Source organism: Macrotis lagotis, chromosome 3 (assembly GCF_037893015.1).
Source record: "Macrotis lagotis isolate mMagLag1 chromosome 3, bilby.v1.9.chrom.fasta, whole genome shotgun sequence".
Classification (NCBI taxonomy): Eukaryota; Metazoa; Chordata; class Mammalia; order Peramelemorphia; family Peramelidae; genus Macrotis; species Macrotis lagotis.
The window spans coordinates 289,216,890-289,288,978 of NC_133660.1; the positions used below are offsets into that span (position 1 = coordinate 289,216,890).

Sequence of the window (72,089 nt, forward strand, 5' to 3'; positions counted from 1 at the left end):
GTGGTAAGCACTAGAGTTACAAAAAAGGCACACGGTAACCCCTGACCTCAACAAGCTCATAGTAAATAAGGAAGAGAAACAAGCAAAAAATAGGCACACATTTTAAATATATGCATATATTTGAATATATATGTATATGTATATATATATATATTATTTCGATGTAAATGTATATGTATATATGTGTGTAAGCAAATATATATATATATATATATATATTATATGATTGGAGATAATTTCATGGAAAAAACAAAACAATTTCCAAGTTCATAAGAGTTAAAAGCAGAATTTGATCTGAAGTCTTACATGGTTCCTACCCACCAGGCAATCTGGTATGTGATGCCAAACTATCTCACGCAAAAAAAAAATCACTTACACTGAGATCATTCCAGTGATTTTTGTGTTCACACATTAAGCAACTGAGCAAACTCACCAGTCACAAAGGCACATACTCATCATCATAATGACCATATTTGTTTAGTTTGTTCTAATGTGTTTGTTCTAATGTGCACATATATCTCAATATATATATATATATATATATATATATATAGTTATTATCATTAGATTGTCTAGTTACTTACAGTTCTACAATCTGGAAAATATTTCTTTTCTCACCAATTAATTCCATTCTCACTTGCATACTTAAAAGAATGGCAAAATATTTAATTCTAAATTTCTGAACCTACACAGGCATTATGGAGAATTTTTGGTGATTCGTATGTTGTAGAGCCTGCTGAAATATGTCATCATTTGGAAAAGGTGCTGTAAGAACACCAGTGTTCAAAGTGAATATCATCATCCCTCTGGTTCCTATGGATTTTCTGACCCATCCCTTGAGAATATTTAGATAGGGCAGAGTTTATTTTATAAACAACATAATGAAAAACTTTCTCCCTTTAGTCTCATTAAAATATAACCCAAGAAAGTATAGGCTACTGGGAGTCTTTCAATCCATGAGGGTCTTAGTCAATTCAATAAACATTTATCAAATACCTGTTCTCTGTCAGACACTGTGTTAAGTGAAAAGAAAATGGAGGGAGGAAGATGAAAAGGAACCAGCATGTAGCAAAAAGGGAATGAGGGAAGAGAATAAAGGCAGCATAGTTCATAGGAAATGAGAGAAATGTTGTGTTGGCATCCCCCATTAAATGGAATATTAGAGATCTTGATTCTGCCCTTCAGTCAGAGGGTTCAATGAGAGTGTTAAAAATTAATATTAAGCTTGAGTAGTATGGTTATTTCAAATGTGAAAGGTAATGTCATTTCATGATTTTGCTTTTTTAAAAATTTAGTTCCATTATTCAAAATTCCTAGCTTGCTTTAAAAATGTATTATTTAAGATTGTCTTTTTGTCTATACTCCAAAGAGATAAAATGAAAAGGATTTTTATAAAACACACACACACACATATATACGTACATACACATACCAGAAATACATATATATATATATATATATATATATATATATATATATACACACACACATATATGTTTACACAAAAGTATCTATAGAAGCTCTTTTTTTGGTGGCAAAGATCTGAAAAGTGGGAAGATGCTCATCAATTGAGAAATGACTGAGCAAGCTGTGGTATATGAATGTGATGGAGAACTATTGCACTATGACAAATGGTGAGGAGATGTTTCAGGAAAAAACAATACTTGAGAATACTTAGATGAACTGCCAAAAAGTTAAAAGAAAAGAACCATGAGATGACTGTATGATAAAAGCAATATTGTAATGATGTTCAACTATGAAAAATTAATTAATCTGGTCAATATAACAAGCAGAGATAGTTCCAAAGGAATTCATGGTGAAAAATACCATCTACCTCCAAAGAGAGGTTTATTGAACTCTATGTCCAAATTGAAATAGAACAGTTTTTCTTTCAAATTTTTCTTACTTTTGTGAAATAGCTAAACTGGATATATATATCTTACATGATTTCTCATGTATGCTTGATATCACCTTGTGTGCTTTCCCAGTGAACAGGAAAAGGGTATGAAGGAGAGTATTTGGGACTCAATATTTTTATTGTTAAAATATTTAGATCCCATTTTCTAATCCTGTTCACCATGTTCTACATGAACTGGTATGCCTTTCCTTTTATTTTTTCAAATAATTTTTAGTCATTTCCCAGTTGATTGGCACCCATTCAATTTTAATTTTTTGTCATCACAAAAATAGCTGCCATAATTATCATCTATCTATCTATCTATCTATCTATCTATCTATTCATATATATATATATATATGTGTGTGTGTGTGTGTGTGTGTGTGTGTGTGTGTGTGTACATATACATATCCATATCCTTTTCCATTTTCTTTAATTTCTTTGTGAAATAGGCCTAAAAGTGATATGTTGCCTCAGAGACTATACAGGTTTAGGATACAGGTCTAGATTGTTAAGTCATTGGAGTAATATAATTTTTGAGAGTGTCTCAGCTAGCCTATCATTTCTTTCTTCTTTCAGGTGTCATGAATTGGGGAAGGGTTGAACAAGATATGGTGTACCTATCTCTAGATATCATTAATTTATTATTTTCCTCTATTAGAAAGTAAGCATCTTGAGTTGAGTATATTTATAATTTTTTTTGAGAACCACCTCTATTCATCTATTCACCCATCCATTAAGCTATTTATCTATCCTATCTCTCTCTATCTCTCTATCTCTCTATCTCTCTATCTCTCTCTCTTTCTGTGTGTATGTGTGTTTGTCTCTGTCTCCATTTCTCTATCTCTGTTTCTCTCTTATCCATCCATCTATCTATGTATCTATCTATCTAAGCTAGGTAATTATTAAGTGTCTGAAGTCAGATTTGAACTTAGGCCTCACTGACTCCAGAGCTGGTTCTTTCTGCACTGTGCCATCAAGCTACTCCTAAATCAAATATTTCTGATACTATATGGAAAAGTAATGTTGATAATTGGCATCCTTGTTTCATCCCTGATCTCGCTGAAAAAGCTCATAGCTTATCCCAATAAAATATAGTATTTTTTGATGGTTTTAGATATATACTGATTATCTATACTCCTTTACACTCTAGTGTCTCTCCTGATTTTATTAACTATAAAGTCTCTAAGTACTTTAAGGACTTGAATACTCTGAAGGTCTCTTTTAAGAACTTTACAATTGATTGTAATGTATGGTTCAGGATGGCCCATCATAGAACACCCTCATCAGAGAAAGTGAGCAAGACAAAACTAAAGTAAATCAAAGGAAATGTGAAGCACTTTAGTTTTGGGTGAACATCCCAGTTTGTCACCTGGGTTCTTTATGTCAAACATAGTGATGCCATCTTTGTTGTCTTCAATGGAAAAACAAGATTCAATCATAGTCATATTCTCCAAATCATGTTTCCTGAACTATATTCAACCCATTACCTATGCTAAGAGAGATACAATTCTCATGAATTGTAAGTGCTATATCTTCCCTTATAAGAAGAAAATGGAATATTCTTGGTTAACATTCATTTTATTTGTTTTTCCCTTTGTGTGGGAAAAAAAATTCTCTTTAAAATATATAGAGACTACTTTGAGAAAAATAAAAAGGTTTACTTTGGCTTTTCTTGAGAAAAGGGCACACTTCAAGTCTAGCAAAGCTAGGGAAGATAAAGGAGCTGCCCTGAATTGACAGTCAAGCAAGATTATATGATCTAACTCAATCCCTTCCTCTTCTGTATCAACCATCTTTGTGGAAGCATTAGTCAGTCTTCAGAGTTACATTCTATTTGTGAAAATCTAACACAGCAACAACAAAAATAAAAGGTTTTCATAAAATATTACCTCACCTTCCAGATGGTAAGAATAACCTTCAGGATTATTACTGTTTTATTGAAGTAATATAACTTACTTGCCTTGGAATGCAAGGTTTAAGAAAGTCTACTTATCATCAAACAAGAGGAGTCTTAAGAGCTTCTTTGTAATACAAGGTTTTCCTCATGGGAAAAAGTCTACTATCCTCCTAGTAGTCAGTAAAAGTTGTCTTATCAAGTTACGAGAGTGAGCCAGGAATACAAAGTGTTTTCTTCTAGAAATAGTTGAAGAATAATAGTTTGTTCTTTCTTTAATATTTCTTAACCCTGAGAGGGCTTCACTAGGAATATTAACCCAGAAATGGTTTTTATTAAGATTATTCCACTCACCTTTACATTTACCTTTTTATGACTCTCTTGAGTCTTGTTTTAGAAGATTGAATTCTCTGTTCAGTTCTGATCTTATATCTGGAAATTTTGTAAGTCCTCTATTGGGTTGAACATACATCTTTACCCCTGACAAAATATTCTGATTTTGCAGAGTAGTAAATTTTTGGTTGGAATCCAAGATCATTTGCCCTTCAAAATATAGTAATCCAAGTCCTCCAGTCATTCAGTGTTGAAGATGGTTAGTCCCATGTATGTCTTATTGTGTTTCCATTGATTTTATATTGCTCTTTTTTCTGCTGGCAGTATTTTCTCTTGTATTTGAGAATTCTGGAATATGGCGATGATGGCCCCTGGCATTTCTATCCTTGAGTCTCTTTCTGGGGGTGTTCCGTGTAGTCTTTCAATGGTTGTTTTGTCTTCTTATTCTAGCAGATTTGAGCAATTTTCCTTGATAATTTCCTGAAAGATAGTTTTTGTTTTCATTTAGGCTTTCCTGAGGTCTATTAATTCACAAATTATCTCTTCTGGGTTTATATTCCAGTTTGTTTGGTTTTCCTTTTTCTTCAATTTTTTCCATCTTTTTTCTTTGTTTGATGGAATTTAATTGTTTCCCAATTTCTTTGGTTTCAATTTGTCCAATTCAACTTTTTAGGCTTTATTTTCTTCAGTTAGCTTTTACATTTCATTTTCCACTTGGTTGATTTTACTTTTTGGTAAGTTGTATTCATTTCCAGTTGGTTTATTTTATAGAACTTGAGTATTTCCATTTGAGAGCACCAGAAAATTGAAATATGAGAAAATAAAAACCTGATAAGTATTCTGATAATTCTTTTCTTCAATGTCAAGAGTTCATTAGAGATAAGACAACAGAATGAAATAGTGTTTCCCTAGACGACATCCTAACAATCTCAGAACTGCATTAGTAAAAGGAGTATTTTACAAAACATAAGTAATAGAACTATAAATAATTAGGGCCAGAACAAAGCATAGAGATTGGCCTTTTCTTTTATTCCCAGTGCTTAACACAGAAATTGGGACATACATTGTGCTTAATAAGGGATTAATGATTTTTAGACTAATCTTTACTTCATTTTGCAGTTTTTTTCTGGGCAGAGTATGAATTCAGTAAGGTTTACAGAAAATAGACTGAGATAAGATGTTCTAGACTTTAGCATTAATCATGTCCAACTTTTACATTTAAAAAGAAGGAAAATTAAGTCAAAAGTAATTTTTAATTTTTACTGCCCTAAGAAATAGAAATATTTTCGGGGATTGGAACCAAGGATAGATTTTATGGTGACCTATTAATATTTAAAGTTGTATAAGAAGGGGAAGGACATGGCTATCATAACGATGAGTGGAAGGAGATATGGGAGAATATCAAGGCATTATATATGTTGGTTGAAAAAATAGACAATTACACATATCTATTATTGTTCGGGGGATAATGGTAAACATTTTCATCTGATGTTGCTGTTGCCCTGAATTAATGATCTGGTGTCATGATATTTCCATTTTATACAAAACCTTTTAGGATGGGTATTCATTATTGTTTCATTCTATTCAGTGTAACATATCTAAGATGGTAATTTTCTGAGGAATATTATTTTAGTGTTATTTCTACCCATGTTAAGTTTTCTATCATGATATTTTACACAAATAAAATGCCAAAGACATATTTCTTAGCTCTTTTTTCTGATTCATCTGAATTACCTTGGCAGTGACAATTATAACCTCATTCTTCTGGTCATGGATAATAGACTAGTGATTCTCACAGACAATATGCTGTCATCAATGCATCATGGTGATGTCATACAATAGTAAGTGAAGGGTTGCCACAGTTATAGTATTTGGTCACTCACAATGGAAACTCTGTTGCTTCAAAGAAGGGAAGAAAGAAAACCTGAGCAGTACAGACAAGGCCAGAATTCAGTGGACTGTCAGTGTTACATATATTCAGAGGGGTACTTTGTTTAGAAAAGAAAAAATACATAGTAGAGTGAAGGTGTGGGGTAGCAAAAATGCAACAATAGTGAAATATTCCTCAGCAGAGCTCCCAGGTAAATCAGGAGGAATAGCACAGTGTATAAGACTTGCATCTCCCATGTGTCATGTGTCCTAGAATATGCCATTAAAAATAGTAAAATCTACTTCCCTCCATTGCAGGTCATTCATTCTAATAAATGCTTAAGTCATATTTGTAGATATGACTTACAGGAAAAATTACATGACAAATATGCAAAATGGCAGCATGGGTGTATTTGAGATTGAAAAACTAATTTATTTTAATGTCAGAGGGAATTAGTCAATGGAAGGAGAGCAATAACTATTTAATGAAGGACTCCAACAATGCTGACATCACTACTCAGTTCATTCCCTGAACTTCCTTAACTCCTTACTAGCATCATTGCCCCTTTATAGGCACCTGCCCTTTCAGTTTAATTTATGTTTTGGTGTCCTTTATTGCAAAGAAATATCTTGGAGATGGATCTGTTATGTTTTTATCTCTACCTCTTTATTATTTATTAAGAGATAATTTTAATATATTTTTACTTAGTTCTAATAACATCTTTCTTTAAAGTTTAAAATGCATAATTTTCCATTTTTAACTTTTAGAATAAAAAACACAAGTATTTCCATCACTGTGAAAGAAAACCATATTGCACAAGAAAATACAAATTTAATTTGCACATCTCTCCAGTCCTTTCAAATGAACAGCAAAATTATGAAATATAACGTTCTTTTTGTTCTTCCTTCTACCCATCGTAGGAATGACAACCTTTAGAAAGTAATAAGTAGGTAGAAATAAAATTAATCTACACTTACTTATATCTATCAGTTCTTTCTCCGACTGAAAACCATGTCTATTTTCCTATGTCCTTTATAGTGAATTTGTGTGTTCATGGTAAATAAATTATTCTCTAAAGTTTTCTCTAAAACAATATTGCTACTACTGTATATAATGTTCTTTTAATTCCAAACTGCATAGTTATTTTAATAATTGATTGCTCTCTAAAATTATGGCATTATTTCATTGTTCAGTTTTTCCATCTCTTCTCCAATATTTATCATTTTACCACTCAGTTTGATAGATATAAAATGATATCTCAAGGCTCTATTAATCTGCATTTCTCTATTCAGATTTTTTTATATGATTATAAGTTGTTTTGATTTCTTTATTAGAAAACTGCCTGTTCATAACCTTTGAACATTTTTCAATTGGGAAATGACTTGTATTATAATAGAATTGACAATTTTCTAATTACTATATACATGGATTTCCCTACGTCTTATTTTTGTTCACCATTTTTCTTCTCACCCTCTCTTTTTGCCCTATACATGTTTCTTTATCTATTCCTCTTAACCTCTTATTTCACATTTTACCCATCCCTTCACAATTTATTTCCCTATCTTCTCTTTCACTTCCCTCTTGAAACTCACATGACTTCTAAACCTTTTAAGATGAACAATTTATTGCTCTTCAACCCAGACAAGAGTAAGGTTCCAACATGTCCAGCCCTCTACTCCCACTTGCTTCCTTTTAATTCTTCTGTTTGTGGCCTATTTATGAGATTTCCTACCAATTTTTTGTTTTTTAGAATTACCCCATTATAAACAACTCAAACGCAAACTTTCTTTCAAATTACTAGTAATTACAATTTTCAACATTTTAAAATATTTTGAATTCCAAATGCTCTCACATTCTCCATTCCTCCCTTGTCCCCTCTTTAGAAAGGTAAGCACTTTGATATAGATTATACTAATTGCAGAAATTAAAAGCATATATCCATATTAGCCATGTAAAGAGAAAAAAAGAGAAACAATCACAAGTCAACAAAAAGAAACATAACAAGAGAAATAAAGGAAGTAAGAAAAAGTGCGATTTAATTCAAATTTTGGTTCCATCAGTTCTAACTCTGCTGGTACATACCATTGCTCAGAATAAGTTGTGAATCAATGAAATGCCAAGAATTTCTAAGTCATTCACATTAGGTCATCTTCTAATATTACTAGTACTGGGTACCATGCTCTTCTGCATATGTTCACTTTACCTTGCTGCAGGTCATACAAATTTTCCCAGATTTTTTTCTTAAACCGTCTTGCACATCACTTTTAATACTTCAGTGATACATAAAATGGCATGCACAATTTGAGGAATATTTCCAATTTTTTGGTTCCAGAATGGTAGGACTAGTTCACAACTTCACCATCAGTGCATTAGCTTGCCAAAAATTTTGACAATCCTTCCAATATTTATCGTTTTTGCTTTCTCTTATGTTAACCAATTTGATTGACTTGCGATGAAACCTCAGAATTGTTGTAACCAATTAGTAATGAGCATTTTTTTCAATTGAAGAATTATTTGTATTTCAATAAGTTTGACTTGAAAAATGAGGCCTTTAACAAAGAAACTTTCTGGAATTTTACCCAAGCTTCCTGCTTTTTTTTCTAATCTTGTTACATTGTTCTTGATCATTCAAAAATTTTAATTGAATATAATAAAAATTATTTATTTTATATTTTTAATGTTCTCTGCCTCAGTAAGTCATGATTTTGTGTCATCAACACACCTGACAGGTAAAATATTCCATGCTCTTGTAATTCACTTATAATGTCACCCTTTTTGTCTAAATTCTGAACCCATTTTCACTTAATGTTGATATAAAATGTGAGATGTTCCTTCATATCTCTTGTCTTGAAAAATGATTTCCAGTTTGCCAAGAAATTTTTACTAAATAGTGAGTTCTTTTCCAAAAAACCCAGTAATAATGCAACCACTCCTATGGCCCACCACTGATATTTTTCTTTTTTTTCAATCTTTGCTTACAATCTTTATAGAAGTTATACAATGAGTCCCCAAAAGTGAAAAAATACATTATATACAAAATCATTGTCCTTCCTTCCAGAGAAGGGTTCTCCAGTCTCCTTGGGAGAGGTTCCTCAGGTGTTTTATACAGCTGCAGCTGCTAAGTCACTTGATGCCTGGTTCTTGGCCTTGCCCTCCATAGTTTCTGTAGTTTCATTATTAATGGTGGCAGCATGCCCACCCTGTCACTTTCCTCACTCATACCATTGAGAAAATTTCCCACTTGGTCAGAAAAAAGAGGAAACCTGAAGAAGAGAGTTCCTAGAAAGATCTTGAGGCCAAGAAACCCAGAACTGGTTTTCCAACATGAACTTTTAACTGTACAGCACTCCAGAAAATCCATAATTTTGAAGAGACAAACTTTTCCTGGCAACTTACTTTTTAGACTTGGTCTAGAAAAGACTTTTGCCCTGAACATTTATTGGTTGTCCCTCTCTTTCATGCACCATGTTAAATTCCTTGTTAGTCAATCTGGGAAAGCTCAGATACCTTTCAGTAATTACTCAATTATTCATCTCTAGCTCTTTAGAAGGCAAAAGAAAAGAACAGGTAATACATTATTCTCTGTTCATCCATCCATCTATCTATCCATTCTATTATTTTTCTATCTCTGCCTCCATCTTTATCTCTAAGTTTCTCTCTCTGTCAATATCACTATCTGTGACCCTATCTCTGGGTCTGCATCTGGGTCTCTGTCTATCTGTCTCTCTCCAGGAGGTCATATAAATTCATTTGCATTATTTACCTCCAAAGAAGAAGAAGTGCTAGGTAGTAGTTTAATATAAAGATAATTAAAAGAAAGTTTAAGTTCTCAAATAACTTAAAATTAATAAAAAATTGATGAACCTATGAATCACAAAATATTGTGTTAAGTCTTATAGATGTAAAGAAAAATAGAAGTCTTTGGCAACAATTCTAGTCAGGTGCTAATTACTAAAATTAATTACACTCCTGAATAGTTGCATTTTTATAAGATTCCTCTTGGACTAGAATCAATAACCATATTATGAATAATTGCATTGTCAAATTTTGCCACTTAACACCACATGATCATTGTAAGAGAGTCATTATTTTTGACAATTGACCTAGCTCAATGCTATTGAAAAAGACAGAGAGTATCCATCAGGAGATATAAGGCATTTATTTAAATTTCCAGATTTCCTAGAAAATAAAGTTTAAGAAGCACCTAAGAAAAAAGACAAATGATATAAAGATTAAGTGTAATAAGACTAATTCTAACTTGAGGAATAAGGAAAGATTTCGTGCAAAATCAAATAATCAATTTGAGATGAAGCCACTATAGTGGTTATCAATACAAAACATTCATTTTATAAATGAGCAAACTTAGAAACAAAGAGTTTTTTCCCCATTCAGGAAACTAGAACACACACACACACACACACACACACACACACACACACACACACACACACATATTGTATATAAGTCTAATATATGTGCTGATATTTAAATTTTAAAATATATTTGGACAGGTGAGTACATCTTCATCATACAGAGGAGAAAACCAATATTATAAAAATAAGTGGAAGCAAAAATTTCAAGGTGAGAATGCAAGATTCATGATAAGCATACTGATGACTCCCTTTGATTAAGCTTATCTACATTTATGTAAAGGATCAATTAGTGTTCTTTTTATTATACTGATGGCATTGTTGTCCAAAGACAATGAATGGCTCAGTATCATGATATTTGCATTGTAGACTATAAGTTCTGGTCTGATGGGTCAATATTATGCTAAAATAAATGACTAATTCATTCCATTCCATGTACCATTTTATCTGAAAAACTATTTTCCAGGATGGTAAATACTTTTGATTCACTTCATTCCTGATTTAAGCTACCTCATGGATCATATTGAATATTTGACAGTTCAAATATTTAATATTCAATTTTTTATGTTGTCAAGGAGGTGAGGGAAGAATCCTCCTGATCATCTTACCCATAGCAGCTGTGACCTTCTGATTCCGCAGGCTGTAGATGATAGGGTTCATCAATGGGGGCAGTACTGTATAACTCATTGCAATTAAAAGATTCTGGATAGGTGAGGTGTCTGATGTGTCACTGAGACCAGCAATCATTATAGAAATGAGAAACAACATAAGGATGATCAGCTGAGGGGAGCAGGTTGAAATGGCCTTGTAGCGTCCTTCCTCAGAAGGAATCTTGAGTATATTGGAGAAGATGCGGGCATATGAAGCACTTAAAAAGGCAAAGCAGCACATCACTACACATAAACTTGCTACAATTAATAGAAACTCAGTATGAAGCACATCAGAGGTTGAGACCTTTAATACATGAGGGATATCACAAAAAAACTGATGGATCACATTAGAACCATAAAAGGGCAGCCGAAACATGTTGCCTGTGTGGACAGCTGAATATACAAGTCCACTGAGCCATGAGCCAGCTGCTGCACAGACACAGCGTACTGGAGTCATGATGATGCCATAGTGAAGGGGGTGGCAGATGGCTACATAGCGGTCATAGGACATGGCCACAAGCAAAGCAAAATCTGTTGTTCCAAAGACGAGATAAAAGAAAATCTGAGCAGCACAGCCAAGGAGGGACAAGGACTGAATTCCAGACAAAGAATTCACAATGAATTTTGGAACTGTGACAGAGATGGTGCAGATATCCAGAAAAGATAAGTTGCTCAGAAAAAAATACATAGGAGAGTGAAGTTGTGGGTCAGTAATAATTGCAGCAACAGTCAGAAGATTCCCCATCAAGGTTGCTAGGTAAATCATCAGGAACAGCACAGCATGGAAGACTTGCAGCTCCCGCACACTAGAGAATTCCATGAGGAGGAATTCTGTGATGATGGAGAAGTTGTTCATCCCTGCTTGTATTCTGAAACTTAACTAACATCAAATAATATTGTGAATAACAGAAAAAGTATTGAAAAGAATGAAAATAAAATTGTTTTTCAAATAAAACTTGAAAACTACTCTCTCCCATCATTCTGAAGTCATGAAAGATCAGACTGTCTTATAGCCCAAACCAGCTGAAGGAAGAGCTGACAGTAGAAATGATGAATCTAAAATAGGAGAACATTTAAACACTTAGCTGGAAGAATGATGAGAGGAAGTGTAATACAATGAAAGGTGTAACTAAAACGTTTTTATAGTGGATTATCAACACTAAGGATGGAAATTATTTCATGCATCTGTGCACATGGATAAACACACATACTCCCACACTTAAACATGAACATGTATGAATAGATACATTTACATATAATGTATCGTCACAATTTACAAATACATATGAATACATCTATTTGTTTACACACATGTACATTGATTTAATTTCACATCTATACATATGTACATATATATGTATCCTTAGATCAATGTTTATCCATAGAACTTGAAAAAGGGAATGAGAGAAAGAAGTGGATGAAAGAAAGAATAACACTATATTTCAAAGGAGTATGTTTAGGAAAATGGTCTGAAAGCATTCAAAAGTTATATAAAATATCCACGTTTTAATGATAATATTGCTTCACAGTAAGGTAAAGCAAAGTCCAATCTGATTCAATGTTTTGTTTATAGTAAAAAAAAAAGACAATTAGTAGTAAACTGAGAATTTGAAATCAATTCACTTGACTCTAAATGCTCATTTTTACTCATTAAAAAATAGAAATGAAAGAAACTTTGAAACAAGTAACAGTATTTAGTGATATTATTTTACAGTTGTATCTAACTATGCAGGACTCCATTTGAGTTTTCTTAACAAATAGTCTTGAAGTCGTTTGCCATTTCTTTCTCCAACTCATATCTCAAGTAAGTAACTGAGGCAAAGAGGGTTAAGTGACTTGCCCAGGATCACACAATTAAAAAAAATGTGAGACCAGGTTTAAATTCTTGAAACGGAATCTTCTTGATTTTAGGTCTAACACTCTATACACAATGCTGTCTAGATGCTAAATTAGACTTTTTCCTATTCAAATGTTCTACATATCTACATTTATATCTCTAAATTTTTAATAATAGACATATTCAAGTGTGTGTATGTTTGTATGTATGTCTCTGTGTTTGTATATATGTTTGCATGTCTCTATGATATATATGCACATATTAATATTTGTGTATTAGGTTGCAACTTTAAAAAGCTTGAAAGATTGGAAATGCCAGCTCTTCCAAAATGCTCCTCTTATTTTATTTTCCTTTTCTAATTTCATCTCTACAATCTAACCTTTTTTTATACTTATGGAGTATTACAATACATCTGATTATGAATTTACAGGTAAGTAATTGGTCAGTGTTTTATTCTTAGATGTATTTCCTCATAATTGATAACACTGTTGACATAAATGATCTTGTTTTCTGAAAATAAATTGAAATTTAAAGGGCAAGCAGAAGTTGAAATTGCTCCATTTAAATAAATTCCTTTTTTATCCTCACTCATTGAGACTCTTTGCTGTAAATAAGGTAAATAGAGTTTTCTTTGTTCCTTGAGGGTATCTTTCCACTACTGAAACAAGACCTGGGCTGAGGCTACCACATATCTTCCATCTAATTCAATCATCAGACAATGGATCCAGTACTTCAAGAGATCTAATTTTTAGAGTTAATTTTGCATCAGCACAGGCATTCACCTTTAGCATCACCACCTTAGATCACGTCTTGCTTCTTCTGAGTATCTGTAAAATTAGCATATTGTATAATATAATCTGCATTACCCATAGTAGTATTTTCTTATTGTGTGACAGGAATTCATTTCCCCAGATCTACTACTGTGAAGATAAACTCTTGGAGGAACTGATTGAAACTGAAAAGAAATTAATTCTGGTGTTGTGATTTTATTCTACAGACAATTGCTAGAGAGAAAGCTCCATCTACCAATGCAGATGTGCAAAACAAAAATAAAGATAGATGTAGAGATGGAGAAGTTAGAGACAGAGAAATATGGAGGTGGGATAAAAAAATAAAATAATGTACAAACATCAACATAATAAATAGATGATAGAAAAATGAATAGACAGATATGCATGTTACAAGCAATAGAGATATTGATGGAATGATCCAGTTATACAAATATATGTTTTGTCTTTATATAGAAGTATGTTTACATATAGAGCATATTTATATTTCTAAAATACTGTTATGTACTTATGTATATGTGCATACATGTCTACATATGTAGAGAGATAGAGGTAACATTTATAGACAGAGATAAAGTTAAATAAATGATAGACTAATATCCCTTTATTACCCTTCCATTTAACCACAAATACCACTTTGGGTTTCAGCCTCCTTACCAAACCTGAACTTCTAATTCAACATTAAAATTCCTTCTCCAAACTTCCTAATATCCCACCATATAATCTCAAAATTAAACCATTTTAAGTAACCATTTAAAAAAATGTAATGCCCCTGAATTCTCTGACCTAACATAATCCCCCCTGCCCTACGCGTAGACACATACACACACAAACACACACACACACACACACACACACACACACACACACACACATCTATCTATCAGTCTATCTATCTAGCAATCTATATATGTCTGTGTGGATTTATATATCTATATCTATATATCTATATATATAGATATATATGTATGTATTTCTATATACATATATATTAACCTGTAGAAGAAATATAGATATATAAGATTCATATTTGCACACACACACATACACATAAACATGCAATTATAATTCTTGTTCTCCTTGCTTCTCTTACCCTCAATATAACTAAAAGTGAAAAAAAGAAGTCAAAGATCTAGAATTCTCAGATTTCAACAGGACAAAACTCAAATTTCATGAGTTTTAAGACATATTAACTGTTGGACATAGTTTTAGAATTTCTCATTAAGAGTAATATTTGCTCTGTTTTCTGAATTTAAATGTTAGTCTGAAAAAAGCTTGGAGATCTGGTGTCTACTTTAAGCCGTTTAAAAGTGACCGCCACCTAAAAGAATTACTGAAGATCACACAACTTTCTGAAAGCAACAGACAGTTGCTGAAGGTCTTGCATAAGTAAATCATCCCTGTATTCATGTATCATTCAAGTATGATCCTAGGAGGAGAGACTCAAAACTTGATGAATCTCAATTATCTAGGTCCTTTATTTATGTGTGTGTGTGTGAAAGAGAGAGAGAGAGAGAGAGAGAGAGAGAGAGAGAGAGAGAGAGAGAGAGAGAGACAGAGAGACAGAGAGACAGAGAGACAGAGAGAGAGACAGAGACAGAGACAGAGACAGAGAGAGACAGAGAGACAGAGAGACAGACAGAGAGAGACAGAGAGAGACAGAGAGAGACAGAGTCAGAAAGGCAGTGATTTACTCCAGGTGACCTGATTTGGAAAAAATAAAGTCAGGGTCAAATAAATGCCTTCTACTTCTAAAGTCAGCACTCCCTCCATTGAATTTGTTCAAAAGTCCAATCCATCACTTTGTGGCAACAAAATTAAAGATGAGGGAATGGATGAAACAGAGAGGTGAAGTAAGTCCTGTCTCACAGAACCTTTGTCCTCCATGTATCTTGTTGCTCTCCAGAATAAAGATTAATCTAGAGACGAAATGCAACAAGAAACTGACCCATTTCCCCTCTTTATGAGAAGAACAAAACTGAAATGAATTGAAGGCAGAACTGATGATTATTTTTATACATAAGACACATAAATTTGATATTTATATTACACTCCTGAGATTCGCAGAGTATTTTACATGGATCATCTCTGAGGAGCCACAAAATGATTCTGTCAGTTAAGATCATATTGTTATATAATACAGGCATGTGAAAGGGGGAATTGCAATGCTGAGACTTACTCATAATCAAATCACATTAAATCACTTATAAAGTGTCTTCTATGTCCCTGATATTGTGGTAAGCACAAAGAGATACTAAAAAGGCACACGATATCCCCTGACCTCAAAAAGCTCATAGTAAATAAGGAAGAGAAACAAACAAAAAAATAGGCACACATTTTGTATAATATATATATATATATATATATATGCAACTTTATATGTATATAACTGTATGTAAGCAATGCATATATGTACATATGTGTATATATATATGCATATATATATATATATATATATATTTAATTGAAGATAATCTCAGGGGAAAAACAAAAGAATTACTCAGTTCATAAGAGTTAAAAGCAGAATTTGATCTAAAGTCTTACTTTGTTCCTACCCACCAGGCTATGTAGTGTGTGATGACAAAGTCTTTGACATAAAAAGAAATCACTTATGCTGAGATCATTCCTGTGATTTTTGCATTCACACATTAAGCAATGGAGCAAACTCATCAGTTACAAAGAAAAATAATCATCATCATAATGAAGATGCTTGAGTTGATAATTCTTATGTGCACACATTTCAGTATATATTGTTATTGTCATTAGATTCTCTAGTTACTTACAGTTCTACAATCTGGAGATTATTTCCTTTTCCACCAATTATTTCCATTCTCACTGCCATATGCAAAGTATTGAAATCTAACTTTCTGAACCTACACAGGCATTATTGAGAATTTTTTGGTGATTCTTATGTTGTAGAGCCTGATGAAATATGTCATCATTTGGAAAAGGTGCTGTGAAATTACCAGAGTTCACAAAATGATTATCATCATCCCTTTGATACCTGTGGATTCTCTGACCCATCCCTAGAGAATACATAGATAGGGTAGAGTTTATGAAATAAACAACACAATGAAAATCTTTCTCCCTTTAGTCTCATTAAAATATCTAAAAATGTATAGGCTATTGGGAGTCTCTCAATCCATGAGGGTCTTAGTCAATTCAATAAACATTTATTGAATACATGTTCATTGTCAGACTCTGTGGAAAGTAAAAAAGAGATGGAGGTAGGAAGATGAAGGGGAGACGGCATGCAGCAAAAGGGACTGAGGGAGAAGAATTATGGCAGTGTTGCCATTATTAAATGAAGGAAATACTATGTTAGACTCCCCCATTAAATGGAGCTATTAGAGATCATGGCTCTGCCCTCCAGTCAGAGGGTCCAATGAGAGTGTTCGAAAATAATATTAAGTTGTGAGTAGTATAGTTGATTCTATCTCAAAAAACGATGTTATTTCATTATTTTGTTTTGTAAATATGTATTTCCATTATTCAGAATTCCTAACTCATTTTTAAAATGTATTATTTAACATTACTTGTTTTGTCTATAATCCAAAAAGATCAAAGAAGACAATTATTTTTATATATACACCCACACACCTCTCTATGTAGACATACATACATATACACACACAAAAATATAGAAAAATTTCTATGGAATTACCTCTAAAGGCTCTTTTTGTGATGGCAGAGAACTGAAAAATAGCAGGATATTCATCAATTGAGAAATGACTGAGCAAGCTATGGTATATGAATGTGATGGAGAACTATTTTACTATGAGAAATGGTGCGGGAATGTTTTCAGAAAGAATAACAACATGAGAAGACTTAGACGAGCTGAGAAAAAGTTAAAAAGAAAAGAACCATGAATTGTAAATGGTAAAAGCAATATTGCAGTGATGTTCAATTTTGAAAAAATAATCTGGTCAATATAGCAATCTGAGACAGTGCCAAAGTAACTCATGATGAATGATAGTATTTCCCACCAGAGAAAGAACTTTTGAACTCTGAGTCCAAATTGAAACAGAACATTCTTACTTTCATATATAACTTAATTTTTATAAAATACTTAAAAAGGATATATATCTTACATAATTTCTCATGTGTACTTGATATCATATTGCTTGTAGTGAACTGGAAGGGCAGATGAGGGAGAGAATTTGGAACTCAGTATTTTTACTGATAAAAATATTTAAATCCCATTTTCTACTTCTGCTCATGATATTCTACATGAACCGGTATGCCTTTCCCTTGATTTTATAAAAGAAATTTTCAGTGATTTCCCTATTGATTGGTATTGCCTTAAATTTTAATATTTTGCCATCAGAAGAAGAGCTGCCAAAATTAGCTCTATAAATATATATGTATATATGGCTATGTGTATGTATATAGATATAGATGATAGATATAGATATAGATTTAGATATAGATATAGATATAGATATGGATATGGATATGGATATGGATATGGATATGGATATAGATATAGATGATATAGGTATAGGTATAGGTATAGGTATAGGTATAGGTATAGGTATAGGTATAGGTATAGGTATAGGTATAGGTATAGATATAGATATAGATATAGATATAGATATAGATATAGATATAGATATAGATATAGATATAGATGATATAGATATAGATGTAGATGATGGATATGGACATAGATATAGATATAGGTATAGGTATAGGTATAGATGATATAGATATAGATGATGTAGATATAGATGATATAGAGATAGAGATAGAGATTAGAGATAGAGATAGTGATAGAGATTATAGATAGAGATAGAGATAGAGTTAGAGATAGAGATAGAGATAGAGATAGAGATAGAGATAGAGATAGAGATAGATGGAGATGGAGATAGAGATCGATAGATAGAGATAGATATAGATACAGATACAGATACAGATACAGATACAGATACAGATACAGATACAGAGATAGAGATAGAGATAGAGATAGAGATAGAGATAGAGATGGAGATGGAGATGGAGATGGAGATGGAGATAGATAGAGATAGAGATAGAGATAGAGATAGAGATAGATAGAGATAGAGATAGAGATAGAGATAGAGATAGAGATAGAGATAGAGATAGAGATAGAGATAGAGATAGAGATAGAGATAGAGATAGGTATACACCTAACTTTATTCTTTTTGCATTTTCTTTGAGAAAATACAAGTTTAGAATGATAGTGCAAAATTACTTTCCAGAATTGTTGGAAAAATTCAGAATTCAATTAACAGTGTATTAGTGTCTCTATTTTACCACAATCTTTCTAGCATTTGCTATTTTACTGTCCTGTCAAGCTTGTTAATGTGATAAATAACAAATGGAATTGGACCTCAGATTAATTCAAAATTGCATTTCTCTTATTAATAATGATTTAGATTTTTTTCACATGACAACTCTGAAAGTGACTGGATATTAAGATCAACGTAAGATGAATATTGAATGAATAAATTAAACAATCATGTTCCTTTTGAATATTGATTAATTCAAAAGAATTTTAAATTATTTTTATTTCCAAATGTATCATCTCATCCTGTTTTTTCAAGGAGTCAGGTGTTAGAGTAAGTAGGTGGTTTAGGAACTATAGAGCTGAAATTCTTTAGTTTAAATCTTGCCCCCAAGAATTGACAGAATCACTCCATTATTTTTGCAAAGACAACACGTAATTGGGTCAAAGAGAGCACAACAACAACAACAACAACCATAAGGCCCTTGAGGTTGAATGGGGTAAGTAAAGGGACGGCAATATCCTTGACAAGAGGAACAAGAGCAAAGTTTCTCTGCGAATGCAAGCCTACAGTAATATCATGGCAACTTGAACATTTCAGGACATTTCCAAAGCTCTGAGGGATTTAACGGTATCCAAAATCACCATCTTTTTTCAAGGCACTGTTTCTTTATTTTTTCAAAAGATTTTATTTATTTATTTAGAATTTTACAATTTTCCCCCATTCTTGCTTCCCTACCCTCACCCCCCCCACAAAAGACATTCTGTTAGTCTTTACATTGCTTCCATGGTATACATCAATCTAATTTGAATGTGATGAGAGAGAAATCATATCCTTAACGAAGAAAAACAAAATACAAGAGAGAGGAAAATTATATAAGGAGATAATGTTTTTTTTAATTAAAGTTAATAATCTTTGTTCTTTGTTCAAGCTCCACAATTTTTTCTCTGAATACAGATGGTATTCTCCCTCTCAGATACACCAAAATTTTTCCTGATTGTTGCACTGATTGAATGAGCAAGTCCATTAAGGTTGATCATCACCCCATGTTGCTGTTAGGGAGTACAGTGCTTTTATGGTTCTACACAACTTACTTATCATCACTTCATGCAAATCCTTCCAGGCTTCCCTGAATTTGATCCCTCCTGGTTTCTAATAGCACAACTGTTTTCCATCACATACATAAACCACAGTTTGTTAAGCTATTCCTTAATTGAAGGACAGTCACTTAATTTCCAAATCTTTGACACAACAAAGAGGGCTGCTATGAATATTTTTTGTACAAGTGATGTTTTTACCCTTTTACATAACCTCTTTAGGGTATGGACCCAGTAAAGGTATTACTGGATCACAGGGTATGCACATTTTTATTGTCATTTGGGCTTAATTCCAAATTGCTCTCCAGAAAGGTTGGATGAGTTCACAGCTCCACAAACAATGTATTAGTGTCCCAGATTTCCCACATCCCTTCCAACATTGATCATTGGATTCTTGTCATTATGGTAAGTCTGAGAGGTGTGAGGTGGTACCTCAGAGATGCTTTAATTTGCAATTCTCTAATAAGTAGTGATTTAGAGCAATTTTTCATATGACTATAGTTCTCTTTGATTTCCTTATCTATAAATTGCTTTTACATATCCTTAGACCATTTGTCAATTGGAAAATGGATCGTTGTTTTAAAAGCTTGACTCAATTCTCTGTCTATTTTGGAAATGAGTCCTTTGTCAGAAATACTAGTTGTACAAATTGTTTCCCAAGTTACTACATTTCTTTTGATCTTGGTTCCAGTGGTTTTGTCTGTACAAAAGCTTTTTAATATAACGTAATGAAAATTGTCTAGTTTGAATTTAATGCTGTTCTCCATCTCTGCCTTGGTCACAAACTGCTTCACTTTCCATAGTTCTGACAGGTAATCTATTCTTTGATTTCCTAGTTTGCTTATAATATTTTTATACCTAAATCTGGTATCCATTTGGAATTATCTTGGTATATGGTGCGAGGGGTTGATTTAATCCAAGTTTCTGCCATAATAGCTTCCAATTATTGCAACAGTTTTTTTATAAAAGAGTTTTTCTCCCAATAGCAGGAATCCTTGGTTTTATCAAATAGTATATAATAAGAATTCTTGCCTACTATTGTACCTAGTCTATTCCACTGATCCACCACTCCATTTCTTAGCTAATACCAGACAGTTTTAATGACTGTTGCTTTATAAAATAATTTAAGATCTAGTAGGGCTCAGCCACCATCTATTAAACTTATTTTCATTAAATCCCTAGAAATTTTCAACTTTTTTATTTCTCCATATTAATTTACTTATAATTTTTTATAAAGCATTAAAGTAATTTTTTGGGAATTTTGATTGGTAGGGCACTAAACAAGTAGTTTAATTTTGGTAGAATTGTCATTTTGATTATTTTAGCTCAGCCTTTCCATGAGCAGTTGATATTTCCTCAGTTATTTAAATCTGATTTTATTTGTGTGAGAAGTGTTTAGTAATTGTTTTCAAAAAGTTTCTGAGTTCACCTTGGCAGGTAAACTACCAGGTATTTTATATTGTCTGAAGGTACTTTGAATGGTATTTCTCTTTCTAACTTTTTTTTTACATTTTTGCAAGGCAATGGGGTTAAGTGGCTTGCCCAAGGCCACACAGCTAGGTCATTATTAAGTGTCTGAGGCCGGATTTGAACTCAGGTACTCCTGACTCCAGGGCCAGTACTCTATCCACCGCGCCACCTAGTTGCCCCCTCTAACTCTTTCTATTGCATCTTGCTAGACATATATTGAAAGGTTGAGAATTTTTGAGAATTTATTTTATATGCTGCAACTTTTTTAAAGTTGCTAATTATTTCTAGTACCTTTTAGATGATTTTTGGGATTCTCTTGGTATAGCATCATGTCATCTGCAGAGAGTGAGACTTTTTTCTCTTTCTTTCCAATACTAATTCCTTCAATCTCTTTTTTTCTTTTATTGATGAAACTAACATTTCAAATATGTTATTGAAGACTAGTGGTGATAATAAGCATCCTCCTTTCACCCTGATCTTATTGGGAATGCATCAAGCCTATCATTGTATATAATGCTTGCTGATAGTTTCAGATAGATACTGCTCATTATTCTAAGGAACAATCCATTTATTCATATACTCCCTAGTGTTTTAATGGGAATGGGTGCTATTTTATCAATGGTCTTTTCAAAATGTATTGATATAATCATATGATTTTTGATTGGTTTTGTTTTTGATATAATTAATAATACTTACAATTTTCCTAATATTGAACCAACCCTGTATTCCTGAGATAAATCCTACTTGGTCATAACGTATTATCCTAGTGATAACTTGTTGCAATCATTTTTCTAAGATTGGATTTAAATTTTTTGCATCTATATTCATCAGGGAAATAGGTCTATAGTTTTCTTTCTCTGATTTAACTCTTCCTGGTTTAGGTATCAGTACCATAGAGGTGTCATAGAAAAAAGTTAGGCAGAGTTCCGTCTTTACCTATTTTTCCAAAGACTTTACATATAATTGGAATCAATTGTTCCTTAAGTGTTTGATAGATTTCCGATGTGAATCCCTCTGCACCTGTAGATTTTTTCTTAGAGAGTTCAATAATGGCTGGTTGAATTACTTTTTCTGAGATAGCATTATTTAGGTATTTAATTTAGTCATCAATTAACCTGGAATACTTAAAATTTTTGTAAATATTCATCCATTTCACTTACATTATCAAATTTATTGGCATAGAGTTGGCCAAAATAATTCTGAATTATTACTTTAATTTCCTCCTCATTGGTAGTAAATTCACTTTTTTCATTTATGATACTAGCTGTATGGTTTTCAACTGTCTCTTTTTCAATCACATTGACAAGAGGTTTATGAATTTTATTGGTTTTTAATACAGCCAACACTTGCTTTTGTTTATTAGTTCAATAGTTTTCCTGCTTTAAATTTCATTAATTTTTCCTTTAATTTTTAGAATTTGTAATTTGGTAGTTAATTGGAGGCTTTAAATTTGTTCTTTCTCTAATTTTTTTAGTTGCATGTTTGGTTCACTGATTTCATCTCTCTCTCCTTTATTCATGCAAGCATTTAAAGAACTAATATATCCCTTGACAGCCACCTTGATTATTTCCTATGGTATGTTGTTTCATTATTGTCATGAAGTAAGATGAAATAATTAAATCTTTCTGTAATTTGCTGTTTGATCCACTCATTCTTTAAAATGAGGTTATTTACTTTACAATTAATTTTGGGTCTATATCTCCCCGGCCCAATATTGCATATGATTTTCATTGCATTATGATCTGAGGAAGATATGTTCACAATTTCTGCCTTAATGCAATTGATTATTAGTTTTTTATGCCCTAGCACATGGGCAATTCTTTTGTAAGTACCATGTACTGAAGAAAATAAGGTATATTCCTTTCTGTCCCCAATCAATTTCCTCCAAAGTCTATTATGCCTAGGTTTTCTATCAATCTATCTCCTTAACTTCCCCCTTGTTTATTTTATGATTAGATTTATCTAAATCGGAGAGCAGGAGCTTGAGGTCTCCAACTAGTAGAGTTTTTCTTTATGTGTTCCTTTAGCTGTTTCAACTTATCCACTAAGAATCTGGATGCTATACCTTTGGGTATATATATAGTATTGAATATTGAAATTACTTTATTGTCTATGGTACCTTTTAGAAGGATATAGTTTCCTTCCTTATATCTTTTAAGACATCTATTTTTGCAGCTTCTGTGTCTTAAATAAGAATTGCAACACCTGATTTTTTTCACTTCAGCTGAAGCAAAATATATTTTCCTCCAACCTCTTAGTTTTACTCTACATCTATCTCTCTGCTTCAAATGAGCTTCTTGTTAGCAGAAAATTGCATGATTCTGGTTTTTAATCCACTCTGCTTTTTGCTTACATTATAAGGGAGAGTTCATCCCATTGACATTCAAAGTTACAATTACTAACTCTTTATTGCCCTCTATGCTATCTTCCCTCTGTTTGTATTTTTTCCCTTTTCCCCTTTTTCCCTTTTATCCATATTACCCAGTGATTTTTTCTGAATCCCACTACCTTTTGTGTGTTTGCCCTCCTATATCTACCCCCTCCCCTTTCTTTACCCTTTTCCCCCTCCTCCTTCCCTTCTTTCTGTTAGTTCCCCTTTTCTCCCCCTACCCATCCCATCCCTCCCCTTTTCCCCTTTTAATACTTGAAAGGTAAGATACATTTCTTAACTTAGTTAATTTAGCTGTAAGTTAACTTTAAGCCAAGTCTGATGATAAGAAGATTCAATTGGTTCTAACCACCTCCTTTCTTCCCCTCTATTGCAAAAGGTCTTTTGTACCTCTTAATGTAATATGATTTACACCAATCTATCTCCTCTCTCCTTCTGTCTCCTTACTGCCCCACTTTTTAAATATATATATATTTTAATCATTCTATCTGAGTCACAGAAAAGTTATGAGTGTCCATCGCTTCTGGCTAAGAATATTTCTCTAATAGAATTACACTTGATGAGAGTCATTAGAGTCTTTCTCCAAGGTAGGGATATGGCCAATTTCATCTTAAAAGATAGCAGGCTCATGGATAAGTCATGAGTGTCCATCACTTCTGGCAAAATATATTCTCTCTAATAGAAATACAATTCTCAGGAGTTATGAGACTCTTTCTCTGAAGTGAGGATACAGCCAGTTTCATCTTAATGGATGGCAGTTTTTTTTTTCTCCCCCCCTTTTTTCCTTTTCATGCGTGTCTCTTAAGCCTCCTGTTTGTTGTCCAAATTTTCTATTTAGCTCTTGTCTTTTCATCAGGAAATGTTGGAAGTCTCCCAGTTCATTAAATGTCCATCTTTTCCCCTGAAAGAGAAGGTTCAGTTTTGCCAGATAATGGATTCTTAACTGCATTTCAAGCTCTTTTGCTCTTTGAAATATCTCATTCCAGGACCATCGATCTCCTAATGATGATGCAGAGGTCCCGCATAATCCTTACTGTGACTCCTTGGTATTTAAAGTGTTTCTTTCTGGCTGCTTGCAGGATATTCTCTTTTATCTGACAGTTCTGGAATTTGGCTGCAACATTTCTTGGTGTTTTAAGATCTCTTTCTGGAGGGGACTGATGCATTCTTTCAATAAGATTTTTTGCACTGTTCCATGATAACAGGGCAGTTTTCCATCACTAAATCCTATAATATTAAATCCAATCTTTTTTTTCTCTTCAATGTTTTCAGGAAATCCTGTAATTCTCAGGTGTCCCTTCTCGAATGGTTCTTAAGGTCAGTGGTTTTAATGATGAGGTATTTTTCATTTTCTTCTATTTTTTCAATCTTTTTGTTTTATTTAACAGAATCTTTTTTGTCTCATGAAGCCATTAGTGTCCACATATACATTCTGTTTTTAGAGAAGACATTTCTTCAATTATCTTTTGCAACTCCTTTTCCAATCAGTCAATTCTATTTTTGAAGTAGTTTTCCATTTCCCCAAGTGTAATTCTGAGAGAATCACTTACTTTTTGCATTTTCCCAATTGAGGATCTGAGAGAATTATTCTCATTTTGTATTTGTCCAATTCTATTTTTGTTTTGTTTTCTTGTTGTGAGATGTCCATTTTCTCTTGGAATGTGTTTATTTTCTCTTGAGTTTCTTTTCCCAACTTTTCCAATTGATTTTTAAACTCTTTCCTGATTTCTTCCATGAAGTATTTCTGTGCTGGAGACCAATTCATTTTCTCCCAAGAAGTGTTAAGTCTCTCTTGATTAGAATGTGGTTTTTCCTAGTATTTTTCGATGGGTCCCACTTCTTGATGGTTTTTCTTCATTTTTCTAGGATCATGTGTTTCAGGAGGGACTGGCTCACAGAGGTTTGCTTTTGAAGATCCTAGAGATTTTGTTCACTTGGTTTAGTAATTCCAAGGATTGGCCAGTAGGAGAAGCTGGTTGCTTTTTCTGGTGTCACTGAAAACCTCTCTCAAACCTGGAGGGACTGAGGAGGGAGGGAGGAGAAAAACTGGTGGATCAAATTAGAACCATAGAAGGGCAGGCGAAACATATTGTATGCGTGGACAGCTGAATACACAAACCCACTGAGCCATGAGCCAGCTGCTGCCCAGAGACAACATACTGGACTCATGATGATGCCATAATGTAGAAGGTGGCAGATGGCCACGAAGCGATCATAGGACATGGCCACAAGCAAAGCAAACTCGGCTGAGGCAAAGAAGTCAAAGAAGAAGATCTGAGCAGCACAACCAAGGAGGGACAGGGAATGAATACCAGATAAAGAATTCACGATAAATTTTGGAAGTGTGACTGAGATGGCACAGATATCCAGGAGAGATAAGTTGCTTAGAAAAAAATACATGTGATAGTGAAGGTGTGGGTCAGTGATAATTGCAGCAACAGTCAGAAGGTTTCCCATCAAGGTTGCTAGGTAAATCATCAGGAACAGCACAGCATGGAAGACCTGCAGCTCCCGCATGCTGGAGAACTCCGTGAGGAGGAACTCTGTGATGATGGAGAAGTTGTTCATCCCTGCTGGTATTCTGGACCTTTAATAGCATCAATTAATACCATGAATAACAGAAAAGGGTCTGGAAAAGATTGATTTTTTTTTTCAAATAAAACTTGAAAACTACTTTGTTCCATCAATCATAAAAAGAAGGAAAATCAGACTTGGTTTCATAGAACAAACCAGCTGAAGTAAGAGTTCACAGTAGAAATGATAAGTCTAAAATGCTAGAACAGAGTATCAAATACTTAGCTATACAGAGTGACTAGAGGAAGTTGTATATTATGAACATCAGCAGGGGAGGCTAGGTGGTGCAATGGATAGAGCACTGGCCCTGGAGTCAGGGGGGCCTGAGTTCAAATCCAGCCTCAGACACTTAGTAATTTCCTAGCTGTGTGGCCTTGGGCAAGTCACTTAACCCCATTGCCTTGCAAAAACCTAAAAAATAATACAAACATCAGCAAAGTGAATGATACAAAAAAAGTTAATATAGAGTACTATCACAACCAAGGATGGAAACTATTTCGTGTATCTGTGCACACACACAAACATACGTAAAAACTTACACACACATACAGCAACCACTATGAGCATATTCATGTATATGTTTGTGCATATATAAATATATTTATACATACACATTTTACTCACATATCTAAATACATCTATTTGTATACACACTTGTACATTGATTTAAGTTTATATATTTCTCCATATATATCATTAGATGATGTCTTCTGTAGATACTGAGAGAGAGAATGAGAGAAAGAAGAGGATGAGGAAAAGAGTAACACTATATTTCAAAGGGTTATATTCAGAAAAAAATAGTCTAAAACATTCAAAAATTTTTTAAAATAACTTTATTATAATGTTAATATTTTTTCACAGAAAGGCAAAGCAAAGTTCAAATTGGTTCAGTGTTATGTGTATAGTAACAAAGACCACAAGTAATAAAATCAGAATTTGCAACCAATGATGTTGACTCTAAATGCAATTTTCCACATTAAAAAAGTAGAAATGAAATAAGTTTTGAAACCAGTAAGAGTAATTACAATGATGTTGCTATTTTTGGTTGTATTTATCTATGCATGACTACATTTGAATTTTCTTGTCAAACATACAGAAGTCATTTGCCATTTCTTTCTCCAGCTCATTTGGCAAGTAAGAAATTGAGGCATACAAGATTAAGTGAATTGCTCAGAATCACACAATTAAAAGGAACATGAGACCAGATTTAAATTTGTGAAACTGAGTCTTCTTGATTTCAGGACTAAAAACTGCATACAGCGCTATAGAGATGCTAAAAAATTCTTTTCCATATTCAAGTGATCTCTGTATCTATCTATCTATTTATTTCTATCTATATGTATATACCTATTCGAATGAAATACATATATGTTTGTATGTCTGCATGAATATAATCACTGTATATATGATTGAAATTGAAAAAATTAGAAATGCCATCCCTTCCAAAATGTTCCTCGTATTTTAGTTTGACTTCTCCTATGCTGGTTTCTTTTCTGAAGTCTAGCCTTTTTTAGACTTACCACATATTTCAGTACCTCAGATTATGAGTTTTCAGGGAAGTAACTGGTTAGCATTCTACTGCTTAGATATACTTCCTCATATTTGCTAAGACTGTCAACATAAGTGCTTTTTTCTGAAAAGAAATAGAAATTTGAAAAGTAAACAGAGGCTTTTTTGTCCTACAGGCTGAAATAGTTCCACCTGAATAAATTCCCTTTTTATCCTCACTCATTGAGCATCTGTACTCTAAACAAGGTGAATACACTTTGTGTATGTTCATGAAGATATCATTCCCCTAATGAAATAAGACCTGAACTGAGGGTAACATAAGTCTTCCATCTAATTCAATCATTAGATAATGGATCTAGTACTTCAAGAGATCTAATTTTTAGAGGTAATTTTGCATCATCACAGGCATTTACCTTTAGCGTCACCACCTCATAGCTCACTTCTTGCTTTCTCTGAGTATCTGTAAAACTAGGACTTTGGATAACATAATCTGCACTGCATCTAGCAATCCTTTTTCATTGTGCAAAAGGAATTCATTTCTCTAGATCTAATTCTATAAAGATAAATTGTTGGAGGAACTAATTGATCTTAATAATTAAATGACTGTCCTTCAACACTGAGTGGAAGGAGAGATAAAATAAACATCAAGGCATTATATGTGTTGGTTGAGAAAAAAAATACACTTATCTATTGCTGCTCATGGGATCAGGAAACACATGTTCATTTGATGTTATTACTGCTCTAACTCAATAATCAGGTGTCATGATATTTCCATTTTATACAAACACTTGTAGGATCGTATGCATCATTATTTCATTCCATTCAGTGTGACCTTATAGGTAAAGTGTAATTTTCTGAGGAGTGTTATTTTAGTGTTATTTCTAACCATATTTAGCCACTTCTTATGTTATTTTGCACAGATAAAATATCAAAGACATATTCCTTAGATTTATTATATTTTCAAGAATAGACATTTTTTCTTGGGTAAAATTTCCTCTGAATTAACTTGTCAGTTGAACCTATAACCTTCTAGTTCTTCACGTCACGGAAAATAGAGTAGTGCTCCTCACGAGCAATATGCTGTCATCAAGGCATCATGCTGACCTCATACAATAGTGGTTGAAAGGTGGCCACAATCTTAGTATATGGTCACTCAGAAAGCAAACTCTGTTGCTTCAAAGAAGAGAAGAAAGAAAACCTGAAGAGTGCAGACAAAGCAGGAAATGAGTCGACTGTGAGTGTTGCAGATATTCAGTGGGGAACTATGCTAAGAAAAAAATACAAAGTAGAGTGATTAGTGTGGAGCAGTAAGAAAAGCAGCAATGGTGAAAAATTCCCCAGCAGATCTCCTAGACAAATTAGGAGGAACAGCACAGTGTATAAGACCTGCATCTCCATGTGTCATGTGACCTAGAATGCTCCATTAAAATATGAAAATCTCCTTCCCTTCCTGGCAGAGTATCAGTCTAATAAATGTTTAAGTTGTATTATTGCATATGACTTACATAAATAATTCCATGGCAAATACAAAAAATGACAAGAGAGCTGCTTTTGAAATTGAAAGAGTAAGTTCTTTTAATGTCAGAGGGAAATGGTAATTGGGAGGAAAGTGATAACTATTTAATGAAGACCCCCCCCCAAATGTTAACAATAGTAATTAGTTCATTCTCTGAATTTCATTAACTCCTTATCAGAATCAGTGCCCCTTTGTAGGCACCTCCTCTTTCAATTTAATTTATATTTTGGCTTCCTTTATTAGAATGAAATAACTTGAAAATGGATGGATTTGTTATATTTATATTTCTTCCTCTTTTTATTATCATATGATTTAAATGTATTTTCTACTTAGTTGTAATAACATTTTTGTTTAAAGTTTAAAATGCATAATCTTTAATTTTATTTATAATGTATAGAATAAAAAACAAGCATTTCCAAACAATGAAAGAAAAAAAATACACATGAAAATACAAATTTACTTTCCATAACTTGCCAATTCTTTCAAATGTACAACAAAATTATCATAATTATCTTTCTTTTTGTTCTTCCTTCCATTCATGCCAGGGAGGGCAAACATTGGAAAGAAATATGTAGGTATAAATCAAATTGATCTACACCTACTTATATCTATCCATTCTTTCTCTGACTTCATATATTGTCTTTTCCCTTATGTCCCTTACAGCGAATTTGGGAATTCATGATAGACAAAATAAATAACTCTCTAAAATTTGTCTCTAAATCAATATTGCTAGAACCATAAACAATGATCTTTCATTTTTCCAAAAGCAATTGAAATCATTATAATAGAGCCATTATTTTTGACAGCTGACCAAGCGCAATGCCATTGAAAATGGGATAAAGTAACCATAAGGAGAGAAAAGACATTTATTAATATTTCTAGATTTAGTAGAAAATAAAGTTTAAGAAGCATCTAAGAAAAAAGACAAATGATGTATAAAATTAGGTGTAATGAAACTTAATCCTACCTTGAAGAATGGGAAAAGACTTTGTGCAAAATCAAATCAACAAAATTGAGATGAAGGCACTATGGTGCTGATAAAACCAAAGCCTTCATTTTACAAATGAGCAAACTTAGGAACAAAGAGTTTTATTTTTGGTTCAGGTAATTAAAGTATACACATATGGAAATACACACACACACATAAATAAATATATTTGGAATGTATATAATTTATATGCGATAGTATATACATTTTAATATTTGTTTAGAAAGGGGAGTATAGGGGTGTCAAGGTGGCACAGTGGATAGAACACTGGCCTTGGAGTCAGGAGTACCTGAATTCAAATCCAGCCTCAGACACTTAATAATTACCTAGCCCTGTGGCTTTGGGAAAGCCACTTAACCCGATTGCCTTGGAAAAAAAATCTAAAAGAAAGGGGAGTATATTTTCCACATATAGAGAAGGAGAAAATAAATTCTATCAGAAAGATGAGTAGAACCAAAAATATGAAAGTGAGAAAGCAAGATTCATGTTGAGCATTCTAATGACTGCCTTTGATTAAGCTTATCTACATTTTTGCAAGGGATTAATTAGTGCTATTCAATATTAGGATGGCAAATTTGTCCAAACAATAAGCCAGTGCCATTATATTTGCATTGTAGACCATAAGCACAGGGAGAATTGGTCCAGGTAATTGTAAATTCAATGACTACATCATTCCATTCTATGTAACATTTAATCTATAGACAGATTTTTCAGGATAGTAAAGTTTTCAGATTCACTTCTTTCCCAATGTAGGCTACCTCATGGATGATCTTCATTATTTGACAATCCAATTAGATCATTTTCAGGATTTTTACATTTTCAAGGATGGGGGAAACATTCTCCTGACCATCTTACCCATAGCAACTGTGACTTTCTGGTTCCTCAGACTGTAGATGACGGGGTTCATGAATGGAGGTAGTACTGTGTAGATCATTGCAATTAAAAGGTTCTGGATAGGTGAGATGTCTGATGTATCCCTGAGAACCGCGATCATTATAGAAATGAGAAACAACATAAGGATGATCAGCTGAGGGGAGCAGGTTGAAATGGCCTTATAACGTCCATCCACCGAAGGAATCTTGAGTATATTGGAGAAGATACGAACATATGAAGAAAATAAAAAAGCAAAGCAGAATACGAAAATACTTAAACTTGCTACAATTAGTAGAAACTCAGTTTGAAACACTTCAGAGGTTGAGACTTTCAATACATGAGGGATATCGCAGAAAAACTGGTGAATCACATTGGAACCATAGAAGGGCAGCCGAAACATGTTGCCTGTGTGGACAGCTGAATACACAAGTCCAGTGAACCATGAGCCAGCTGCTGCCAAGATACAACGTACTGGACTCATGATGATGCCATAGTGGAGGGGGTGGCAGATGGCCACAAAGCGGTCATAGGACATGGCCACAAGCAGAGCAAACTCTGTTGTTCCAAAGACGAGAAAGAAGAAGATTTGAGCAGCACAGCCAAGGAGGGACAAGGATTGGATGCCAGACAAAGAATTCACAATGAATTTTGGAAGTGTGACTGAGATGGTGCAGACATCCAGGAAGGATAAGTTGCTCAGGAAAAAATACATGGGACAGTGAAGGTGTGGGTCAGTGATAATTGCAGCAACAGTGAGAAGATTCCCCATCAGAGTTGCTAGGTAAATCATCAGGAACAGCACAGCATGGAAGACCTGCAGCTCCCGCACGCTGGAGAACTCCATGAGGAGGAACTCTGTGATGATGGAGAAGTTGTTCATCCCTGCTGGTATTCTGGACCTTAAATAACATCAATTAATACCATGAATAACAGAAAAGAGTCTGGAAAGTATTGAATAATTTTTTTTCAAATAAAACTTGAAAACTACTCTTTTCTATCAATCATAAACAAAAGAAAAATCAGATTTGGTTTTATAGCACAAACCAGCTGAAGTAAGAGTGGACAGTAGAAATGATGAGTCTAAAGTGTTAGAACAGATTTTCAAATACTTATCTGTTCAGAATGAGCAGAGGAATTTATATAAGATGAACATCAGCAAAGTGAATGATACAAATAAAAAGGTAATATAGAGGAATATCACTACCAAGGATTGAAATTATTTAATGCATCTGTGCACACGCATATACATACAAACTTACACACAAATACACCAACAAGTATGAGCATATATATATATATATATATATATATATATATATGTATGTATTTCTACATACACACTTTACTCACATGTCCAAATACATCTGTTTGTATATATTTGTACTTCGATTTAAGTTTGTTTATTTCTATACATATATCATTAGATCCTGCTTATTTGTAGATACAGATAGAGAGAATGAGAGAAAGGAGAGGACAAGAGAAAGAGCAACACTATATTTCAAAGGGTTATATTCAGGAAAATAGTCTGAAAACATTCAAAAATTACTTAAAATAACCTTATTTTAATGATAACATTGTTTCACAGAAAGGTAAAGCAAAGTCCATCTTGATTCAAGTTTACGTGTATAGTAACAAAGACCACAAGTAGTAAAATCAGAATTTGAAACCAATGATTTGACTCTAAATGTAGTTTTCCCCCTTAAAAAAGTAGAAAACAAAGAATCTTTGAAAAAAAGAAGAGTAATTACTCATGTTGCTTTTTTTTTGGTTGTATCTATCTATGCATGACTCCATTTCAGTTTTCTTTATCAAACATACTGAAGTCATTTGCCATTTCTTTAACCAGATCATTTTGTAAGTAAGAAATTGAGGCATATAGGGTTAAGTGGCTTGCTCAGTATCACACAATTAAAAGGAACATGATACCAGATTAAATTTGTGAAACTGAGACTTCCTGATTTCAGGTCTAAAACCCTATACAGAGCTATATAGATTTCCATATTCAAGTGATCTCTGTATCTATATTTATATCTGTTTCTATATATATCTATATACCTATTCAAATGATATAAATATATGTTTTTATGTCTGTATGAATATATATAATGTGTATATGTTTGAAATAGAAAAATTAGAAATGCTATCACTTCCAAAATGTTCCTCATATTTTAGTTTGACTTTTCCTATGCTGGTTCCATCTCTGCAGTCTAGCCTTTTTTACACTTACCAGACATTTCAGTACCTCAGATTATGAGTTTTCAGGGAAGTAACTGGTCAGCATTCTACTGCTTAGATATACTTCCTCATATTTGCTAAGACTGTCGACATAAGTGCTTTTTTCCTGAAAAGAAATAGAAATTTGAAAAGTAAGCAGAGGCCTTTTTGTTCTACTGGCTGAAACACTTCCACCTGAATAAATTCCCTTTTTATCCTCACTCATTGAGCATCTTTACTCTAAACAAGGTGAATACACATTGTCTATGTTCATGAAGATATCTTTCCCCTAATGAAATAAGACCTGAACTGAAGGTAACATAAATTTTCCATCTAATTCAATGATTAGATAATGGATCTAGTACTTCAAGAGATCTAATTTTTAGAGTCAATTTTGCATCATCACAGACATTTCACCTTTAGGGTCAACATTCACAGCTCACTTCATTCCTCTGAGTATCTGTAAAATTAGTGCATTGGATAACATAATCTGTACTGCCCCTAGCAATCTTTTCTTATTGTGTGAAAGGAATTCATTTCCCCAGAACTACTACTATGAAGATAAACTCTTGGAGGAACTAATTAACATTGAAAAGAAATCAAAGCTGGTGTTGTGATTTGATTCTACAGACAATTGCTGTAGAGAAAACTATATCTACCAAGGCAGATGTGCAAAACAAAAATCAAGACAGAGGTAGACATGGAGGTGTTAGAGATAGAAAAAGATGGAGGAAACGAAAGAAAAATAAAATAATGTACGAGCATCCATATAATAAATAGATGATAGACAAATGAATAGAGATGTTGCAAGCAATAGAGATTGTGTGATGCCAAACTCTCTCTCACACAAAAATGAATCACTCACACTGAGATTATTCTTTTGATTTTTATATTCACAAATCAAACAACTGAGCAACCTCATCAGTCACAAAGAAAATAACGATCATGATAATGATGATACCTGAGTTGTTTGTTCTTATGTGTATACATTCCAATATATGTTGTTATTGTCATTAGATTCTGTAGTTACTTACAGTTCTACAACATGGAGATTATTTCTTTTCTCATCAATTAATTCTATTATCACTGGCATGCTCAGAAGCATGGCAAAGTATTGAATTCTAAGCCTCTAGGCATTATGGAGATTTTTCTGGTGATTTTCATGTTTTGGAACCTCCTGAAATATGTCATCATCTGGAGAAGATGCTTTGAAATCACCACAATGTTCAAAGTGAATATCATCCCTTTGGTTCTTCTGGATTCTCTGCCCCATCCCTTGAGAATCTTTAAATAGGGAAGAGTTTATTTTATAAATAACATGGTGAAAAACTTTCTCCCTTTAGTCTCATTAAAATATCAGGCCAAAAAGTATAGGCTACTGGGAATCTCTCAATCCATGAGGGTCTTAGTCAATTCAATAAACATTTATTGAATACATGTTCTCAGTCTTACACTATGTTAAGTGAAAAAGAAATGGAGGGAGGAAGATGAAGGGGAGACAGCATATAGCAAAAGGAAATGAGGGAAAAGAAAAATGGCAGTGTAGGTGGTTGGAAAAGAGAGAAATACTGTATTAAGTTCCTCCATTAAATTGAGATATTAGAGATCATTTCTCTGCCCTCCAGGCAGAGGGTCCAATGACAGGGTTAGAAAAATATTAATAATTTGTGAATAGTATAGTTGATTCAATCTCAAAAGGTAATGTCATTTTATGATTTTGGTTTTTCAATATTTAATATTATTATTCAAAATTCCTGACTCACTTTCAAAATGCATTATTTATTATTCCTTTTTTGTCTATACTCCAAATTTATCCAAGAAAAAAGAAAAGAATTTTTATACACACACACATACACATACAAACATTTAGGTATATACATTATATATATATATATATATATATATATATATATATGAATTTATCTATAGAAGCTCTTTTTGTGATGGCAAAAAGTTGAAAATTGGGAGAATACTCATCAATGGAGAAATGACTGAACAAACTGTGGCATAGGAATGTGATAAAGAACTATTATGCTATGCAATAAGGTGAGGGGATGTTTTCAGAAAAAAAGAAACATAAGACTTAGATGAACTACCAAAAATGAAAAGGACCATGAGCTGATTGTACATGGTAAAAGCAATATTGTAATGATGTTCCACTGTGAAAAAATTGCTAATCTGGTCAATAGAACTGTCTAAGACAATTCCGAAGGAATTCATGATGAAATTTGCTAGCTCCTTCCAAAGAAAGAATTATTGAACTCTGAGACCAAATTGAAATAATTCATTTTCACTTTCTTATTTTTCTTAATTTTTGTAAAATAGCTAAAAAGAATATATATATATATATATATATATATATATATATATATTACATGATTCCTCATGTATATTTGATATCATAATGCTTGCTTTTCCAGGGAACAGGAAAAGGGAATGAGGGAGAGAATTTAGAATTCAATATTTTCAGTATTAAAATATATAAATCAAATTTTCCAATTCTGTTTATCATGTTCCGCATAAGCTGTTATGCTTTTCCCTTTATTTTTTAAAAGTATCCTTCTGATCATTTCATATTCAAAATAATATTCCATCACATTCATATACCATATTTTTCTCAGTCATTTCCCAGTTGATTAGCATCCACTTAAGTTTATTTCTTTTTTGTCATCACAAAAAAACTGCCCTAATTATCTATATCAATATATTATAATATCTTATCTATGTATATCTCTCTCTCTCTCTCTCTCTCTCTCTCTCTCTCTCTATATATATATATATATATATATATATATATATATATATATATATATATATATTAATTTATATCTGTATCTGCATGTATACATTTTGGCATTTTTTTCCATTTTCTTTGATTTATTTGTGAAATAGCCTTATAAGTGGTATTGCTGCCTCAGAGACTATACATGTTTTGGATCATAGTGTAAAATGATTTTCTAGAATGCTGAAACAAGTTCAGAATTCAATTAACAGTGTATAGTGTCTATTTTCCAACAACCTTTCTAGCATTTGTTATTTTGCTTTTGTGACATGAAAGTTAATGAGATAAATAAATATTAACAGATCCTTCTGAGTATTTCATAATTACATTTCTTTATTTAATAGTGATTTAGATTTTTTAATATGACAACTCTGATAAATGACCGAATAAAAAGAGCAATGTGGCATTAATGTGCCATTTTCTAAATTAATAAATAAAATAATTTACCATTTTCTTTGTGAATATTCATTAAATAATTTGAATTATTTATTATTTGTAATTCCAAATATATCATCTTTCCTTGCCCTTTCAAAGAGTTAGGTGCTTGAGTAGCTAGGAAAAAGAGGAGCTATAGACTGGAATTCATTTTCCTTAGTTTAAATCTGGCCCTGCACGCCTGGACAAAGCACTTCACCCTCTTTGCCCCAGTTTCCTCATATGATAAATGAGCTAAAGAAAGGATTGACAAATCGCACCATTATCTTTGCAAAGGCAGTCCAAAATGGGGTCAAATTTAACAAAAGTAACAATACTCTTGTAGTTGAATGGAGTCATTAAAGGGTCTCCAGTGTTATTGGCATGAGGAACATGAGCAAAGTTTCTCTACTAATGCAAGCCTACGGTAATTTATTTACAACCGAAACATTTAAGGACGTTTCCAAAGCTCTGAGGATTTAATGATATCCAAGATCACCTACTTTGTTCAAGGCACTATTACTTAAGAAAGTTCTAATCAAGCTATTCACTTGACTCTACTTAGCTCCCTCCCTTGTCTTTTATTCCTTCCCCCCAGCTTTCTTGACACCTATTTTGGAGTAATATTACCCTGAATTAATTCTTTAGATTGGTGAGTCATTGGAGGAATATAAGTTTTGAGAGTGTTTCAGCTATACTACTCACTTTTTTCCTCAATTATAAAAGTAAGTTTCTTGACTTTAGGAGCTTTATTATTTTTGGGGGGAAGCACTGCTATCCATCTATCCAACCCTCCTTCTATTTAGCTATCTCTCTCTCTCTCTCTCTTTCTCTCTCTCTCTCTCTCTCTCTCTCTCTCTCTCTCTCTCTCTCTCTCTCTCTCTCAACTATCATATCCATTGTCTTCCCAAGTGGATTATGAGTTCCTTGAGAACAGCAATTGTTTTTTACCCTTTTTTAATCCTCAGCACTTCCTGTAGAATTTGTCATATAACATGCGCTTATTAAATGGTTTTCAAATGACATACTAATCTCTCTTTTTTCCTGGATGGACTAAAACCATTTCTGAACTCCAGTCTAAGTATAGAGTGAATTTAGGCTGAGTCACTGCTTTGGAGAAAATAGATTTAGATAAAATGCTTTAGAATTTAGAGGTCATCTTGCCCAACTTCTTCATTAAAAATGAGCAAAAAGGGGGCGGCTAGGTAGCGCAGTGGATAGAGCACCAGCCCTGGAGTCAGGAGGACCTGAGTTCAAATCCAGCCTCAGACACTTAATAATGACCTAGCTGTGTGGCCTTGGGCAATCCACTTAACCCCATTTGTCTTGCAAAATCCTAAAAAAATGAGGAAACAGGTCAAAAGAGAAAGTCACTTACCCAGGGAAATATAAATTTATATTGGTAAAGAAACAACAGTATCATACTGATAGCAACTTTTGGCTAAACATATCTATTATTGCTATCAATTAATGTTGTATTTATTCTTCTGTTAACTTTATTGCCCTAAATACCTGGGCTGGCATCATGATAATTACACAGTAGACAATAAGCACTTGTTGATATGATAAAAGAAAATATTTTATTCATTTTCTTCAATGTAAAATTATGCCTTTGGAGGTGCTTTTCTGAGTGGTATTGTTTTGATTCCCTGTCTATCCATTAAATATATCCTCTTGTATCATCTTGCACATATAATAGTCCAAAGACGCATTTCTTATCTTTTTATGTTTTTGGATTAACATTTCTTTCTTAGGAAAAATGTTCTCTGAATTCTTTTGACCATATATCTATATCTGTCTGGTTGCTCAGGCTTGACATGATGGTCTAATTGCTTCTGAAAGACAACACATTAGCATCATGGTGATATCATGTTGAAGGGGATGATAGAAGGCCAAAAGTAAGATAAACTTTGCACCATCTAAGAAGAGAAGGAAGTTGACCTAAGCTGGGCAGAAAATCATGGAGATATGCTGACAATCAGTCATGGACATTGCAGTGTATTTTTTAAGAATGACTAGTAAAGAGATATTGCTCAGAGGAAAAATACATAAGAGAACAAAACTGTTGGACAGTAATAACTGCAGCAATGGTTCCCATCAGGATGATCAGGTAAATCATCAGGCACAATATAGCATGTAGGATCTATATAATTCACATATAATGTGACCTTGGCTGAATCATTAAGAAAAAATTGAAATCTCCTTTTTACCCTTCAGAACAAAGCATCTAATAGTTAAGACATATTCTCAGATATTTATTGCATGACAAATATGAGAACTGATAGTGAATGGGTTCATTTGGGATTATAAAACTAAGTTTGTTTATTATCTGAGGGAAAAGCTAATGGGGAGAAAATGGTCAAAAATTTGATGAGAGTCTCATTCTCTGGACTTCTTTAGCTATTTCCCAGCATCACTCCACCTTTGTTGACACCTTCTTTTCCATTTCCTTTCATAATTTGTTTCTGCTATTTGAATGGCATACCCTAAAAATACCTGGATTAGTTCTAGCTGTATTCCTATTCAATTTCATACTAAAATACTTTACATATTTTGTAAAAAATTTTGAATTCCAAATTTCCTCCCTCTCTGTACCTCCCTATCCAGTCCTTGCAAAGGCAAGCAATTTGATATAGATTAGACATGCTCAGTCATGCAAAATATTTTTCATAATACCCTTTTTCCAAAAGAAAACATACCCTCACGAAAAAAGAGAAATAAAGCACATCAATAAGCAGAGTTTGACCAACATTTGGACTCCATCAATTCTTTCCCTGCAGAAAGATAAAATTCTTCATTAAAAATCTTGGATCATTAAATGCTGAGAGTAATGAGGTTATTTACAATTGATCATTACTCGTACGGTGTGCAATATTTTCTGGTTCTGCTCACTTTACTTTGAAGTAATTTATAGAAATTTCCCAGATTTTTTTGAAACAATCTTACTGTCAGTTCATGAGCACAATAGTATTACATACAAATCAAAATGCACAATTTGTTTAGTCATTCCTCAATAATGATCTTACCCTCAGTTTCCAACTGGTATAAATATTTTTACATATTTGTTTTTACTTTGTTTTTTAAACTTTTTGGATAAAAACCTAGTAGGAGTTATACTGGATTAAAGGGCATTAATGGTTTTATTGCCATCTGGGTATATTTGAAAATTATTCTCAAGAATTTTAGGACTAGTTCACAGCTCCACCAAAAATGCCATAATATTCTAATTTTTCAATAACCATGCAACACCTATCATTTTTCCTGTCATATTAGCCAATTTGATAGATCTGAGTTTGCATGTCATTGCTGTTTTCTCTAATCAACAGTGATCATTTCTCAATTGGGGAATGACTCCTACTCTTACAAATATGACTGATTTCTCTACATATTAGAGAAATGAGGTCTTTAACAGAGAAACTGGCTGTAATTTTTCCAAGGTTTCCTTTTTTTTCTTATCTTGGCTACACTGCTTTTGATTGGATAATCTAAAAAATTAATATAATCAATTCTTCATTTTATTTTCTATGTTACTCTGTTTCTTATTTTCTCATCAAATCAGTACTTATCTATTGATCTTATAAGTAATATATACCATGCTCCTGCTATTGGCTTATGATACCAGACGTTACGTATAAATCGTTTACCCATCTTCACTAAGTGGTCATATACAAAATAAATTTTATGACAAAATTCTTTTCAATTTTCTAAGCAATTTTTTGTTAAATAGTGAGTCCCAAAATCCAGGGAAAATACAGCTAAACCCATGGCCCATTCTGCCATTCTAGGTACAGATACACCACACTACACCCCAGGTCTGATTATCACCTTGTTGAGATAAACCTTAACTAAAAGCCAACTTTCCAATCTTGGACTCAAACATCCTTGCACTCTGAACTTTTATTGCTTATGTTTATCTAGAATTTGTTTTGATCTGCCATTTTAAAGTCTTTTGTAGAGAAATATGGGAGAGTCAGTTGAGTTGCAACCTGTACTCTTCCATATATTATTAGTAGGCAATAAATGAACACATAATAAATGCTTTCTAAGCATTTATCAAACCATCCATCAGTTCATTCATCCATTAATCTAGCCACTCTTACTACAAACTCTCTGCATATGTGTGAATTTCATTGTCTTTGTGTATCCCTTCCTTTGTCCCAATGTCTCTGTTTCTCTGTCTCTGACTCTTTGTTTCTCTCTCTCTCTCTCTCTCTCTCTCTCTCTCTCTCTCACTGTTTCTGGCATGCTACTCCCCCCATCCCTCCAGCTATTAAATTTTAAAAAATTACACTAATTGTCTAACAAAGAGATATTATGCTAGATAGTAATTTAATTTAAAATTAAGTGAAAGAAAGTTTCTATTCTCAAGAAGTTTGAAATTAATATATAATAATATAATATTGCATCTACTCTTGAAAAGACTCTGCTTGCTGCTAGGGATATTAAAAAAATTTAAAATATTTGTCATCAAGAAATTTAGCAAACCAAGAGAACAATGTACATAATAACAGCAACACTGTGAGCTGATAAACCCTGATGGTTGTAACTGTTCTCAGCAGTTCAGAGAGCTAGAACAACCTTCTTAGACCAGCTCTGCACAATGTTATCCCTATTAGGAGGAAGCAAAGCAAAGCAAAACAACCAAAAAAAATCCCTTAGAAGCTGATGACCACCACATTCACCTTTAAAAAAAAATCACTAATATATTTCTTTCCCTTAATCTTAAATCCTCATGCTGAAAGTGATTAATCTGTTAAAAAATATACATATGCATATGGATGAATGTTGAAAAGCATTCACAGCATGTATATGAGAAAATAAAATGTTAATTAAAAAAAGAAATTTAGCAAATTCCTAATTAGTGCAGGCAATCTATTACCTGTAGTGGTTACATATTTAAAATTCATTGAAGAATTATCACTTATACTAGAACAAAATACCATATTTTGCATAATTGTAACTTCAAATTGTGCGAAATGAAATGCACATGATCACTTCAAGGGAGCCATTATTTGTATCAATTGACCTGAGTATGTGTTATTGAAAAGGGAACAGAAAAATCAACTAGGAAAAAGAAGGCATTTACAATTCTTGCAATAATAGAAAATAAAATTTAAAAAGTGCATAAAAAAGCCAAATGATATGTAAAATTAGGTACAATGAAAAATTATTTCCAGTTTGAAGGATGAGGAAATAATTTGTGCAAGATCACAACACCAACATTCCAGTCAGAGTGATTATAGGGATCATATCCAATCCCAACATTTTATAGATGAACAAACTAAGGAAAAAAGAGTTTAAGTCCCATGAACCTACTAAATATTTACACACACATGTGTATTTTGTATTTGGATATGTATGTTATTCATACATAAATATGTATTCTATATACAATATACTTGAGGGATGAATAGATTTTCACCATGCAAAAAAGAGGAACATTATCATCATAAAACTGGTGGAAGCAAAAGTTTGAATGTGAGAAAAAATGAAACTCTTCCAGATTAATGCTTTTGTTGAAACTTTTTTGCCATTTCTCTGGGATCAATTAATGTTCCATCCATTCTTCTGATGACACTGTTGCACGAAGAAAAGTGAATTGTGTTTATGTTATCTGAAAATTTGGGGCATTTAGGTGGCACAGTGGATAGAGCACTGGCCCTGGAATCAGGAGTACCTGAGTTCAAATCCGACCTCAGACACTTAAAAATTTCCTAATTCTGTGGCATTGGGCCAACCACTTAACCCCATTAGCCTTGGAAAACCTAAAAAAATAAAATAAAATAAATGATTGATGCATTCTCTCACATGTAACATATTATCTAAGAATGTGTTTTGTTAGTTTATATTGCTTTCAGTGCATTTCTGTCCAGGTTGGATTACCTAATATATATCTTACATATTTGAGGGGTCATATATAAATATTCTTCATCTTTTTTGTGTTTTCATGAATGGACAATTCTGTCTTGGGAAAATGAAACATTTTCCTGATCATCTTGCTCATGGCAACTCTAACCTTCTGGTTCCTCAGGTTATAGATGATGGGATTTATCAGTGGAGGAAGTATTGTATAGGTCATTGCAATTAAAAGGTTTTGAATAGGTGATGTGTCTGAAGTGTCCCTGAGGACTGCAGTTATTATAGAAATGAGAAATAACATGAGAATCATCAGCTGAGGGGAGCAGGTTGAAATAGCCTTGTAGCGCCCTTCCACAGAAGGAATCTTGAATATATTGGAGAAAATACGAGCATATGAGCCTATTAAAAAGGCAAAGCAGAATACAGAAAAAGATGAGCTTATAATAATTAAAATATATTCAGTATGAAAAACATCAGAGACTAACACTTCCAAGATATGAGGGATATCACAAAAAAACTGGTGGATCACATTGGATCCCGAGAAGGGCAGCCGAAACATGTTGCCTGTGTGGAGAGCTGCATAAATGAGTCCACTGAGCCAAGACCCAACAGTTGCCCAGACACAACGTACTGGAGTCATGATGATGCCATAGTGGAGGGGGTGGCAGATGGCCACAAAGCGGTCATAGGACATGGTCATAAGCAAAGCAAATTCTGTTGCTGCAAAAAAGAGAAAGAAAAAGATCTGAGCAGCACAACCAAGGAGGGACAAGGACTGAATGCCAGATAAAGAGTTCACAATGAATTTAGGAAATGTGACTGAGATGGTACAGACGTCCAGGAGGGATAAGTTGCTCAGAAAAAAATACATAGGGCAATGAAGCTGTGAGTCTGTAATAATTGCAGCCATGGTGAGAAGATTCCCCATCAGTGCTGCTAGATAAATCAGGAGAAACAGCACAGCATGCAAGACCTGCAGCTCCCGCTTATTGGAGAAGTCCATGAGCAGGAACTCTGTGATGATGGAGTAGTTGCTCATCCCTGTGGGTCTTCTGGAACTTAAATAAAATCAGATAACACCATGAGTAGCAGAAACAAGTGTCGAGTAGGAGAATCAACGAAACTATTTCAAATTGAACTTGAAAACTATTCTGTCCCAATAAACCTGAGCAAAAGAAAAATCACACCATCTTCAGGCAAAGCTTACAATAGAAAATAATTGGTCTAAGATGCATTCAGTAGTCTGTAATAGTTTTTAACACTTAACTCTGAAGAGTGACCCAGAGGGAATTAAACATGATGGATAGTAGGAAAGTGAATAGTACCAGTACAATATTAATAAAGTTAACAAAGACATAAGTATGTGAGCAAATATATAGCTGCATTTATACACATATATCTCCACTCAACCAAATACATGTATTTGTCTACACATATCTCTACATATAACTGTTATTTATATTTATCTATCTACAGATCAAGAGAAAGAAAGAAGGAGAGACAAGAATGAGAGAAACATGACAATGAAGGAATGATTAACAATGCATGTTTCATTGGGTTGTGTATAAAAGGGTGGTTTGAATATATTAGGACATTATATAAATTACTTTAATTCATGGTATTCTTTACAGGATGGTAAAGCAAGATCTAAACTTATTTAGGTCTTTTCAACAAAATAACAAAGATTTCTACTAGCTAAGTCAGGATTTGAAATAAATTATACTGGCTTAATGCATTTTTCCTCAAATAGAAAAATAGAAATACAAATAGCTTTGAAACCAGTCCAGTGACCCTCTGTTTTTAAGTGACATTTTAAATATGTCTAAGCTATCAATGGCATCATTTATGGCTTTCTTGAGAAAGATACCAGAGTGGTTTGTCATTTCCTTCTCTAGTTCATTTTACAGATGAGAAACTGAGACAAATAGGGTTAAGTAACTTTCCCAGGATCATTCAGTGCCTGAGGCCAGATCTAAACTCATGAAAAAGAATCTACTGATTTCAGGTCTGGCATTCTCTATAGTGTTATCTAGCTGCTTGTTTACTCTATTATTCAAAAAATCAAGATAGGGGGACAGATAAATGGACAAATAGGTAGGTAGGTAGATAGATAGATAGATAGTAGATAGAGATACAAATAAAATTTAATTTAGTAGACTTAGATTCAAAAGTATGGGACAGGAAAAAAAGGTTATCTGTTCCAAAATGTTCCTTATATTTTGTTTCTTTGTTACCCTTGCATACCTCATTTCTGCAGTCCAGTCATTTTCATGCTTGCCAAAAATTTCATGGGCTCTGGTTGCAATTTTACAGGTAAGCAACTAGTCTACATGTCAGTGTTCAGATTTGCTTCCTTATTGTTACTAAGACTGTCCACATGAATCACTTTGCTTTCTGAAACGAAACAGATTTTCCATTTGTACCCCCAAACTTCAATCACTAGAAGGTCATTTTCTTCTTAAGACTTAAGAATTTCCCCCTGAATTTTTGTCTTCACTCACTGAAAATCTTTTCTGAAAATAAGTTTAATAGCCTAAGGTGAGGGCATATCTTCCATCTGGTTCAATGATCAGAAGATGGAACTAGGAATTCAAGAGATTTGATTTTTTTCTTTTTAGGTTTTTGTAAGGCAAATGGGGTTAAGTGGCTTGCCCAAGGCCACACAGCTAGGTTATTATTAAGTGCCTGAGTTCGGATTTGAACACAGGTACTCCTGACTCCAAGGCCGGTGCTTCATCCACTACGCCACCTAGCCGCCCCTAGAGATTTGACTTTTAGAGTTTATTTTGCCCCTTTCTTAATCTTTCACCTTGAGTGTCACCCCCTCATTTCTTCTGTTTCTTCTGTACATCTGGCCCCAGAATCAATAAAATTAGCAGTTTGTACAATATAATCTGCATTATCCCCACTAGTTCTAAGATTTGTGATTCCTGTAATCTCTGTATAATATTTCTCATGTGAAAGGTATTTTTTCCCTTAGATCAGTTACTATGACTTTGAACTACTGCAAGAGCTAAATTGATTCTACAAAGGAAGTAGGATTGGTGTTGTGATTCTATTTCAACTGACACCTGCTAGAGAGAAAATTTTGTCAGCCAATATAGATAATATACTGATCAAGAAATATACAAAGAGAGATAGATGATAGAGGAATAAATGAATGAATATATGGAAAGATGTTAAAGACAGTTATTGGTAGATATTGACAGAGTCTTATAGAGATCCACATATATATGTATATAGCTATATATACTCTGCTGTGTTTTACATATGTGGAGTATACTTTTATATGTTTTGCACATATGTACATGCATGTATATATTTATAAAGAGAGATAGAGAAAGAAGTGATGGATAAACCTATAACATCCTTCCACTTATTCACAAATATCCTTCTAGATTCAGCCTGTATCCCAACTTTGCCCCAAATGTAAGCTTTCAAATGAATATTAGAATTCAATCTCCAACTCCAAATATCCCATCATTTAATCTCAAAGTTCAACTATCCTTGTCAAAACTCAATGTTCCTGAAGTCAGTGAACTAAATAATCAACATTAGATTGACATATACATAGATATAGATATAGAAATAGATATTCACCTGTAACAGATGTACAGGTATCCATTCATATTCATGGTTATACATATTAACACACAAAATGCATGTAAACACATACACACACTCACAGACATACAAGTGAAATAATTGTTGTGCTCCAAGCTTCTCGTTCTCTCTCTATAACCAAAAATGAAACAAAATAAGTCACAGACCAAGAATTCTAAGAGGAAAAAGGACATAATACAAATTTAGATTGTTTAAGGTCATATCAGCAAGTTACCAATTTTAATTTTTACTGAGAAATTAGCAATATTTGCTTTATTTTGAGAACTTTTAAATGTCCATTTTCTAGTTAGTAGAAATTAGATCTAGAATTTTCTTCACATCAATCAAAAGTGGCCTCACGTAAAAGAGATTCTAAAGGTTCAAATACTTTCTTTGAAAATTGCTGGGAAATTGCCAAGGCTTTCATTGAAATCAATCATGTCTATAAGTCTGTCTCTTTCAAGCAGGATGACAGGAACAAAGAAGAATACATCTTAATTTTCCAGCTCCTGTACTTACAAAGGAAGAACAGAGACATGCAATGACAGGTCTACATTACCCAATTTGGAAATGAAGAAGTCATGATCAAATAACTTCTTCCATAGTCAGTTCTCCTTCCATTGAATTAGTTCAAAAGTCCAGCCCATCTTTCCTGCCACAAAATGAAATTACAGATGTCGGTGTGGAGGAAACACAAAAGTGAAGTTAGAAGTGACATGTAGCTTCTAAACCTCCAGGTTCCTTTGTAGTACTCCATCATAAAGAATAAGCTATATAAAATGTCCACTTAAGGACTTGAGCTTTTATCCAGTTCTCCATGTTTTCAGAAACTAAAATTTGCAATTAATTGAAGGTAGAAATATCTAGTTAATATCATAGGTATAATATCATAGATCAGAAAAATAAATATGATTTATAGGTTTATAAAACACTCCTGAGATTCAGAATGGATACCTATATCATCTTTAATGGGTCTCAAAATGACTCTATAAGCTACATGAAATGCACACGGTACAGACAAATTGAAGTGGTATCAGTGAGCTTAAGGTTTACCCATTGTCAACTCATGCCAAGACAATAAACATTTAAATGTCTAGTATGTCCCACACACTATAGTAAACACAGAGCTTACAATGAAACAAACTCTGACCTCAACATTCTGACCTTCAGTGAGGAAGATAAAGTAAGTAAATAAGGAGGAACACATGATATGTATAAAGAAAGAATTGGAGATCACCTCAGAGGGAAACTGAAAGGATTACCCAGCTTATAAGAACTAGGAACAGAATTTGGACAAAATTCTTACTTAATTCCAACCCATCATGCTATCCACAGGATGATGTTAAACTTCCTCACACAAAAGATAATCACTTACACTGAGATCATCCCCATGCTTTTTAATTCACACGTTAAGCACCTGAGCAAACTGACAAATCACAAAGAAAAATAATCACACAATGAAATGAAAATACCTGAATTATCTGTTCTGATGTGTATTTGTTCCAGCATCTGTTGCTATTGTCATTAGGCTCTCTAGCTATTAAGAGTTCTATACCTAATGCAGAACACTATCTCTCTTCTCAACAATTAATTTCATATTCACTGACATACTGATAATATAGCATGGCACTGAAGTCTAAACCTATGTAGATTTTTAGTTATTTTGATAGGTAAAACATATTGACCATTGTCTTTGGAGAAATTTCTATATAATCACCAGTAGTCAAGGTGAACATCATCCTTTGGGTTTCTAAGGGATTCTTTGACTCATCTATTGAGAATAATTAGAGAGGGTATGTTTTTCATAAACATCATAGTGATAAATATTCTCCCTTAGGTCTCATTAAATTATCAACCTTAAAAGATTAAACTATTGGAAGACTGTCAATATAGCATGGTCATAATCAATAAAGAATAAACATTTATTAAATGCCTGCTGTTTTGTAGGTACTGTGCCAAGTGTAAAGGAAGTGGGAGGGGGGAAGAGGAAAAGATGAAGATGGGAGCAACAGCTAGAACAAAGATTTGAAGGAGAAGGACAAAAGAAGTTCAAGTAGTAGGAAAAGAGGAGAAGACCATGTTGGGATACCCTATTAAATGGAGGTATTAGAGGTCCCCATTCAGAGGGTCCAATGAGAGGAATAAAGAGTAATAATAAGAAGTAAATACTATGATTGATTCACAAGATAATGTGATTTCACAATGAATTTGTTTTTTTCTTTTTTTAAATAAATATTTTATTTATTTTGAATTTGACAAATTTTCCCCTAATCTTGCTTCCCTCCCTACCCTCCCCAACTCCCACAGAAGGCAGTCTGTTAGTCTTTGCATTGTTTCCATGGTACACATTTATCTAAGTTGAATGATGAGAGAGAGAAATCATATCCTTAAGGAAGAAAAATAAAGTATGAGACAGCAAAATTACATAATAAGATAACCTTTTTAAATTAAATCTAATAGTCTTTAGTCTTTGTTCAAACTCCACAATTCTTTCTCTGGATACAGATGGTATTTATTCTCCATCACAGATACCCCAAATTTGCGTCTTATTGTTGCACTGAAGGAATGAGTAAGTCCATTAAGGTTGATCATCAACCCAATGCTGCTGTTAAGATGGACAATGTTTTTCTGGTTCTGCTCATGCCCCTCAGCATCAGTTCATACAAATCCTTCCAGACTTTCCTGAATTCTCATCCCTCCTTATTTCTAATAGAAAAATAGTGTTCCATGACATACATATACAACAGTTTGTTAAGCCATTCCTCAATTGAAGACCATTCCCTTAATTTCCAATTCTTTCCCACAATAAACAGGGCTACTATGAATATTTTTGTACAAGTGACATTTTTACCCTTTTTTTTTTAATCTCTTCAGAGTATAGACCCAGTAGTAATATTGTTGGGTATGCACATTTTTGTTGCCCTTTGTGCATAATTCCAAATCACTCTCTAGAAACGTTGGGTGAGTTCACAGCTCCACCAACAATGTATTAGTGTTCCAGATTTTCCACATCCTTTCCAACATAGATCATTGTCCTTTCTGGACATATTGGCCAGTATGAGAGGTGTGAGGTGGTATCTCATAGATGCTGTCATTTGCATTTCTGTAATAAGTAGTGATTTTGGGAAATTTTTCAACTGACAATGAATTGCTTTGATTTGCTCATCTGTAAATTGCCTTTCCATTTACTTTGGGCATTTGTCAATTGGGGAATGGCTTGTTTTTTATAAAAAAAATTTTCACAATTCTCTGTATATTTTAGAAATAAGTCCTTTGTCAGGAATGCGAGTTGTAAAAAGTTTTCCAATTTACTATTTTTTTTATCTTGTTAACAGTGGTTTTCTATGTGCAAAAGCATTTTAAGTTAATGTAATCAAAATTGTCTAGTTTGATTTAATGATGTTCTCCATCTCTTCTTTGGTCATAAACTTTTTCCCTTTTCATACAAATAACAGGTAAAGTATCCCTTGATCTGCTAGTTTTATTTATAAATCCTGTATCCATTTTGATCTTATCTTGGCATAGGGTGTGAGGGGATGGTCCAACCCAAGTTTCTGCCATACTAACTTCCAATTTTCAGAACAGTATTTATCAAATGAGAGTTTTTATCCCAATAGATGGAATCTTTGGGTTTATCAGACAGTAGACTATTATAATCATTTTCTGCTATTGCACCTAGTCTATCCCACTGATCCACCATTCTATTTCTTAGCCAGAACTAGGCAGTTTTTTTGATTGATGTTTTATAATATAATTTTAGATCTTGTAGGGCTAAGCCACCTTCTTTTGCAATGTTTTCCAATAAAATCCCTGGAGATGATCAACTTTTTTATTTTTCCATATGAATTTACATACAATTTTTCTAACTCGTGAAAATATTTTTACGGAATTTTGATTGGTCGGGCATGAAGCAAGTAGTTTAGCTTCAGTATAATTGTCATTTTTATTATATTAGCGCTGCCTTATCCGTTTATACTTTGGTATTTCATATTTTCCCAGTTATATAAATCTGATTTTATTTTTCTGAGAAGTGTTTTGTAATTGTTTTTAAAAAGTTTCAGACACTTCCTTGGCAGGTAGATTCCCAGGTATTTTATATTGTCTAAAGTCACTTTGAATAGGATTTCTGTTTCTAGCTCCTTCTGCTGTATCTTGCTAGTCTTATATAGAAACGTTGAGTATTTATGAGGATTTGTTTTTATGTCCTTCAAATTTACTAAAGTTGCTAATTATTTCTAGTAGTTTTTTAGATGATTTGGGGGTATTATCTAGGTATACCATCATGCCATCTGTAAAGAATGAGCATTTTGTATCTTCTTTCCCAATTCTAATACTTTCAATTTCTTTTTTCTCTTATTTCTGAAGCTAAGTTGTCTAAGACAACATTGAATAGTAATGGTGATAACGGGCATCTTTGCTTCACCCCTGACAATATTGTGGAAGCCTCTAGCAAATCCCCATTGCATATAATGCTTGTTGATGGTTTCAGATAGATACTGCTTATTATTCTAAGGAAAAATCTATTTATTCCTTCACTTTCTAATGCTTTTAGTAGGAATGGATGCTGTATTTTTTCAAAAGCTTTTCCAGCATCTGTTGAGATAATGATAGGATTTCTGATAGGTTTGTTATTGATATAATTAATTATACTCACAGTTTTCCTAATATTGAACCAACCCTGCTTTCCATTCAAGTAAGATCACTCCTACTTGATCAAAATGTATTATCCTAGTGATAATTTGCTGTATTTGTTTTGCTAAGATTTTATTTAAGATTTTTTCATCTATATTCATCAGGGAGATAGGTCAATAATTTTCTTTCTCTGTTTTAATTCTTCCTGGTTTAGGTATCAGAATGATATTGGTGTCATAGAAAGAGTTAGTCAGAGTTCTTGTCTTCACCTACATTTACAAAGAGCTCATACAGAATTGGAACTAATTGTTCCATCAATGTTTGATAGAATTCATTGTGGATCTTTCTGGCCCTAGAGATTTTTACTTAGGGAGTTCAATAATGGTTATTTAGGTATTTAATTTCCTCTTCATTTAACCTGGGTAACATATTTTTGCAAATTTTCATCCATTTCACTTATATTATCAAATTTATTGGCATAGAGTTGGTCAAAATAATTCTGAATTATTACTTTAATTTCCTCCTCATGGGCAGTGAGTTCACCTTTTTCATTTATGATACTAACAATTTGGTTTTTTTCTCTTGGTTTTTTAATCATATTGACAAGAGGTTTATCAAACACTCTCAATTTCTTCATTCCTCCTTTGTTCCCTCTTTGGAAAGGGAAGTACATGGATAGAGATTACACTAATTGCAGTAATGGAAAATATATTTCCATATTAATGACGTACAAGGAGAAAAGAGAAATAAATCACAAATCAACAAAAGGAGAAATAAAGGATGTAAGAAAAAGTACAATTTAATACAAATTTTTATTCCAACAGTTCTGTCTCTACTGGTAGATACCATTGCTCAGAATAAGTTGTGAATCAATAACATGACAAGAATTTCTAAGTCATTCACATTAGGTCATCTTACTATATTGCTATTACTGGGTACAATGTTCTTCTGCTCATTCTCACTTTGTTTTTCATCAGGTGATATGAATTTTCCCAGATTTTTTTCCTTAAACTATCTCACTCATCACTTTTTATACCTCTTTGTTAGGTAAAAGGGTATGCACAATTTTGGGAATATTTCCAGATTTTCTTCAGAATGGTAGGACTAGCTCACCATCAGTGCATTAGTGTGCCAAAAATTTTAATAATCCTTCCAACATTTGTCATTTTTGTTTTCTTTCATATCGGACAATTTGGTTTGAGATGAAACCTCAGAATTGCTTAAACTAATGAATATTTAGCATTTTTCAATTGAAGAATGATTTGTGTTCCTATAAATTTGGCACATTTCTCTACATGAGGGCCTTAAATAAGAACATTTCTGGAATTTCTCCTCCACCTGCCAATTTTCTGTTTATTTTCCTAATCTTGTTTCACTTGTCTTAATAATTAAAAAAAATTAATTGAATATAATAAAAATTATTCATCTTATGTTTTTAATGTACTCTGCCTCATTTTCATGATATTTTTCTCATCAACACATTTGACAGTTAAAATATTCCATGCTCCTGTAATTTGCTTATAATATCATCCTTTTTAGCTAAATCATGAACCCAATTTCACTTTATGTTGACATAAAATGTGAGATGTAGTTTTATACCTACTGTCTTGAAAAATTCTTTCCAGATTGCCAAATAATTTTTACAAAATTCTGAGTTCTTTTCCAAAAACCAAGTAATAATGTAACCACTCCTATGGCCCACCACAGGCTTTCTTTTTTTCCCAACCTTTGTGTATAATCTTTATTGAATTTATTCAAGAAGAGTTCCCAAAATTGAAAATATATATTATATACAAAAGCATTGTCCTTCAAGAAAAGGGTACTCCAGCCTCCCTTAGAGAGGTTCCTGAGGTGTTTTGTACAACTGCAGCTTCTAACTCAGTTGGTGTCTGGTTCCTGGCTTTGCATCCATAGTTTCTGTGCATTTTTCTGAGTGATTGCAGCATACCCACCCACTGGCCATCCCCACCCCCAGAATTTCCCACTTGGTCAGAAAAAAAGGAAACCTGAAGAAGAGAGACAATGGAAAGATTTTGAGGTCAAGATATTCAAAACTGGTTTTGCAATGTGATGTTTGAACTGTACTGCACTCCAGGCCAAGCCATCATTTTGGACAGACAGACCTTTACTGCCAATTTAATTTCCAGACTTGCTCTATAATAGATTTTTATGCTGAAATTTATTGCTTGTCCCTCTCTCTCTCATACATCATGTTAAGCTCCTTGGCAGATAATTTGAGACAGCTCAGATACTTTCAGTCATTACTCAAGTGTTCATCTCTAACTCTTTAGAAGGCAAAAGAAGTGAACATATATTACTTTTTTCTCTGTTCATGCATCCATTTATCTATCCATATTACATTTGTCTGTCTCTCTGCCTCTAAGTTTCTGTCTCTGTCAATATCACTGCTTTTGACTCTGTCTCTGGGTCTGGTTGGGAGTCTGAGTGTCTGCCTGTTTGTCTCTCTCTCTCCAGGTGGTCAGGAAAATTAATTTTCATTAATTGTCTTGTAAGAAAAAATTGTTGTGTTAGGTGGTAATTAAATAAAAAGACATGTAAAAGTAAGTTTTGGTTGTCAAAACATTAAAAATTGGTAAAAAAAATTAATGGTTCCTATAAATTTCACAATATTGTGTTCTCTTATAGATGTAAAGGGAAAAATAAAAGTCTTTGCCAAAAGGTTTAGCTAAGTGTTAATTAGTACAAATAAATACACCCTTGAGTGGTTGCATTTTTAGGAGATTTGTCTTGGACTAGAATGAATTACCATATTATAAATAATTGCAATGACAAATTTTGCCAATTGAAATACACAAGATCAGTATAATTGAGCCATTATTTTTGACAACTGACCTAGCTCTATGCTAATGAAAAGAACACAGAGTATCCATCAGGAGATATAAGGCATTTATTTAAATTTCCAGATTTAGCAGAAAAAAAAGTATAACAAACACCTAAGGAAAAAAGATGAATGATATAAAAAATAGGTATAATGAAGACCAATTCTAATTTGAGGAATGAAGAAAGATTTTTCGCAAAATCAAATCATCAATTTGAGATGAACACACTATAGCAGTTATCAATCCAAACCCTTCATTTTACAAATGAGCAAAATAAACAGTTTTATTTACCAGGCTGGAAATTAGAATATACATCTATACAAATACATATACAATATATATTATATATATATATGTAATTCTCTTCCTATATATTATATATAATATGCATATATTATATATAGTAATTTTATTATATGTATTAGTATCTAAATTTTAACATATATTTGGAAAGGTGAGTACATCTTCATCATGCAGAGGAGAACACCAATAATATCATAAAGATGAGTGGAAGCAAAAATATGAATGTGAGAAAACAAGTTACACAATGAGCGTACTGATGGCTGCCTTTGATTACACTTAACAACATTTATGCAAGGGATTGATTAGTGCTCTATTATTCTGATGACATTGTTGTGCAAAGACAATGAGTCAGTATCATGATACCACACGCACTGTTAGGATGGGTCAATGTTATGCTAAAATAAATGACTAATTCATTCCATTCCATGTAACATTTTATCTGAAGAAGCATTTTCCAGGATGATAAAGGCTGTAGATTCACTTCATTCCTGATTTAGGTGAACTTATGGATCAACTTGAACATTTGACCATCCAAATACATAAACTTCAGGGGTTTTTTTATGTTTTCAAGAAGGTGGGAAAAACATTCTCCTGATCATCTTACCCATAACAACTGTGACCTTCTGATTCCTCAGACTGTAGATGATAGGGTTCATCAATGGGGGCAGTACTGTATAGCTCATTGCAATTAAAAGGTTCTTGATAGGTGAGTTGTCTGATGTGTCACTGAAAACAGCAATCATTATAGAAATGAGAAACAATACAAGGATGATCAGCTGAGGGGAGCAGGTTGAAATTGCCTTGTAGCGTCCTTCCTCAGAAGGAATCTTGAGTATATTGGAGAAGATGCGAGCATATGAAGCACTTAAAAATGCAAAGCAACACAACCCTATACATAAACTTGGTACAAGTAATAGAAACTCAGTTTGAAATACATCAGGGGTTGAGACTTTTAATACATGAGGGATATCACAGAAAAACTGGTGGATCACATTAGAACCATAGAACGGCAGTCGAAACATGTTGCCTGTGTGGACAGCTGAATACACAATTCCACTGAGCCATGAGCCAACTGCTGCCCAGACACAACGTACTGGAGTCATGATATTGCCATAGTGAAGGGGGTGGCAGATGGCTACATAGCGGTCATAGGACATGGCCACAAGCAAAGCAAAATCTGTTGTTCCAAAGACGAGATAAAAGAAAATCTGAGCAGCACAGCCAAGGAGGGACAAGGACTGAATACCAGACAAAGAATTCATAATGAATTTTGGAACTGTGACTGAGATGGTGCAGATATCCACAAAAGATAAGTTGCTCAGGAAAAAATACATAGGAGAGTGAAGTTGTGGGTCAGTAATAATTGCAGCAACAGTCAGAAGATTTCCCATCAAGGTTGCTAGGTAAATCACGAGGAACAGCACAGCATGGAAGACCTGCAGCTCCCGCATGCTGGAGAACTCCATGAGGAGGAACTCTGTGATGATGGAGAGGTTGTTCATCCTTGCTGGCATTCTGGAACTTAACTAACATCAAATAATACTGTGAATAACAGAAAAAGTTTTAAAAAGAATGAAGAAAAATGCTTTTTTTCCAAATAAAACTTGGAAACTACTCTGTCCCATCAATTCTGAACTCAAGAAAGATCAGACTTGGTTTTATAGCCCAAACCAGCTGAAGGAAGAGCTGACAATAGAAACAATGAGTCTAAAATAGGAGAACATTTAAATACTTATCTGTACAGAATGATGACATGAAGTTTAATAGAATGAATATCAGTGAAGCGAAAGATGCAAGTAAAAAGTTATTATAAAGGCTTATCATCACTGAGGATGGAAATTATTTCATACATCTGTGCACATGCATAAACACACATACTCATACACATTAAACATAAACATATATGAACAGATATATACATACAATTTACAAATATATGTAAATATATCTATTTGTATATCCACAGGTACATTGATTTAAGTTTACATATATATATATATATATATATATATATATTGTTAGATCAATTTTTATAAACATTGATTGAATGAGAGAAAGAAGAGGATGAGAGAAAGAGTGACACTATATTTCAATGGGTTATGTTTAGGAAAATGGTCTGAAACATTTAAGAATTATATAAAATATCCTTATAATTGACATTGAAAAGAATTAAGGCTGGTGTTGGGATTTTATTCCACAGACATTTGCTAGAGAGAAAATTCCATCTACCATTGCAGATGTGCAAAATAAAAATAAAGATAGAGGTAGAGTTGGAGATATTAGAGACAGAAAAAGATGGAGGAGAGGAGATAGAAAGATAAAATAATGAACAAACATCCATATAATTAATAGATGATAGATGAATAGATATGGATGTTAAAAGCAATAGAGATATTGATGAAATAACACAGATATACAAATATATATTTTTCCTATATAGAGATATTTCACATGCATAATATTTGTGTATCTAAAATAGTGTTATATACTCATATATGTACATATTTTTATGCATATGTACAGAAATACAAGTAATACATGTATAGCCAAAAATATAGATTAGATGATAGATGGAATAATATCCCTTTATAAATCTTACAATTAACCACAAAGATTATTTTAGATTTCAACATCCTAACCAAACTTGAATTCCCAGTTCAAAATTAAAATTAATTCTCTAAACTCCTAATATCCCAACATATAGTCACAAAATTAAATCATTTTAGTAGCACAATAAAAAATCCAATGCCCCTGAGTTTTCTGATTTAGCAGTTTCACCCCTGCCATATACATAAACTCACAAACACACACAGGCGAGTCTACAAAAGTATGTATATGTATTTCAACATACATATATATTAATCTGTAGAAGAAATATACCTATACAAGATTCATAATTACATACAAACACACATAGACATATGTGTGTCTACAAAAATATGCATATGTATTTCAGTATGCATATATATTAGTCTGTAGAAGAAATACATCTATACAAGATTTATATTTACACACACACAGACACACACACACAAACATGCAATTGTAATTGTTGTTCTCCATGCTTCTCTTTCCCTCAATATAAACAAAAGACCTAGATTTCTCAGAGAAAAACTGGATAAAACTCAAATTTACGAGTTTTAAGACATATCGATTGTATGGACACAGTTTTAGGACTTATCATTAAGAGTAAAATTTGCTCTATTTTCTGAATTTCTAAATGTTAGTCTGAAAAAGCTTGGAGATCTGGCATCTACTTCAATCCATTCAAAAGTGACCTCCACCTAAAAGAGAGTGAAGATCACACAACTTTCTGAAAACAACAGACAGTTGCTGAAGCTCTTGGAGAAGTAAATCATCCCTGTATTCATGTACCATTCAAGTATGATCCTAGGAGGAGAGACTCAAAACTAAATGAAGCCCAATTATCTAATCCTTTATTTATGAGAGAGAGAGAGAGAGAGACAGAGAGAGACAGAGACAGAGACAGAGACAGAGACAGAGACAGACAGACAGAGAGACAGAAGAGACAGAGAGACAGAGAGACAGAGAGGAAGTGATTCCTTCCAGGTGGCCCGATTTGGAAAAAATAAAATCAAGGTCAAATAACTATCTTGTAAAGTCAGCACTCCCTCCATTGAATTTGTTCTAAAGTTCAATCCATCATTATGGCAACAAAATTAAATAAAGAGGAGGGAATGGATGAAACAGAGAGGTGAAGTACATCGTCTCACAGAAACTTTGTCCTCCAGGTATCTTGTTGCACTCCAGCATAAAGAATAAGCTAGAGACAAAATGCATCAAGAAACTTCACCAACTAACCATCTCCTCTCCTGATAAGTAGCACAAAATTGAAATTAATTGAAGGCAGAACTACTTTCTATCTTTATAGATTAGAAACATAAATTTGACATTTATATTACACTCCTGAGATTTGTGGAGTATTTTACATGGATCATCTCTGAGGAGCCTCAAAAGGATTCTGTCAGCTAAGATCAATTTGTCTACATAAAATAGGCACATGAAAGGGGGAACAGCAATGCTGAGACTGACTCATAATCAAATCACATTAAATCATTTATGAAGTAAGTGTCTTCTATGTCCCTGATATTGTGGTAAGCACTAGAGGTACAAAAAAAGGCACAAGATATCCCCTGACCTCAACAAACTCATAGCAAATAAGGATAAATGAGCATACATAATATCATATTTATGTATATATATATATATATATATATATGTGTGTGTGTGTGTGTGTGTGTGTGTGTGTGTAAGCAATATATACATATATATATATATATATATATATATATATATATATATATATATATAGAGAGAGAGAGAGAGAGAGAGAGAGAGAGAGAGAGAGAGAGAGATTTGGAGATAATCTCAGGGGAAAAACAAAAGAATTACTGAATGCATAAGAGCTAAAAGCAGAATTTGATCTAAAGTCTTACTTGATTCCTACCCACCAGACTATTCATTGTGTGATGCCAAACTACCTCAAACAAAAAAGAATCACTTACACTGAAATCATTCCTGTGATTTTTGTGCTCAGCAACGGAGCAAACTCACTAGTCACAAAGAAAAATAATCATCATCATAATGAAGATACCTGAATTGTTTGTTCTTATGTGCATGCATTCCAATATATATTGAGTTACTTACAGTTCTACAATCTGGGGATTATTTCTTTTTTCACCAATTATTTCCATTCTCACTGGCTTACTCAATAACATGGCAAAGTATTAAAGTCTAAATTTCTTAACTTACACAGGCATTATAAAAGTTGTTTTGGTGATTCTTATATTGTAGAGCCTGCTGAAATATGTCATCATTTGGAAAAGGCGCTGTGAGATCACCATAGTGTTCAAAGTGAATATCATCATCCCTTTGGTTCCTGTGGATTCTTTACCCAGTCCATTGAGAATACTTATATAGGGTAGAAATTATTTTATAAACAACATGGTGAAAAACTTTGTCCCTTTAGTCTCATTAAAATATCACCCCCAAAAAGTATATGCTACTGGGAGTCTCTCAATCCATGAGGGTCTTAGTCAATTAAATAAACACTGAATACATGTTCTCTGTTAAACTCTGTGGAAAGTGAAAAAGAAATAGAGGCAGGGAGATGAAGGGGGAGACAGCAGGAGGAAAAACGAAATGAGGGAGAAGAATAAAGGCAGTGCAGCTGATAGTAAATGAGGGAAATACTGTGTTAGGCTCCTCCATTAAATGGAGATATTAGAGATCATGCCTCTGCTTTCCTGTCAGAGTGTCCAATGAGAGTGTTAGCAAATAATATTAAGCAGTGTGTCATTTCATGATTTTGTTTTTTAAATAGTTCCATTTTTCAAAACTCCTAACTCAATTTAAAAATGCAATATTCAGCATTTCTTTTTTGTCTATACTCCAAAGAAAAAGGAAAAGGGTTTTTATAAAAACACATGAAAATATAAATACAATTATACAAAAATATACAAAAATTACATGAAATTATCATTAGAAGCTCTTTTGTGGTGTCAAAGAAATAAAAACTTGTAGGATGCTCATCAATTAAGAAATCACTGAACAAGCTGTGCTATATGAATGTGATGGACTACTATTCTACTATGAGAAATGGTGAAGGGATAATTTCAGGAAAAAATGAGATTTAGATGCACTTGAAAAAGTGAAAAGAAAAAAAACATGAGCTGATTGCCCATGATAAAAGGAATATTGTAATAATGTTCGACTGTGAAAAAATAATTAATCTGCTCAATAAAAAAATTGTAGAAAGTTCCAAAGGAATTCATGTTGAAATACTATTACCAAAGAAAGAATTATTGAACTTGAGTACAAATTGAAATAGAGCATTCTCACTTTCATATATTTCATGCTTTCTGTAAAATACCTTGACTTTTCTTGTATGCTTGAAAGCATGTTGCTAGCTTTCCCAATGAAAAAGAAAAGCAAATGAGGGAGAGAATTTGGAAGTCAATATTTTTACTGTTATAAATATTTAAATCCCATTTTCTAATTCTGCTCATGATATTCTACATAAGCTGGCATTTCTTTCGCTATATTTTTAAATGAATTTTTCAGTCATTTCCCAGTTGATTGTCATTGTCTTAACTTTTAATATTTTGTCATCACAAAAAAATTGGAAATATTATCTATATGAATATATATATATATGTATCTGTATGAAAACATATCCATATTCTTTTCCATTTTCTTTCATTTCTATTTGAAATTGCCCTAAAAGTGGTGTTGCTGTCTCAGAGAAAATGCAGGTTTAGGATGATAGTAAAAAATTTTTTTCCAGAATTGTTGAACAAGTTCAGAACTCAATTAAGTGTTTTAGTGTCTCTATTTTTCCACAATCTTTCCAGCATTTGCTATTTTTCTGTTCTGTCAAGTTTTTTAATGTGATAAATATTAAAAGGGACTTCTAGGTATTTCATTATTACATTTCTCTAATTAATAGTGATTAAAATTTGTTTCATATGACAACTATGAAAAATGACTGGATAGTAAGACCAAAGTAATCCAATATTCAATTTTATAAATTACTAAATAAAGCAATTAACCATGCCTTTTTGAGTATTAATTACTTCAACTGCATTTTTAATTATTTATATTTCCAAATAGATCATCTCACCTTGTTTTTTCAAAGACTTAGGTGTTAGAGTAGGGAGGTGGCATTAAATCTGGCCCCCTATATTTACTGTCTCCACATTCCTGGACAATGCACTTCACCCTCTTTGCCCCAGTTTCCTCATCTGAAAAATGAGCCAAATAAAGAATTGATAAATAATGCCATTATCTTTGCAAAGGCAACACCTGATCGAGGCAAATAAAAGAACAAAAGCAACAGCAATGCCATCATAGTTGAATGGGGTAAGGAAAGGGTCTTCAATTTCATTGGGGTGATGAACAAAATTAAAGTTTTTCTGTGAATGCAAGCCCACAATAATATCTTTGCAACTTAAACATTTAAGGACTTTTTTCTAAATTTCTGAGGGAATTTAATTTAAACTACTTTTTTGAAGGCAGTATTTCTTAACAAAAGTTCTAATCAAACAATCCACTTTAACACTGCTTAGCTCCCTCTCTTGTCTTTGATCCAACCCATGAGATTTCTTGACACCTATCTCAAGAGTAATGCTACCCTGAATTCTCTTCTCTGGATTGTAGAGTCATTGCAGTAATATAATTTTCGAGAGAGTCTCAGCTGTCCTACTCAATTCTTTCCTCCTTCAAGTATCATGTATTGGGGAAGAGTTGAACAAGACACAGTGAATCTATGTCAAGATACGATTTATGTATTGCTTCCTCTATTAGAAAGTTTAAGAAGCACTTCTGTTGATCTATCTATCCACCCATCTATTGAGCTATCTATCCTCTCTCTCAATCTATCTATCTATCTATCTATCTATCTATCTATCTATCTATCTATCTATCTATCTATCTATCCATCTATCTGTCTTAGCTAAGTAATTACTAACTGTTTGAAGGCAGATTTGAACTCAGTTCTTACTGAGTCCAGAGCCAGTGCTCTCTTCACTGTGCCACCAAGCTATCCCTAAACTTAAGATTTCCTTTTTTAAAGAAAGATTTTATTTATTTTGAGTTTTACAATTTTCCCCCTAATCTTGCTTCCCCCCACTCCCCACAGAAGGCAGTTACATTGTTACAGTCTTTACATTGCTTCCATGATATACATTGATCTAGATTGAATGTGATGAGAGAAAACTCATACCCTTAAGGAAAAAAATAAAATATAAGAGATTGCAAAATTACGTAAGATAGTGTTTTTTAAATTAAAGATAATAGTCTTTAGTCTTTGTTCAAACTCCATAATACTTTTTTTTGGATACAAATGGTATTCTCTATCCCAGATATCCTAAAATTGTCCCTGATTGTTGCACTGATGAAATGAGCAAGTCCATTAAGTCTGATCATAACCCCCCTGTTGCTGTTAAGGTCTACAATGTTTTTATAGTTCTGCTCATCTTGCTCACCTTCAGTTCATGCAAATCCTTCTAGGCTTCCCTGAATTCCCATCCCTTCTGGTTTCTAATAAAACAATAGTGTTCCATGACACACATATCCCACAGTTTGTTAAGCCATTCTCCAACTGAAGGACATTTATTTAATTTACAATTCTTTGCCACCACTGACAGGGCTGCTATGAATATTTTTTGAAAAAGTGTTTATTTTACCCTTTTTTGTAATCTTTTCAGGATATAGACCCAGTAGTGGTATTGCTAGATCAAAAGGTATGTGCATTTTTGTTGCCCTTTGGGCTTAATTCCAAATTGATCTCCAGAAAGGTTAGATGAGTTCATAGCTCCAGTGTGAATCCAATGTCCCAGATTTTCCACTCCCTTCCAACATTGATCATTGTCCATTCAGAGAGGTGTGAGGTGGTATATCAGAGATACTTTAATGTGCATTTCACTAATAAGTAGTGATTTAGAGCAATTATTCATATGACTCTGGAGGTGTCTTATTTTGCTTTCTTTAGTTGATTTGTGATTTATTTTTCTTTTCTCCCATTACATGATTAATATGGGACTATATTTTCCACTACAGCAATTACTTTAATCTCTATCAAAGTACTTAACTTTCTAAAGAGGTACAAAGGAGGAATGGAGAAGGTGAGAGTATTTGGAACTCAAAAAAATTTAGAATATTAAAAATTATAATTATTAATAATTTGAAATACAAGTTATTTTTGAATTGTGTATGATGGGAGAATTCTAAAAATTAAAATCTGGTAGGAAATCTCATGAATGGGTCATAAAAAAAGACTGGAGGGCTGGTTATGTTGGAACTTTAGTCTTATCTAGGCTGAAGAGGAATAAATTATTTATTTGAAGGGGTTTAGTAGTCATCTAAATTTCTAGAAAAAATGAGGAGAGGGATTTTAAAAAATTAGAATAAAGTTAAGGAAGTGGAAAAGAAGATAGGGAAGGAATTTTAGAGGGGTGGATAAAATGAGGAATAAGAGGTTAATAGGAAAAGATAAAGGAAGAGGACTAGAGAAAAAGAGAGGGCAAGAAGGAAAATAGTGAGTAAAAATAAGATGGAGGGAAATTCATATATGATAATTAGAAATTTGTCAAATCTTTAAGAATATAAGTCATTCCTCAAATAAAAAATAATCAAAGGATATGAATAGGCAGTTTTCTAATGAAGAAATCTAAACAATATATAATCATCTAAAAATGCTCTGAATAGAGATATGTGGGTTAAGATATCCTTTTGTATCTATCAAATTGAGGTGTAAAGTGACAAATGTTGCAGAAGGTATGGATAAATTGAAAAATGAAATAATGAAATAATTTTAGAGAGAAATCAGGGATTATGTTGTTATTAAGACACCCATGCCTTTTGAAAATAACATAACATTATATACAGTAACAGCAACATTATTTTGGAGATAAGTTTTAGAGAATAATTTATTTTTTCTATCATGAATACCCAAATTCACTATAAGGGACATAAGGGTAAAAAGAATATCTGTAGTCAGAGAAAGAACTAATAGATTTAAGTATGTGTAGATTATTTGATTTACGTCTACATATTTCTTTCTAATGGGTGCCATCCCTGGGATGAGTGGAAGGAAGAACAAAAAAGAAAGATACATATGATAATTTTGCTGTATATTTGAAAGGATTGGCAAGATATGCAAAGTATATTTTTATTTTCTTATGTAATATTTTTTCTTTCACTATGTTTAGAAATACATCTTTTTTATTCTATAGATTACAAATTCAATTAAAATTATGCATTTAAACTTTAAAAAATGTTATGGTAACTAAGTAGAAAAACATATTTGAATATTTGAATTATCTCTTAATAAAAAAATAGGCAGAGATATAAACATAACAAATCCATGCATTTCCAATTTATTTCATTCTAATAAAGAATATTAAAAGATAAATTAAACTGTAATGGGAGGTACCTACAAAGGGGCACCTTCCCTATTGTATTAGGAAAGAGCTGGAAAGAGAAATCCCATAGAAAGTAACCTCAGACAATATAAAACACCTGGGAATCTACCTGCCAAGGCAGATTCAAAAACTTTTTGAGAACAATTACAAAATAGTTCTCACACTAATAAAATCAGATTTAAATTACTGGGCAAACATCATCTGCTCATGGATAGGTCAAACTAATGTAATAAAAATGACAATTCTACCAAAAGTAAACTACCTGTTTAATGTGCTACCAATCAAAATTCCAAAAAATAATTTAATGCATTAGAAAAATTCTAAGTAAATTTATATGGAGAAGTGAAAAGTCAAGACTTTCCAGGGATTCAATGAAAAATATGCAAAAGAAGGTGGCTTAGCCTGACCAGATCTAAAATTTTATTATAAAGCATCAGTCATCAAAAATGTCTGGTTTTGGCTGAGAAATAGAAAGGTGGATCAGTGGAATAGACTAGGTGCAAGAGTAGGAAATGCTTATAGTAATTATAGTAATTCGCTATTTGATAAACCCAAAGATTCCAATTATTGGAATAAAAACTCTCTCTTTGATAGAAACTGTTGGGAAAATTGGAATTTAGTATGGAAGAAACTTAGATGATCAAGACATAAAAAAAATATTTAAGGAAACTAGAAGATCAAAGAGCAGTTTACTTGTCAGATATTTGGAAAGGGTAACAATTTATGACCAAAGAAGAGATGGAGAACATCATTAAAAACAAACTATATAATTTTGATTACATTACATTAAAAAGGTTTTGGCACACAAAACCAATGTAGCCAAGATCAAAAGAAATGTAGTAAATTGGGAAACAATTTTTACAACTAGTATTTCTGACAAAGGACTTATTTCTAAAATATACAGAGAACTGAGTCAAAGTTTCAAAAAAAAAAGACATTCCCCAGTTGACAAATGGTCAAAGGGTATGCAAAGGAAATTTATAGATGAGGAAATTAAAGCAATCCACAGTCATAAGAAAAATTGCTCTAAATCATTTCTTATTAGAGAAATGTAATTTAAAAGATCTCTGAGGTACTACCTCTCACCTCTCAGATTGGCCAATATAACCAGAAAGCACAATGATCAGTGTTCCAAAGGATGTGGGAAATCTGGGACACTAATACATTGTTGGTGGAGCTGAAAACTCATCCAATCTTTCTGGAGAGTAGTTTGGAATTGTGCCCAAAGGCAACAAAAATCTGCATACCCTTTGAACCAGCAATACCACTACTGGGTCTGTACCCTGAAGAGATTATTCAAAAGGGTAAAAAACATCACTTGTACAAAAATATTCATAGCAGCTCTGTTTGTGGTGGCAAAGAATTGAAAATTAAGTGAATGTCCTTCATTTGGGAAATAGCTTAACAAACCTTCATATATGTATGTCATAAAACATTATTGTTCTATTAGAGACCAGGAAGGATGGGAATTCAGGGAAGCTTGGGGGGATTTGCATGAACTGATGCTGAGTAAGGTGAGCAGAACCAGAAAAATATTGTACATCCTAACAGCCACATGGGGGTGATGATAAACCCTGATGGCCTTGCTCATTCCATCAGTGCAATAATCAGGGACAATTTTGGACTTTCTGCAATGGGGAATGCCATCTGTATCCAGAGAAAGAACTGGGGTTTTTAAACAAAGACAAAAGACTATTACCTTTAACTTAGAAAAAAAAGTTATCTTATTATGTAATTTTTCTATCTCTTATACTTTATTTTTCTTCCTTAAGGATATGACTTCTCTGTCATCACATTCAACTGAGACCAATGTATAACATGGAACTAATGTAAACACTAACAAAATGCCTTCTGTGGGGGTGGGGGAGGGAAGCAAGAATGGGGGGGAAATTGTAAAACTCAATATAAATAAAATCCTTCTAAAAATTAGTTACAGGTTAAAAAATTTTAAACATAACATAAAATAAATAATTATGTTCTGTAAAAAAATAAAACAAAACAAGAGATATAAAGGAATTAAGAAAAAGGATGATTTGATCTTAAAATTTATTACATTAATACAATATCTACAGGTAGATATCATTGCTCAGGATAAATCATGAATCAATGAAATACTGTGAATATCTAAATCATTCATATTAGGTCATCTTACAATATTGCTAGTACTGGATACAATATTCTGAAACCATCTTGTCCATCACTTTTTATGGTTCAACAAGGGGTAAAAAGGATACGCACAATTTTGGGAATAGTTCCAAGTTTGTCTTCAGAATAGCAGGACTAGTTCACAACTCCACCATCAGTGCATTAGTATGCCAAATATTTTGACAATCCTTCAAATATTTATCATTTTTCTTTTCTGCATTATTAGCCAAATTGGTGGGTGTGAGATGAAACCTCACAGTGCTTTAACTAATTAATAATGACCATTTTCAAATGTAGAATCAGTTGTATGTCTATAAATTTGACTTATTTCTCTACATATTTGATAAGAGTCCTTTAACAAAGAAAATTTTTGGAATTTCCCCCACCCCAGTTTCCTGTTTTTTTTAAATCTAATGTTGTTACATTGTGTTAATCAATCAAAATTTTAATAAAATTTAATCAAAATAATTCATTTTAGGTTTTTTTTCATGAATTCTTATCTCAGCAACACATCTGACAGTTATAATATTTCATTCTCCTGAAATTTGCTTATGATGGCACCCTTTTTGTCTAAATGAACCCATTTTCACTTTTCTTGACATACAATGTGAGATGTTACTTTAAACATACTGGTTTGAAAAACAATTTACAGACCGCCAAACAATTTTTGCTAAATAGTTATATACCAAAAAGCTGATAACAATGCAACCACAACTGTGGCCCACCTGTGCTAGGTGGTAGATAAATATAAAGATAAGTAAAAGAAAGTTTTAGTTTTCAAAATGATTAAAATTAAAAAAATCAATGATGTTCCGATTGAAAGCAAAAGAATGTATTAGGTCTTACAGATGTTAAAGGAAAAATAAAAGTCTTTGCCAAAAAGAAGTTTACTTAGCTGCCAATTAGTGTAAATAATTACAACCAAGAGTGTTTCCATTTTTAGGAGAATTCTCTTGGACTAGAATCAAAGATCATATTATGAATAATTGTAAACTCAAATTTTTCCAAATGAAATAGACATGGTCATTAAAATAGAGGCATTATTTTTGACAATTGACCTAGAGATATGCTATTAAAAAGGGCATACATTAGCCATCAGGAGAGATAAGACATTTATTTATAATTCTAGATTTAGTAGAAAATAAACTGTAAGAAGCACCTAAGGAAAAAAAAAGACAAATGATATATAAATTTAGGTATAATGAAAACTAATTCTAGCTTGAGGAATGAGGAAAGACTTTGTGGAAAATCAAATCATCAAAATTGAGATGGAGGCACTATGGTGCTGATCAATTCAAAACCTTCAATTTACAAATGAAAAACGTTAGGAATAAAGAGTTTTATTTCTGATTCAGGTACCTAAAATATACACATAAGCAAATACACACATATGTAAATACACTTTTGCATGTAAATCTTTTATATATGTTAATATATACATTTTAATATTTGTTTGGAAAGGTGAGTTCATCTTCAACATCAAGAGGAGGAAAAAATAAATACTATCAGAAAGATGAATGGAAACAAAAACATGAAAGTGAGAAATCAAGCTTCATGTTGAGCATTGTGATGACTGCCTTTGATTAAGCGTATCTAAATTTTTGCAAGGGATCAATTAGTGGCCTATTTGTTATTCTGATGGCACTTTTGTCCAAAGACAGTGAGCCAGTACCATGATATTTGCATTGCAGACCATAAGCACTGGTAAGATGGCTGAAGGTTATGCTAAAATCAATGACTAAATCATTCCATTCTATGTAACATTTAATCTAAAGAGTCATTTTTTTCAGGATAGGAAAGTTTTCAGATAAACTTCTTTCCTGATGTAGGCTACTTCATGAATGATCTTGAATATTTTGCAGTCCAAATAGATAATCTTCAGGGTTTTTTTTATTTTTTCAAGGATGTGGTAAACATTCTTCTGATCATCTTCGCCATAGCAACTGTGACTTTCTGGTTCCTCAGACTGTAGATGATGGGGTTCATGTATGGAGGCAGTACTGTGTAGATCATTGCAATTAAAAGGTTCTGGATAGGTGAGGTATCCAATGTGTCCTTGAGAACCACAATCATTTTAGAAATGAGATGATAATCAGCTGTGGGGAGCAGGTTGAAATGACCTTATAGTACCCATCCACAGAAGGAATCTTGAGTATATTGAAGAAAATGCAGGCATATGAAGCAATTAAAAGGCCAAACCAGAAGAAGAAAACACTTAAACTTACTGCAATTAATGGAAACTGTATGAAATACGTCAGAGGTTAGGACATTCAGTACATGAGAGATATCACAGAAAAACTGGTGGATCACATTTGAACCATAGAAGGGCAGCCAAAACATGTTGCCTGTGTGGACAGCTGAATACACAAGTCCACTGAGCCATGAGCCAACTGCTGCCAAGATACAATGTACTGGACTCATGATGATGCCATAGTGTAGGGGATGGCAGATGGCCACATAGCAGTCATAGGACACAGCCACAAGCAAAGCAAACTCTGCTGTTCCAAAGCCAAGAACGAAGAAGATCTGAGAAGCACAGCTAAAGAGGGACAAGGACTGGATGCCAACAAAGAATTCACAATGAATTTTGGAATTGTAACCGAGATGGTGCAGAGATCCAGAAGGGATAAGCTGCTCATAAAAAAATACGTAGGAGAGTGAAGTTGTGGATCAGTAATAATTGCAGCAATAGTGAGAAGATTTCCCATCAAGGTTGCTAGATAAATCATCAGGAACAGCACAGCATGGAAGCCCTGAAACTCCCTCATACTGGAGAACTCCATGAGTAGGAACTGTGTGATGATGATGAAGTTGTTCATCCCTGCTGGTATTCTGGAACTTAACTGACATCATTTAATAATATTAATAACAGAAAAGAGTGTTGAAAAGAATGAATGTTTTTTTTCCAAATAAAACTTGAAACCTACTCTGTCCAACCAATCTTAAATAAAAGAAAATTCAGACTTAGTTTCATAACCCAAACAGCTAAAGTAAGAGCTGACAGTAGAAATGATAAGTATAAAATGCTAGAACAGAGTTACAGATACCTAGCTGTGCAGAATGACCAGAGGAAGTTGTATAAGATGAACATCAGCAAAGTGAATGATATCAATAAAAATTTAATATAGAGGATTATCACCATCAAGGATGAAAACTATTTCATGCATCTGTAAACATGCATTAGTATATAAATTTACACAGACATACACCAATATTTATGAATACATATATACATTTTATACATATATGTAAATATATCTATTTATATAAACACTGGTTATATTGATTTAAGTTTATATGTTTTTGTACATATATCTTTAGATCAATGTTTATCTATAGATACTGATAGAATGAGAGAAAGAAGAGGATGAGAGAAAGAGTAAGACTAAATTTCAAATGGTTATATTTAGGAAAATGATCTGAAAACATTCAAAAAATCATATCAAATAATCTTATTTTAATGATAATATGTTTTCATAGAAAGATAAAGCAAGCCCCAAACTGATTCAGTGTTTTGTATATTGTAATATAGACAAGTAGAAATATATTCAGAATTTGAAACCAATTATTTTGAATTTAAATGCAGTTTCCCCATTAAAAAAAAGTAGAAATGAAAGATGCTTTGAAACCAGTAAGAATAATTACTCTGATGTTACTGTTTTTTAATTGAATCTAGCTATGCATGACTACATTTGAGTTTTTTAACAAGCATATGGTAGTCGTTTGCCATTTCTTTCACAAACTCATTTCATAGGTAAGAAGTTGGGGTATATAGGGTTAAGTGACTTGCCCAAAATCACACAATTAAAAGGAATATGAGACCAGATTTAAATTCGTGAAAAAGTCTTCCTGACTTCAGGTCTAACACATTACATAGTTACTACATAGTTGTGCTAAATAGGCAATAAATCATTCTTTCCCTTGTTCAAATGATATCTATATTTATATATACATCTATTTCTATATAACTATTCAAATGATATATATATATATGTTTACATGTTTGTATGAATATACATATACATATTAAGATTGATGTATTAGACTTCAAAAAAAAACACTTGAAAGACTAGAAATGCTATCCCATACAAAATGTTCCTCATATTTTAGTTTGACTTTTCCTGTGCTACCTTCATCTCTGCAATCTGGTCTTTTTTACACTTACCAGACATTTCAATACTTCTGATTATGAGTTTACAGGTAAGTAACTGGTCCAAATTTTACTGCTTAGATGTACTTCCACATACTTGATAAGACTGTCTCCATAAGTATTTTTTTTCTGAAAATAAATAGGAATTTGAAAAACAAGCAGAGGCCTTTTTGTCATCCAGGCTGAAATAGTTCCACCTGAATAAATTCCCTTTTTATTCTCACTCACTGAGACTCTTTATTCTAAATGAGGTGAATACAGTTTCTCTTTGTTCCTTGAGGATATCTTACCACTACTGAAACAAGACCTGGGCTGAGGCTACCAAAAGTCTTCCATCTAACTTAATCATCAGACAATGGATCTAGTACTTCAAGAAATCCGATTTTAAGCATCGATTTTGCATCATCACAGACATTTCACCTTTAGTGTCACTTACTCGTTCATAGCTCACTTCTTGGTTCCTCTGAGTATCTGTAAAATTAAGGTATTAGATAGCACTGCCCCTAGTAAACTTTTCTTATTGTGTGAAAGGAATTCATTTCCCCAGATCTACTACCATGAAGATAAACTCTTGGAAGAACTAATTAACATTGAGAAGAAATTAAGGCTGGTGTTGTGATTTTATTCTATAGACATTTGCAAAAGAAAAAACTGTACCTAGCAAGGCAGAGGTGCAAAACAAAAATAAAGATACAGATAGAGATGGAGATGTTAGAGCCAGAGAACGATGGAGGGATGGAGGTGGAGATAGAAAGATAAAATAATGCACAAGCATGCATATAATAAATAGATGGTAGGGGCGGCTAGATGGCACAGTGGATAAAGCACTGGCCCTGTAGTCAGGAGTGCCTGAGTTCAAATCCGGTCTCAGACACTTAATAATTACCTAGCTGTGTGGCCTTGGGCAAGCAACTTAACCCCATTTGCCTTGCAAAAACTAAATAAATAAATAAATAGATGGTAGACAAATGAATAGACAGGTATGGATGTTACAAGCAATAGTGATATTGATGGAATGATATAGATATAACAGTGTATAGATATACAAACATGTGCTTTATTCTATATGGAAGTATGTTTACATATAAAACATATTTATACTTCTAAAATACTGTTATATGCTCATATATATGTGCCTATATGTCTGCATATTTAGAGAGATAGAGATAATATATTTATAGAGAAATACAGATAAATACATGCTAGATAGACAGATATCCCTTTATTAACCTTCCACTTAAAAGCAAATATCAATTTAGGTTTCAGTCTCCTTAAAAACCTGAACTCCAAATTCAGCATTAAAATTCATTTTCCAAACTTCCTAATATCCCAAAAATTGAGCCATTTTAACAGCATAGTAACAAATTTAACGCCCCTGAGTTCTCAGACCTAGCATAGTCTGATTCCTGACCTATACATAGACACATCTACCCATATATATATATATACATACATATATGCATATATATTTATCAACCTCCAGAAGAAATATACCTATACAAGATCCATATTCTCTCTCTCTCTCTCTCTCTCTCTCTCTCTCTCTCTCTCTCTCTCTCTCTCACACACACACACACAAATATGCATTTGTAATTCTTGTTCTCCATGCTTCTCTTTTCCTCATTACAATCTAAAGTGAAAAAAGAAATCAGAGATCTAGAATTCTCATTGAAGGGTTTTAAGACATATCAAACGTTTAGACATAGTATTATCTTATCAGTAAAAGAGTAATATTTGTTTTATTTTCAGAATATCTAAATGGTAGTCTGAAAAAACTGGGAGATCTAACATCTACTTCAAGTCATTCAAAAGTGGCCTCCACCTAAAAGTGGTACATAATCTATTGAAAACAAATAGTGAATAGTTGAAGTTCTCAGAGAAGGGAATCATCCCTGCATT

The 72,089-nt window shown here is 33.0% G+C and overlaps 5 protein-coding genes across 5 annotated transcripts in view; all 5 read right to left on the bottom strand.

The window, feature by feature from the left end:
- Nucleotides 1-10,937: 10,937 nt before the first annotated feature.
- LOC141519439 (olfactory receptor 14I1-like) lies at nucleotides 10,938-11,873 on the bottom strand. Its single transcript, XM_074231679.1, has one exon. The coding sequence runs from the start codon at nucleotides 11,871-11,873 to the stop codon at nucleotides 10,938-10,940; it is 936 nt and encodes a 311-aa protein (XP_074087780.1).
- Nucleotides 11,874-31,242: 19,369 nt separating this feature from the next.
- Nucleotides 31,243-32,184, bottom strand: LOC141519440 (olfactory receptor 14I1-like). The gene has a single exon (XM_074231680.1). The coding sequence runs from the start codon at nucleotides 32,182-32,184 to the stop codon at nucleotides 31,243-31,245; it is 942 nt and encodes a 313-aa protein (XP_074087781.1).
- A 10,441-nt stretch (nucleotides 32,185-42,625) lies between these two features.
- LOC141519441 (olfactory receptor 14I1-like) lies at nucleotides 42,626-43,612 on the bottom strand. Its single transcript, XM_074231681.1, has one exon. It carries the CDS (start codon nucleotides 43,610-43,612, stop codon nucleotides 42,626-42,628), a length of 987 nt encoding a protein of 328 aa, XP_074087782.1.
- A 10,905-nt stretch (nucleotides 43,613-54,517) lies between these two features.
- On the bottom strand, nucleotides 54,518-55,453 carry LOC141519442 (olfactory receptor 14I1-like). The gene has a single exon (XM_074231682.1). It carries the CDS (start codon nucleotides 55,451-55,453, stop codon nucleotides 54,518-54,520), a length of 936 nt encoding a protein of 311 aa, XP_074087783.1.
- A 12,477-nt stretch (nucleotides 55,454-67,930) lies between these two features.
- Nucleotides 67,931-72,089, bottom strand: part of LOC141519443 (olfactory receptor 14I1-like) — a 10,453-nt gene continuing 6,294 nt past the window's right edge. The window contains exons 2-3 of the mRNA XM_074231683.1: nucleotides 68,266-68,579; nucleotides 67,931-68,136 (exon numbers count right to left, since the gene is read on the bottom strand). Of these exons, the coding sequence (XP_074087784.1) occupies nucleotides 67,931-68,136; nucleotides 68,266-68,579 (520 nt within the window). The remainder of the gene's footprint in view (nucleotides 68,137-68,265; nucleotides 68,580-72,089) is intronic.

What these genes read in the sequence shown, in the direction of transcription:
- LOC141519439 (XM_074231679.1), bottom strand. Translation starts at nt 11,873, where the DNA reads ATGAACAACTTCTCCATCATCACAGAATTCCTCCTCATGGAATTCTCT.
- LOC141519440 (XM_074231680.1), bottom strand. Translation starts at nt 32,184, where the DNA reads ATGAACAACTTCTCCATCATCACAGAGTTCCTCCTCATGGAGTTCTCC.
- LOC141519441 (XM_074231681.1), bottom strand. Translation starts at nt 43,612, where the DNA reads ATGAGCAACTACTCCATCATCACAGAGTTCCTGCTCATGGACTTCTCC.
- LOC141519442 (XM_074231682.1), bottom strand. Translation starts at nt 55,453, where the DNA reads ATGAACAACCTCTCCATCATCACAGAGTTCCTCCTCATGGAGTTCTCC.